This window comes from Quercus lobata, chromosome 6 (assembly GCF_001633185.2).
Source record: "Quercus lobata isolate SW786 chromosome 6, ValleyOak3.0 Primary Assembly, whole genome shotgun sequence".
NCBI classification, from domain to species: Eukaryota; Viridiplantae; Streptophyta; class Magnoliopsida; order Fagales; family Fagaceae; genus Quercus; species Quercus lobata.
In genome coordinates, this window is record NC_044909.1 from 43,693,136 (window position 1) to 43,765,224 (window position 72,089).

Here is a 72,089-nt window from a genome sequence, read left to right on the forward strand (position 1 = left end):
TAATTGATAATGAAATTATTTGGATGGAGGAAGATCCTCCGCCAGTGGTGGATGCGTTGTATTTGGATTCTAGTTTTCTAAATTAATGAAAACTGATTGGTTTCGGCTTCAAAAAAAAAAATAAAAAAAATAAAAAATTGATGTTGGCGTTATATTTCTTTTCAGTTGTTTCTAAAAGTCTTTATTTTAGGGATTTAGTTGGTGATTTATTATAGACAATATCTTAACCCTTTTCTCTATGTATATTAAATAATTCAACAATCTCAATAGATAGAAAATCAAGATTATAAATAAAAAATTTGAAAATATTGATATTTAATATATTTGTAATGGTAAAAATTAGGTTCAATATTTTAGGTGTTATACCTTAAATTTTCAATCAAATTCAACCAGACGACTAAGTTTAATAATTCAATATAAATTTTGTTATCTTTATTTTAAGAACAATAAATCTAATCATATGGTTCATTGATCAATGCAAACATGTGATTTAATTTTAATCAAAGATCCTAGGGTACAACATCAAAGAAATAGTACCTAAATTTTGCTCAAATAATAAAAGATGAAACTAGCTAAATTTTTTTTTTTTTTTTTGATAATTATGTTGCCATATTTCATAATGGTACTTGAAATACTAATTAATAAACTATTATAATGAATATTAGAGCATTAGATTTGTAGTGAAATTGTAATATTTTGTACAAGTATAATTGGGGAAATATTTAGTAATTATTTTATATTTTTATAAATAAAAAATAAAAAACATGAATTTTTCAAAATAATTTTCCCAACTGATACAACCCAAGTTTGAAGTGACCGAATGCAGGACTATTTTCAGAGCTTTTCAAGAAATCAAGCTTTTGCATAGCGTCTGGAATAGTAATAGAGCAACTGATGCTCTTTGCCAAAATGGGTGTAATCAATCTGATGTTTTTGTTTTAAACTCTTGCCTAACTTGTAATCAATCTTTATTTTTATTTTTATTTTTTTTTTGCAATAAAAAAAATGGTTAGATGAGACAACAAGTGTGGCTTCCCTACTTGAGGGTGACTATAGTAGCACGCTAACCACTTTCAAGCTAAGACTCCACACTACAGTTACCGATGAATTAGGTGAACATCCTGCAAATGAGGAATAAGGAGCTGCAACATGTTATTAGTGGCAGAACTCAAACCATTCCCTAAGACAGACATGTTGGCCCAAGCAATTACTACTAGGCTAATGACGTGTTTGGGTTATTAATGATTCATTAATATGCATTTTGTTCTAACCAAAATCAAATACAAGCCAAGGCCAGAACAATGAAAAGGAAAGAAAAATCCTCTCATCATTGGTCAAAATTTCTTCAACTTTTAGCTCTTGATTCCACTCTTGGGAAACGATGTATCTCAAATAAAACCTCAGACTTCAGTTTTGTCACGGTAACAATCCCCCTATGGCTGTGTCCCACACCAATAGTAAAATGGAATTTTGAGTTGGACCATAATGACAGCAGAGGATTTTTTGTGTGTTTATTTGGTGTGCTAATAAATACTAAATTACCTTGTGCTAGTGCTCTAATAAACGAATTAGCAAGCAAAACCAAGTGTCCAATCCCTCTTAATCAAATAAATATGCAGTTTAAAAATTTAAATGTCAAATTGGTTTTGGGAGCTCACAAGTGGAGGCGGGGCAGATGGAGGGCGGCTAGGGGGACTATGGCCCCTTTGACTTTTAAAAAATCCTCCCACTCTCTTGTATTTTATATATAAAAAAAAAAAAATATATATATATATATATATATAATTTTGGACATAAATTTCAATAATAGTCCCCCTAGATTTTTTTCTAAAAACATGTATAACATTTATATAGTTGACTAATGATTTTTTATTCCCTCTAATTACTCTTATGTCATACATAGCGAGTAATTCTTAAGTACTCCCAGTTCTATAGAACAGAAAATTGTGCTCTCTCTTTTCACATTTATGATAGGGTCTACTCAATAAATTCATAGTGTGATCCACTATGAATGTGAGAAAAGGTAGTACTATTTTACTATATTTTGGGAATACCTAAGAATTTTCCATACATAGCTCATTAAATTTAAAGTGTATTTAATGTATACCATACATAACTTAATTATATTTTATTTTTATTAAATTAACTTGTATATTTTTAAACATGTCAAAACTTACTTTCTTTCTTTTTTTTGCAAAGATGTAAACACTTGTTTGATGTAAATATTTTTCTTAACATCAAAAAATATTATATGTTAAATCAAAATTACAAATATTTCATGTATAAGTAATAAATAAATATTATATATATATATATATATATATGTGTGTGTGTGTGTGTGTGTGTGTGTATTGAAAATCCCTCTGTTGAATTACATGTTCTATATGTTCTTAACATTCATACCAATTTTCATATCAATAAGTTGTTTTTTTACCATTCAATCCATAAACTCATATTTTATTCATTATTTTAAACTACAGAATCTTGAATTTCAACAATTGATTAATAACATGGTTATTGATATTTAATCATCTTGAAATTTTGCAAGCATGAAGAATGTATGAAGATAATGTAATCCAATAGTGGATTTGTTAAAATTCGCATTCAATTAAAAAATATTAAATGGTGTAATATTGTTTAAAGTTACACTAGGTGTAACTTGAACCAAACCCATATATATATATATATATAATTTGAGCTTAGAAACCATAGTTGCGTCAAGTGGCTACTTTCACTAATTAGTAACTTAATTATATATATTTTTTGTTAGAATATTTTTCCTCAATTAAGGGATAATATTTAATAATAGTTTATTTTGGTAAAACTTTATCATTTAAATTTCAACTAATTTAAATTGCATTCAAACTAAAAGTAAATTATAAAATTTTTTAAACTTAAATCCCATGTAACAACCAACGTTTTTCTTTCTAAAAAAAAAAAGAACCCATGTTTTGACTAAGGGATAATATTTAACAATAATTTAAAAAAAATTCAAATTCTATTCAAACGAAAAGTCTAATATAAAAAATTTCTAAACTTAAATCCCACACAACCCCACTTTTTTTCCCCCTTAAGTTGCATGATTTAACTATAAATTATATAATAAAACTCCATAAACTCATATTTTATTCATTATTTTAAACTATAGAAACTTAAATTTAAATAATTGATTGATGAAATAGCTATTGATATTTAATCGTCTTGAAATTTTGCAAGCATGGAGAATGCATGAAGAACATGTAATCCAATAGTAGATTTGTTAAAATTTGCATTCAATTAAAAAATATGAAGTGGTGTAATATTATTTAAAGTTACACTAGGTGTAACTTGAACTCAAATGACTACTCTCACTAATGGGTAACTTAATTATTGTTGAGGGCCAAAATTTCACAAGAAAGCCCATTCCATGAAATGTAAGGAAAGACCATGGGCCTTAACAAAAGAAGGCCCAATTCATGAAGTTAAAAAGGACCATGAAGCCCTAAAGTCCCAAAAAGAAGGAAAAAGAAAGAAATGATAATAATAATAATAAAGAAAAAAGAAGAGGATCCCGATCAAAGGATATGCAGCAAGAAGAGCATCAAGGCCCTAGGACCTTGATGTGTCCTTTTGAAGCCTTGAGAGAGGATGACCTTGGCTAACACATGGGAAAACCAAGATGTATGCAAAAAGCCATTAAAAATCCAATAAAAATCAAGTATTATCTTTGTAACCCATGGTCCAAGCCCGTGGGATCCCGAATAGATAGTAAGGGAGAAATGGTTTGGTTGGTAGGGGAATGATTTTTGATAAAAGGAGGATCCCGAAGGTTTCCTTTAATTCATAAATTTGCTTGGAATGCATGAACCAATGGAAAGCTCAGTTCTCCCATGTGCATGACACCTCCCCACAATTTCCTCTTAATTGTCATTTTCAACTAAAGCTATCATCCAGTACACTGAGCAGCCCACCCACTCCTTTTGACTTTCCAAGAAGGAATCTTTCATTTATAGCTAAAGCTAAATGCCCCTTTTAAGTTATAATTGCCTGAATAAGCTAAACCTCTGCCCAATGCACCTTTTCAAGTTCCAAAGGACATAGTTTTACCTAACAAACCAAGGACGTCCTCACCCGGGGTACCAGACTATGTCCATTGTAAAAGAAACACTAAGGCATAGTAGAAAAAATGGGGAAGAAAAATGGGGATTCAGAAGTATAGTTCAGAGGTTCAAAAGATATATTCTTAGAACTTTAAGAGCTCAGCAAGGGGGGGAAAAAGAAAAAAGGGACAAACAAGAGAGAGCCAGGGAGTAGGAATTCGTCCCATATCCTTGAGATTATTCAAAATACCACTTAGCCTCCAAAGAAACATATGCCAAAACATGCACATATCAGATATCATTCTCTCCCACAAAAATCATCCTCACCTAACTATCTTGGAAGGTAATGCCCAAGCAAAGCTACTTGGACTTGAGTTCCAAATCCCATAAGTCTTGTGCAAAAGCACTAAGTCTGTGAGAATTGGGGGCAGGATCCTTATGGCTGACTCATTCTCATGAAATTCATTTACATATATGTATATGCATTAAAATGTATATCTTAATCTAAGAAACTAACAATTATTTGAAGATATGTGTATTGTATAGTGTGTTCTTATGTAGGACCTATAGAGGTAAAGGGAAATGACAAAAACTCCATTGCATAATAAGCATGGAAAAAGATCGTATAGTTCAGAGAATCAGCATTCTGGGATTACAGGCCTAGTAAGTCTAAGGTACCACGACAGTACGTCTGGGATACCAAGCGAAGGAGCTCTTTTAAATGTTTACACAATAAAAGATAAGTCTTAAATATTCTATTTCAATCTCTTTCTCATTGTGAATATTATGAATAATTATTTTACTTGTTTCGTAAGAATAAAGGGTCATTTTATGACACTAAAACACTTGTAATGGTATTTTATTACTTAGGAGGAATCGTATTTTCGTCTTGAGGAGCTGTATGTGACTTGCACACAACTTAGTTGTAATCAGCCCCATTTAGCTGCAATGAACCAAGTCCAGTCCACCAAAACAACAAGTAAAGGACCCAGGATCCTTATTTCTACTTGGGCCTGCATACTATCCAAAAAAAAGGGACCCACACAATTATATATATTTTTTGTTAGAATATTTTTCCTCAATTAAGGGATAATATTTAACAATAGTTTAATTTAAGTAAAACTTTATCATATAAATTCTATTCAAACTAAAAGTATATTATAAAAATTTTCTAAACTTAAATACCACATAACAACCAACGTTTTACTTTCTAAGAAAAACAACAACCCATGTTTTGACTAAGGTATAATATTTAACAATAATTTAAAACAAATTTAAATATTATTCAAATGAAAAGTCTAATATAAAAAATTTCTAGACTTAAATCCCACACAACCCCACATTTTTTTGTTTTGTTTTTTTTTTCCTCAAGTTGCATGATTTAACAATATATTATATAATAAAACTCCATAAACTCATATTTTATTCATTATTTTAAACTACCAAAACTTAAATTTAAATAATTTATTGATGACATGACCATTGATATTTAATCATCTTGAAATTTTGTAAGCATGGAAAATGCATGAAAATAATGTAATCCAATGGTGGATTTGTTAAAATCCGCATTCAATTAAAAAATATTAAGTGGTGTAACATTGTTTAAAGTTATACCAACACATAACATCATAGTGCTTCCATTCCATCACTTGCGTTGCATATATACGTACATCGGTACATATATGTTGATGTTACTAGGATTCATTTTAAACAAGGGGTAGGCGGGGGTGTATATTGGTGCCATCATCTGAAACTTTTCATGAAGATTTTCTATCCCAAACATTGTATAATTGTCATTCAATAGTTTGTAAGATCTGATCTGGATGCCAAAAATCTAAGTAGTGGGTTATTGAATAAGTAGGCTAATTATTGACGATATCCTGATTTTAAGATCATAGTAATTTCACCACAATCGAGGAGCAATATATTTTGGCTACTTTATTTATGCAGTATTTCCTTCCACAATTTACATTTATGGGAGCATTTTGGTCATTTTTAGGTTTGGATTGGTATGTTGGTCTTATTTTAGGCATCAAGGGTATTTTGGTCTTTGTTGGCAACGGGGGTATTTTGGTCATTTTACTAAGTTCAGAGGTATTTCAGTCATTTTTTATGTTCAATGGGGTATTTTGGTAAATTTTAGGAAGAGCCTCTTAAAAACCAAAAAAGAGTAAACCCTATTATAGCGCTTTTAAAAGCGCTGTAATAGGCCATCCACAGAAAGGAAAAGAGTAAACCATATTACAGCGCTTTTAAAAGTGCTGTAATAGGCTATAAATACAAGAAAAAGAGTAAACCCTATTACAGCACTTTAAAAGCACTGTAATAGGTTTTACATATGGAAAACCCTATTGTGGCAATTTTAAAACTGCCGGAATATGCTGTTTACAAAACAAAACAAGAAAAATTAAAAAATTAGTCCTATAGCAACGCTTGTGAAACGCCATAATGGGTCCACCTATACTAGTAGTTTAGAAAACCACTATAAGAGACCTAGAGCAATGGTTTTGAAAGTGCCGGCTTTGACATGCCGTAATAGGTCAACCTATACCGGCGGTTTTTAAAAGCACTGCTATAGGTTGACCTATTATGGAGGTTTTGAAAAGCGCTGGGAAAAAAACGTAGGTGTAGGACGAGTTTTTTGTAGTGTTCTACTTTTGTTGGTCTTGACAAAATATATTTCCTCTTTATTTTGTTAAAAATGCTGCGAGTTAATAATGATTAATTTGCAGTGATAAATTTAAAAGTAGTGATAAATTTATTTTACCTTATTGATCAATAAGGTAAAATAAAAATAAAAATACTTGAAAATGGAAGTAAATGAGGTCTACTTACAATTACAACTTTGAAAAGGATGGAAAAATTATGCACATTGAACTGCATACACATACTATGTGTATTGCTCTAGTACTAAAAGGAAATGCTAGCAAGCAGTCGTCCAGTCAATGCTTATATGTAAATAAGGTGAGAAAAATTTGTGGTTATAATAAAGAAGGTGTGAGGAAAAAAAAAAAAAAACCCTTAAATAAATTTGGCTAATGTGGCAATTGAGTATTTTTAACCATTAAATCTCATGTAAATCAATGGCCTAAAAAATGTGTAACTTTTATGGAGTTACGTTAGGTATAACTTGAACTCATCTCATATATATATATGTGTGTGTGTGTGTGTGTGTGTGTGTGAGGTTTAAGTTATACTTTGTATAACTCTAAGCAATGTTACACCATTCAATATTTTTTAATTGGATGTGAATTTTGACAAGTCCACCATTAAATTACATTATCTTTGTATATTCTCCATGCTTGCAAAATTTGAAAGTGATCAAAGATTAATAGCCATGTCATCAATTTATTGATTAAATTCAAGTTTTTATAGTTTAAAATAATGTATAAAAAACAAGTTATGGATCGAATGGTAAATAACATCCAATTGGCATATATGTTAAGAATATATAAAACATGTAATTTTAATGGTGGAATTTTCTAAATATGAATTTTATAACAAGTTATTAGATAGTGTAACATTAATTAGAGTTATATCAGCAATTTTCTAGCTCTAGCACTGCTAGTCACAAGTCACATCACATATGCATATATTGCCAAGTGAGGAACAAAAACTTTCAAAGATTCAAGAACTCATGAATTATGTCCTGTAGTAGTACTAGCGGTGTGGATCGGAGCGTACCTCTTATATAGAACGAGGGTCTCTTGTTTGTTCTTAGAGTTAGTTGAAGTTAACGCCAACAATGGTACTTGCTAGAGAATTGGGTGTTCGTACTTATCATAATCAAAATCACTCATCATCTAAATGTGATCTTGAATAGATTCTCATTTTGTAGCTCTAATTACTATATTTAAACTTTGACACCATATCAGATAAAGCACAATATGTATGTTATTTTTGTAGACAATTCTATATTTATAATTGTGGATGGTTACACTACTATGCAAGTTGCAAGGTAGTAGTTTAGCTTTTATTTTGATGAAATTGTATAATTTTGTTAAGTGCAGATAAATATGGTTGGGATTATGTTCATATGGAGGTGGCCACATGTTTAAACATGGCTAGGACTAAACAAAATAGATGGTTTTATCAATGTATGCCACATTTTGAAACAACTATTATGAATGGTTAACTAATTTTTATGTGCAGATTTTGAAATTGAGCATTTTTTTCACTTGCTTTTGCTGTATAGAACCACAATAATAGTTTCATATGGACCATATAATTACTAGTCATTTTTTAGACAAATACAATATTGCATTGAGCACACTGTACACACCCACCCTCAGCCTAAAGGATCGGGCCTTAAGAATGGGCTCATAATTTACTTATAGAGTGGGCTAAGAGTTTCCTACTAAGGGCAGTTCTACCTCTAGTCACACTATAACCTCCCTTAACCCCAGTGAATGCCCAAACTACTATTTCTGTGTTACCCTCACCCCTGGTTTTACTAGTTCTCTCTCTCTCTCTCTCTCTCTCTCTCTCCAGAATTGTTAGCCCCTTCTTCCCATTCCATTCTCTTATTTATAGCTTAAAGTGAGTAGAGGTTTCATGATTACATTCTCGTTTCACTCATGTAGGTGGGGTCCAACGTGATTATTCCTATCCAGGAATATGCCCCATTGGAAATACCAATAATGGCATTGGAACTGATTTCCGCCTCCAAAAGATTGCCTGGCAGCAATACTCCCCAAGGAAATACCGAACTACCGAGGACGTAGATTGTTCCGAGTGAATGTAGTCCCGAGCAAGCTATAATGGACCAGACATGGGCCTGTCTGTAATGCCTTCCACACAATACGGACTTTCTGCAAGGCTTGGGCTTGGCTTTGACTCTTGGGAATGTTTGGGCCACGGCCCAACTCGTGGTCATGTCCCAAACTTTCTATGAAGCTTAGGCTTTGCTTCGGCCCTTGGGAATGTTCGGGCCAAGGCCCAATGGGCCTGAGGTCACATCCCATACACATACATATGCATAATGCAAGTAAATCATATTCAATACCTTATAAGGGACAGTAGTGGTGGATTATTTGTTATTGTGCATTTGTAATTTCCCTGATATTATGTCTTTTTAGAAAAATGCATTATATCAGAGATACACAGTGAAAAATACATTCCAAATTCCAACACAAAAACGTCATAAATAAGAAATTTAAGAATATTTATCCGCAATCTCTTGGAGACATGAGCACAGCTCCTTCGGTTTAGAAAACATGACCATGTGATCAGAACCAGTTATCACCTTCACTTCATCTGTTGGATTATTCTCGATCATCCACCTTTGAAAATCCTCCTTTAGAACATTGTCTTGGTCACACACAATATAAACTCTACGAACAGAACCATATTTCTCCTTGGTTAGTTCTGCTTCTTTTAACCACAATGCATCATCACCATAAAGACGGAAAGGTCTCACCAAAGACATGGCAAGCATCAAATCCTAATTCAGTTCATCATTAATCGTTGTCAAGTAAATTTAAAATTTATACATATTAGCTAATTGTTTAAGAATTTGAAACTTATACAAGTTGTTAAATTGATGATTGCATGCCCGACTAACTTTTCTGATTTTTCTTTTTAATGTTTTCTTCCTAATCAACGTGTGACAATGTTGAATGTATATGAGGTTAAAGAAAAGTATAAACTCTATATCTTACCTCAGGTGGGGAGAGCTGGTATAACTTGGTTGCCATGAAATTGGACCCAAATAGCCATGAGGTTGGTGGGTTGTTGGGCCCTTGATCGAATGTGAATTGTGAGTCCATGAACGATTCCAACCTCCGAAAGAACTACATATAACCAAAGATATCATTATGCACATTTGGGAACTAGTATGGGAAAGAGCAGTGACCACTGACTCAATGAGGGATTTGGAGCCCCTTTGATTGTCATAATTTTGAGAGAGGCAAATTGGAAATCCACAATCTAAACATTTTCGAATTCACAGTAAAACATGTAATAATTTCATTTACCTTTTCAGCTAATCTTTTCATGGTACATTCCTATGATATTATACCTCATAGGTGTATCCTCCATAAGGTCACATCACATACCCAAGCTCAACGGTTTTGTTTATAATAAAAAACGGTCAAAGTCTATTCTCAATAGTTTCAAGTCCTTTAACATCACCAATTCACCACTACGCACTCTTAGTGCAATAGTTACTATAAGTACTTGTGAGGTGTGAGGGGCAAAGGTCGGAATTCAAGTCTCCAGGAGTGAGCTTCACACACATTTACACTTAGTTTAGGCTAGATTAGAATCTCTATCTTGTATCAAAAAAAAAATTCCTTTAACATCCCAAGTATATATAATTGTTGTTGATGAATTGAGATTCAGTGCAATTACACCATGCAATTACCCCTCTTCTCTCACAAAAAGTTTTACCACACCCACTTTTTAACTATTTTTTACTTTATTTTATTCAATAGTTGAGATAGAAAGTTGATTTTTCCAATTCTCAATCTTAACCTGATCTCAATCCGTTGTTGATCACCGGGCCCCATCCCATAACTTCTATGACTTGATGTGTGGTAAAGAAACTTGATAGCCACATTGAACTAGCGGTCAACAATGACTTAAAACCATCGTGAAGTGGGGCATGAATTCAAGGATTGAGATCCGGTAGCTATTGCATCATGCAATACCACTTTTAAGGGTTAAGGTTGAAACTTGATAAGGTCACTTTGAGTCTCAATCCTTGAATCAAAATTTTTTTTAACCTTTTAAATTTCTGTCATTTTTTTTTTTTTTTACTTTTTTTACCTTGATACCTTTTACCCAAGGGTGTAGCCAAAAAATTTTACTAGGGGAGGCCGAATTGTAGTATTAATACAATAATCATAATTCATAAATTTATTAAATACAAAATTATAATCTTTGATATATCACAATATTCTTAAACATTAATAAACAAACAAAAATCGTTTAGTTCGCTATAAACATTATACAAAAATATCCACACACAAAAAAAAGTCTGGTTTTGACAAGTTTTCATAGTCGTTGTATATTATCATATAGCAAGAATAATGATAAAAGAATGATGATGATTTTTAGAGAGAGAGAAGAAAAACTCCTCTTGCAAATTCATTTCAGCAAAGCGTCAAAGAGGTGATTGACAAAAATTTGATTAATGATCAGATTTTTTGTTATAGGTAAATGGAGTTTGTTTTTGTTTGTGTTGAGAAAATAAAAAATCCATCCTTGTTTTTACCTCTCCCAAGTCAATTACGCTATTGCACTGAATCCAAATCCTACTTTCTAACACAAAAATATTAAACAAAACAAGGGGAGGATACAATCTCCAATAGAATTTAGTGATATTGCAAATAAAAGCACATTGGTTTCGATGCAAAATGTTTTGATTTTTGGAGTTTAGTCTGAATGGAAAATCACTAATGAACCATTTGTCAATCTTACTACAAACTACCAGTAGATTTAGAGAAAAAAAAATTTTGATCAAGCAAGGAGAGTCTTCCCAATCCCAATCGCCAATCTCATTGCGAACAAGTTGTAGATTTGAAGAAAAAAAAAATTGATTGAGCGAAAGGGAGAGTCATCTCAATAGCTGATCTCACCACCATGCAAAGCTTCAACACCATCAAAACAACGTTGCCAAGACAAGCACCACTGATCTCCTTAGGTCTCGATATGTTGAGTCATGGTGTGGGTGGTTGACAATGGTTTGGGGTGGTGGCCGTGATGAAGAGTGTAGTAGTTATGGTGGGTGGAAAATTTGAAAGAGGGGAGGGAGGAGGTCTCTTTTTCAAAAGCTTTGGGATGTGAATTGTTTTACACCATTTTAATGAGTGATGTAAGAAACGATCCAATGTTTGAAACTCTTGTTACATACATGCAATATTTGTAGTAGTGTGGGCGTGTATATTTGGGCACACATTCAAAAAGACACATACAATCACAATGAATTTACATATGCAAGTCATTATAATATTGTCATAAAAAAAATGAGCATTATGCAAGCCATTACAATATTGACAAGTGCATTCCTTTTCAAAAAAATGAGCATTATAATAACTCATAATTGAGCTTTTTTTTTTTTTTTTTTTTTTTAATTTGTGTCCTTATAGACACTCAGTTAATAAGACTCTTTTTTAATAAGAGATTAAAAAGAACCACAAACTTTTTTAATGTTGAGAAAAGAGCGAGTCACGTGTGAGGCTGAAGCCTGCATAAGACTAAAATCTCAATCTCAAAGCCAATAAGCTTGGTCTGGTCCATTACTAGGCAACCCCGCACGGATGGTTCTAAGGGTCACAATAATGGCACGGTCCTTTCAACTAATAATACAATACTAAAACGGGTCTATTAATCAACACTGCTCATTTCTCTGGTTTTGTTTGTGTTGTTCTCCTTTCTCTGGTAATAATGTCTTATTCAGCAAAAATAAAAATAAAAAATTCAAGACTGCTCATCCATGTAGTTGCTCACCTTGCAACACCAGAGCAGTGGCTTTGCTCGGGTGGAGACTCGTGCAGTGATAAAAGGTTGTCACCTTTTGCCATGTATGTAACAGGCTTCTTTTCAATATCGAGACCTCAACTTTAACTTATCATAAGCGCTTTTTTTTTTCTTTTTCTTTTTTTTTTTTATATAATAAAATCTATGCCATACAAATTTTAATATCATTTTTAATGATAAAATGATCTGATTATGTTCAAACATGTCCTATTACTTTTTGGGGGAGAAAGCTTCAACTGTAGAGGAAAGATTTGATAAGTTATGTTTAAGAAGAAACCAAAGCCTGTTCAGAATTTTTCTGAGTCCATTTTTTTCACGGCATTGCCATACCCATCTATTATTTTAAGATTGTCAAGTTAGATTATCTTACAATATATCTAATAGCATCAACTTAGAGAGAGAGAGTAGTACCTCATCATATACTGCAGAGAAATCGAAGTCAGGACCAGGCATAAGGGCTGTGGCATACACTGCAACAGAAACTTTCTCAGGGAACTTTTCCATGGCAACAGAGTTAAAGGCTCCACCCAAGCTGTGGCCCACAAGGATCACTCTTTCCCCTGCTGGAAGAGATGCCATGAATTCCATTAAAGGCTCAAGGTAATCTGATAGTGATCTGAGCTCATGTGCTTGCTTTGGGTGAATCCCACTGACAGCTAAGTCCAACGCTGTTACTTTATGACCAGCCGATTTCAGCAAGGTTAACACTCTGTACCAACTCCATGCTCCATGACCAGCTCCATGAACCAGCACAAAGTGCCTCTCCCCCTTCTCCATCTCCATCTCCACCTTGTGTTGTCAGTTGTGTGTGACTACTGACAATTGCTTCATCTTTTACTTTGTAGAAGAAAAACTAGATCTAGAAGTCTCGATAATAGGACACGCTAGCTTGCCTTCTTTTTTTTTTTTTGAAGAGAGCAAAATTTGATCGTGGCATTTTGGCACCACTCCCCAAGTGACTTAAAAGGTCATCGTGCAATATTACAAATTTTTGTATATAATACTTACTGAAATCTAACTCACATTCATTACATTTTACACACTTTCCATGGGAGTTTTAAAACTCACGTGTACGCTGTAAACATTTCCATGGAGCCATGGAAGTGATGTTATTAAGAGCATTCACATCAGCTCGTTTAAAGGTTCTGTCTATTTTACATCAAAAATCTACTTTTTTTATTTTACACCATCATTTTTACAAAACACCCACATCAGTTCATCTATTCTACCACTACTCTTATTTAAATAATCAATTTTCTTAATTATTTTATTATTCCTTACCTAATCCATTACCCCTTTTATACCCGCTTTCTCTCTCTCCATCTGATTTCTTTTTCTCTCTCTATACCCGGTCTATCATATTTCTGATTTCCTCTTCTCTCTCCATCTGATTTCTTTCTCTCTCTCTCTATACCCGGTCTATCATATTTCTGATTTCCTCTTCTATCTCTCCATCCGATCCATTCTCTGTCTCCGATCCGAGCAGAGAGCACGGCGCCGAGAACAACTTTCGATCCACTCTCTCTGTCTCCGATCCAAGCACGGCGAGAAGAACGCCGATCCGCCACAAGCGCCGATCCACTCTCTCTGTCTCCGATCCAAGCATGGCGAGAAGAACTTCGATCCAAGCACGGCGAGAAGAACGCCGATCCGCCACAAGTGCCGATACACTCTCTCTGTCTCCGATCCAAGCACGGCGAGAAGAACGCCGATCCAAGCACTCCGATCCAAGCACGCCGATCTGCCACAAGTTCCGATCCACTCTCTCTGTCTCTGTTGGTGTGACCGTGTATGGGTGTGTTTGGTTTTGTGGTGTTTCTGGGTGATTTTGTTGTTGATTTTGTAGTTGATTTTTTATTTTTGTTGTTGATTTTTGATTTTGACTGTGGGAGTGTGTGTATAAGAGGAAGAAGCAGTTGATGATGATGAGGGTGTTGGTTGTGCAGATGGAGAAGAGAGAGAAAAAAATGAGCGAAATTAGAAATTATTATAATAATGTATAGACGAGCTACAGTAACCGTGTATATATACACGGTTACTGTAGCTCATGAAAATTTTTAGATGATTTTACACAGGTTTACATGAGCTGATGTGGGATGTTTTTTGACCAAAATGTGTAAAATTTGCACTGTAGATCTATTTTAGAAGACTTTAGATGGTCTGATGTGAATGCTCTAAGGAGCAAATTGTCAAAAAAGTAAAATGGGATGATAGAACACTTATAGCAGTGCTGCTATATAGGTATATATAGGTATAATGCTATTTTTTAGCTCTTCAATACCCAAAAATCATTACGCAGCAGAGGAGCTAAATCTAAAAAGATTTAGCTCCTCAGCTACAGTGCGCATCTATCTTTAGAGCATCCACAACAATGGAGCTAAAAATTTAGATTTTTAACTCCACCAAAAGTTACTTTATCTATTTTACCTACATACATGCTGCAACAGTGGATCTATTTTAGCTTTCAACACAATAAAATAATATAAATATCACAATAAAATAATATATCCTCTACAATAAAATAATATATCTATTACAATAAATAACAATCACAACCATCCACAACCGCTACCGCTATCACTACCGCCGCCGCCACCACCGCCATCGACTCTTCCACCGCCGCCACCGTCGCCGCCACCGACTCTTCCACCGCCGCCGACTCTTCCGCCCCCGCCACATGATAGAATAATATATTCTCTACAATAAACAATAATCATAACCACTACCGCCACCACCACCGCAACCACCACCATCGAAAAAATTATTTTTTTCTCACCAATATAGTAATAACCTATCATTTAAAATTTATTGCAAAAATATTGTGGTAACATTTCTTAATTTTAATTTCTTATTATTCTTTATTTTATTTTTCCTATTATTTTCATCCAAATACACGTTTCTTTTTTTTTTTTTTTTTAACTCTTTGTTTTTCTACTCCACACACGTACTCCTCTTTATCTTCACTCTATCTTCACTTGCATTTTTATTTTTCTACTTCAGCTTTGTCTTTCTTTGTCTTTCACTCTATCTTCACTACCGCCCCCACAACAGCCACATCGGAAAACACAAGCCCACTGCCACAAACACAAACACAAGCCCACTGCCCACAACAAATCAGAAAACACAAGCACAAACCCACATCAACGCTGGGCATGAGATAGCAGAGAGAGGGTGGAGCTCGGAGGTTCGGCTTTTGAGGTGGAGATCTAGAGAGAGAAAATGCAAGATAGAGACCCATGTCGGCACTGGGCATGAGATAGCAAAGAGAGAGGGGGTGGAGTTGTGGAGAACGCCGATGTCGGGCTGGGGCTTCAGTCGACGCTTCGGTCGGCGCTGGGCTGGGGCTTCGGCGACATTGGGCAAGGGCTTGTGTCTGCTGGTGGTGGTGGTAGTGGTAGTGGTAGTGGTAGTGGTGGGTGTGGCTGATGGTGGAGGTGGTTGTGGATGGTGCTGGGTTATTTTTTTGGGTAATGGGATATATTATTTTATTGTAGGTGGTGTATTATTCTATTGTAGGGATGTATTATTTTATTATGATGTTTATATTATTTTATTGCGTTGATAGCTAAAATAGATCCACCGCTGCAGCATATGTGTAGGTATAATAGATAAAGTAACTTTTGGTAGAGCTTAAAAACTAAATTTTTAGTTTCACTGCTATGGATGCTCTTAAAGCTCTAAGAGCCAATCTATATCAAAATCAATGAATAACAGTAAAATCTTGACTCTCTCCATTCTTTGTCAACACATTTCTGTTTGAGAACAGCCATTTAGTTGAAATTAAAAACTTTTTTGTTGAAAGTATAGAAAATAATGTTAAAAGTTAGCTGAATAATATAAGCTTAAGCTTAAGCTTGTTTGTAGCTCATCCCAAACGGGCTAAAGTAGTAAACATAATTTCTCTTTATGCTGAAATAGGGGTGATGGTAAAAAAGAACACATTCTGTTTTGTTATTTCCTCTAGAATATTTTTTGAGAAACTGTTTTAAGTTTAATGATGTTGGCATTAGATTTCTTTTCAGTTGTTTCTAAAAGTCTTTATTTTAGGGATTTAGTTGGTGATTGATTATAGACAATATCTTAACTCTTTTTCTATGTGGAAAGTATTCTAAAAACTCTAAAGAATCTTGGTTCGTTATAATTGTATTAGTGTTATTGTGGCTGTCTTTTGAGGCAGTGTGAGTTTCTTTGTTTATTGCCAGTGGTCTTTTGATGGTTTGTGTTGTACTCTGTTTTTCTGATAATGAATTTTGAGCTAAATTATCCACACACAACTTTGTAAACATTTTGTTGGAAAATTTGTAATAACTTTTAATTTTAACATTTTCATGACATCTACATTTGTGGGTACAATACTCAAGGAATGTATAAGTCGTGTCTTAGCATTGTTAAACCAGATGTTGAAGATAAGCTAGAGGCCGAATCAAGTAAAGCACTCTCTGCTACAACTACAAGTCCTTTTTAGTCTTCTAAATAGATGGTTCCTTTGATATTGACGACATGCTGTTTAGACCTAGAATGTATTATAAGTCCTACCGTGTAAAGAAAACTGAAGATTAGTTAAATTAGTTAAATGTAGAGTTTGTAAGCATCAGTTACAAATTTGTTACTAGTTTGAGCTCTCTGGTCAGTGCAGTTAGCCTACATCTTGCATATATATCATACCTGTACAGATTACAAAATAGTTAGAGATACATTATTCTCTCATTCTTTCTACTTCTTTTCTCTAGCTTCTGCATTCCTTGCTTTTCATGCAAGCATCCACTTGGATATGCGGACATTTTCTGCTCAATGATGCAATACAATTCATTCTTTCCCTTTTACTCATCTTTTAGGAAAACCGTAGAAAACTAAACAGATTATATATAACAGGATTTAACTGTAAACTACCTCAACTGGCTGTTGCAGTCAGGTGGCTCTTACTCCTCTTCATCCACTGCTCAATATTCATTCAATTGGTAAAATCAAACAACGCAACAGAACGTCTGCAAGAATATCGCACAGAGACTTGAGATGAGCTTTAAAGTTCTCTTTTCAATTGTGTCCCAGTTGCCTGGATATCTCTTTTCAATTGTGTCCCAGTTGCCTGGATATCTTTCCATCACTAGTAAACATATTCATCTGAAACATCTGGAACAGCTAAGCCATCTAGCTGACATTACTCCAAAGAAATAAATGATGCTCTGCGAAGTTTGTTGGGTTCAAGCTCCTAAGTAATGCCTCAATAATATTTCTCTTACTTGAAGCAGAGCTCCTGAAATCTTGTGAAACTGCAAGACAAGGGCAAGCAGCTTAGATAACTGTAGTCTCTCTAGGATCCCCAAGTTCTTTATTAATTCTGGTCCTTTAATTCATTGAAAAAATAAATAAAGAAAAAAGAAGGCAATCAAGACAAGTGTACAAGAAATACTCTTTTTTTTTTTAAAGCAAATAGTATTCCCACATACCCCCTGTTCTACAGATACCATGGTGAAGCGGTTTCAATTTCAACAGGTAACTGCCCCATTGGTCTCCATATGTGTGTCAGTGTATCTTGAAAAGAATTTTCAAAAGTTTTAAGTTTTTACAATCTGAAATGACAAAATGATTTAGAGCAATACATGTATAAAGGACCATCAATAGAAACATCATCTTTTCTTTTTGAGAAAGAATAGAAACATCTTTTAGATTACCTGCTTACTAACCAGTCCTGAGACCTTTTTCAATGTAGAATCTAAAACATCTCTCAAACTCTTGATAATAAAAATTAAGTAGAATGTTGTGGACAAGATAAATAGAACGAATGCTCCAATGTTATATCAAAATCAAAAATTGGTGAATTAAGTCATTTCATCTAAGAAGCACTGTGAGGGGCAAAACAAATGAATACTGAAATGCAACTCCCAGATATTCAACTACCATATAGAAAGTCATAAGATTATTATGTAAAGGTGTATGTAAATTGTAGCCATAGACATACAACTAGTACTAATAAGAAACAGACTACAAGTTTATATCATTTTCCCAAATTACTCATAAAGAAAAACAACACTACGTTGACGTCAATAAGCCTTAGCTGCTGTTAAGAAATGAGCATGTTGAGAAATATTAAGTATATCATCCATATTGTACAGGGCATCAGCCAGTTTTAGGTACCTGAGATTAGCCACTTAGAATAGATTAATAACACAACTTCCTTTTTTTTAATGTAACAGTGATGAGAAGTTTACTGGAGGCACAATGTGTTCAATGTTATGAATACCCACCGTTTCAAAAGCACTTTGGGATTATATGGAAAGAGGTTCTTCTTGTGAAGACTTTCAACAGAATTTCTCAATGAAAGCAAGCACTCTTTTGCTTCTTCATATGGCTTTGTTATATAGTGCTGACTTCCATATCTATGGTCTCTCTTATATTCCTTCTCCTGTGATGTGATAATTCCATTGTTTTTCACAAGCATAGGAGTTACATCTGCCCCAAAATTTGAGCCATCCAATGAAACTTTTCTTTTCTTGCAAGAAGATTGATTAATAACTTTCCCATTAAATGAAAATTCCACAAATAAGCTCCATGAGTCACATATTATACGCAAGCACCTATGAAGAAACATATAAAAACCAGAGAAATTAAATGTCACCATTACAGCAATATCATATATAAAGAAAGCATGAGAAACAGAACTCTGCTTATTTTCTGCCTTGAGTTATAGATGTAAGAAAGAATTCATTAAAAGCAAGGAAGACCAAAAGTTAATGAAGTAAAACCATTGAATTAGCCTAACCTAACAGCCTAAGTAACCATCACTAGTGAACTGCATACAGGCTTGAAGGTCAAAGCAGGAAAAGTTCCCATCAGTGATTGAAAATTAATAGCTTTCCAAAGTTTATCTTCTTCTTTTTTTTGAGGTGGGGAGCAACTAGTATCGTACCTTAAAAGATATTCTGCACAACTGATTCCCATATCTTTAGATATAAGGTAATCAAGAAGAACTTCATGATCATAGTGTAACTGCAAATTATAAATAGAAGCACGTCATAATTCCTTTTTTTCACTTTCAAATTGACTTTAGTTCAAACTAATGAATAGACAACATTCATAAGAGGGAGGGATTGTCCAAAATGTTCCATTTTCGGGTTGCAAAAAACTTGCCTTCAAAAGAAATAGATGGAACAGGCATATGGGACTAAAAACATTTGAAACATGGAAAGGAATATCTTCTTTTACATCCTGAAATGTCCCTTTCTCTTTGTGATACCTAGGTACAACCCAAGAGATTGTTAGATTAGTTTCCAACCAACTTAATTATCAATTAAAACAACCACAACATGAATTGCTCACTGTTGCTCTGTGCAAAAAGGTATGCCAAGCAGTTGCAAGAGCATTTTAAATAAAATATCATCCTACAGTTCAAGAGAAGAACAAGAAATTAGAATATAGAAATTCTATGAGAAGAAAATATATAAGAAAAGAAGAAAGAACAGAATTTGGAATAATAGTCCATTGCAGTGAGCGAAAAATCGCATTCTGAGAGTAATATGCCTTTTCTCTTGGTAATTTCCATACATCAATAACATGATTATTCTTGTGCAGCCAAATACAATTTTATTGCTTTGGAGTTCAAGGAAAATAAATTATTTTGAATACAAACAATATGCCTCTAAAACAAATTGACATTCATGAATCAAATAACCTGTGAAACATAGCTTCCTCGTCTAGAACAATTATTATTCTACAAGCACTTATGCTATTAAAGCTACTGCATTAACTCAACTGATACTTAAGATCAGTGTTAACTATATTACCTCTTTTCCTACCAAAAGAAGAGAGAAAGATGTACTAGGTCATCACATTATAAATTATTTTGGGATATGTTCTGTTCCAATCAGCAATTTATTGGCTACCAGGTTGCTTAACCATACAAATATGAGGAAAGACGAGTAAAAACAAAAATGGAAACCCTCCCACTTTGATTGTCAACTGATGTCTACAGTATGTATTGCTCAAATTAGGGAAACTTCAAATCCCTACCAACTTGTCCAGTTTTTTGCATAGATATGTCCCTAAAGAACAAGAAGTTAAGTTCAAGAATTCCTATCTCATATAAATGCCAACCTAAGAAGCTCTTCACACAATCCAGGATGTTATCAGATCAGAATGTGCATGGATACTGAAACCTCTAAAATCTTCCTACCAGAGTTCAAGAATTTCCTTGTACTTCTTAGCAGAATGTGACAGGCTGCAAAGTGGAAACTATTCAAGCCGGAGTTCAGTGAAGAAAACATGCACAGCTTTTTGTGGGTGTGTGTGTCAGTCTGTGACTGAGAGTAGTTATATGTTTAGCTATAACATAAGAACTTAGCCTAAACAAATGTTACAACAGATAAAAAAAAAAAAATGAGACCAACAAGAAGTATAGACTTTTTTTTAACAAGTCACAAATGATGACACAAGTATTCAGTACATCAAATATAAGCTGAATAAGTACAAGAACTCAGCATGTACAAATGCAAGTTCACGATATATGCATATTCAGGTGCAAATCATGATTTTTTGCTTGGGAAGGGGGAGGGGACTGTAATCTCAATATATAATTAGTTAATTAATTGACACACATACATAAACGAACACCACCAGGAAGGTCTTGATTCAATTTCTCTTTTAGACTTTTTAACACTATGAATTTTGATTAGATATCATTCTTTCATATCAGATTGTATAAAGCTCAATAAAAAAATTTCATACAATATTGAGAACTATATAGACTTAAATTTTACACTAAAAAAATGAATGTGAATAAGATATTTATATTTTTTATGTCATATAATTATAGCTTTATTCTCATTCTATGAGATAATTTTTGCTACGTGAAAGTCTTAACTTAATTGAATATTGGAATCTAAAATAACTAACTCTTTTTTTTTTTTTTTTGGGGGGGGGGGGGGGTTGCCGAGCAACAAAAAAAAAAAAAATTATATACAAAGGTATTAATACATTTTTCAAAATTTGTGGGGGATCCCAGCACCTATTTTTGCCCATGCACAATTCAGGAATATAGCAAAAGCATACAACCTTATAAACTTGCACAAAATCACAACATTGTTAAAGGAGTAGGAAAGACAAACCTCGTGCATAAATAATTGGAGTAAGGATGAGGCAAAATTTACACATCTTTCCATATACATTTCATGGTCCAAAAATGTTTCAGTTGGAAAATGCCCTTGAAGCCACTTATGGAGCTCTAACAAACCCTTCTTCCTAAAGCAGCATTCCAGGCCTGAATTTGACTCATACGTTATGCATGAGTCCGGAGTTGCACACAGACATTGCTTCTCATTGTTTTCTTTCAGACTTATCAAAGTGAAGGAGATTTTTAAGAAAAGAAAAATAGTCTGCCTCTGTATATGGCGTGAATGCAGATGTGTTTCTCCATCAGAAATACAAATAAAAAATGGAGAGCCTTCTAGACAATCATCCAGAGAAGACTCAGCTTGGGTTATGGGTTGCCACAAAAGCTCTTGAAAGTAAGTATGAAGAAGCTGCAACCATGAAACAAGAGTGGAACATTCCAGACATGTTTGAAAACTAAGCCTGATCATTAGCACCTGTAGAAAATATTTAAGTTGCTTTACTATTTAGACCAGACTTATTAGAGAGAGAGACTGACTGGAATTGTAAAGTAAACACACATTTATAGTGCAATGAACAGGGCTGCATTCTTTTACATATATATAAGTGATCACCACAACATATTTACTAGAATCTTTAATACCAACAACTATTTATGTTACTATTCAGTTATCCTTGTTGAAGTTTATGAAGTTCAAAGAATCTCTAATTAAGTTCATCAAGCAAAAACTTTAACTCCAAACCTTTACTTTTTATAAGTAAAAATTATCGTCAATCCATACCAATAACTTGTGTCTAAAGTACTGAGAGATGCATGTATCAACATAATCTCCTTCCTTGCCAAGGCACCAGTATAAAACTTTAGGCACAAGGTTAATGATTTTATAACGAATTGGGTGCTTATCTATGCAACCACCTGCAGCTTCCACGAAATCACTTTCATCAACCAGTGAACAAAGTAGCTGAAGAAAATTTCCAAGAAAAATGATGCTTGGCTCATGACACCCACTGATGTTTCTGAAAAATAAGGCATCCGCACAAAAATTCTTCTGAGTGACACTGTTCTGACCAACATGAACCTCTTCAAATAAATCCCAATGCACATTTGAAAGACAAGAATCTACAGAATTTAAATACACTTCAAGAAGTTGATCATCGTCTTCTCGCTTCAAATATTTCAATATATTACGTAAAACTCGGATGATGCCAGCCACTGTGCACCAGTTAGCATTTGTCAGTCTTGGTCTTATGACATCATCAAACTTCGATGAATCGGAATTAAAATCTTCAGCTTCACTACTTGATGGTGCAGAAGGATATGAAAGTGTGTTATTGATAGCCAATTCCAAGCAAACACACACCAAATGAATGAATCCATCCCAGTTGGTTTTCTGCAAAAACATTCATAGTCATGAATATAACGCAGACTACAAGGTTTATAAATTGAGCTTTCAAAAAAGGATATTGTAACATACGGATGTCGCAACAAACTCGGAAATGAAACTAAGGACATTGCCTGCCAGATGTTGAATATATTGATTCTCCAAAGTAAGCAAAACTATCTGCCATGAAAAAGCAAAATCAAACCTAAGGGTTGCAGAAACTGAAATGATAGCATCGCCAACTACGCACTTCAAATTTAGAGAACACAGAAAGTGAAAAAAATATATATTCAAGAATAATGAAAACAAGAGCATTGCTAAAACAGGCTCAACTCTTAAAAATTAAATAAAGAGCCATTAATCTACTTTGTGCCCTTGAATTTAGTCAAAATTCAATATTTGCCTCCTAAATTTTAAAAGCTGCAATTTCATCCTTGTGCATAAACTAGTCCCCTATAAATTATATAGTGAAAAAAATTGTAACTTTTGAAATTTGGGAGATGAAAATGAAACTTAACCAAATTTAAGCAAAACAAAGAAAAAGAAGAATCATAAAATGTAAATAAATAAAAAAAAAAGGCTCACAAAAAAATCAGAAACCCTAGAGAGATTTTGATAAATTGCAATAGAAAGGTTGATATTTTAAAAGAACAAATAAAAGTGAAATAAAGAAAGAATACCAAGTGAGCTACAATGTTAGCCAAACAGTGATTGTCGTCGTCAGAATGTGATGCACATCCACCTGAGCACGAAGCCGATTCCAAGTCCTTAACATTGTGAGAGTAGTCGGCATTGAGTTTTGAAGTCCAAAGCTGAATTTGTTTCAAGACCTGAAATACCAAAAAAGAAAGATTATTAGAATTATGATTGAGATAATTTTTTAATTTAGGGTCCAAATGGAGAAGCAGTTTGAGATTGAGATTGAGAAGCGAACCTCAGAAAGAGCAATCAGAATCTGTTTGTCTTTGTCTTTGTGTTTGGGTAAAGAAGAAACAGAAGTGGAGTGAGAGTGGTATGTATGATGAACCGTGAATTGATGGAGAGAGTTGTCGATCAGACGGCAGAGACGTGAACAGTTTGAAGAATAAGAAGAAGAAGCGGCTGACATGTTTAACTTTGCCTTTCGGTTCAGACTCAGACTTCAGACTTCAGACTCACAACGATGCATTTTTCCGCGCCTGTCTCTGCTCGTGTGTATTTGTCTTTTGATTTTTTGTTTTTTTTTTTTTTTTTTTTTTTTCAACGGGTAGTTTTGTTATAATTTTGAAGATAGTTCTTTGTCCTCAAATTAAGGTATTAAACTATTAATCGATTTTTTTTGATGTAAGTGCAAATTGAACTCAGGCATCTTATTCAATTATCAAAAGCTAGAATTTACTGTATATGTGTAAAGTGTATATCTTATTATGGGAGAGTTTTTTTTTTTTTTTTAATTAGTTTATTTTATTTGCAATTCTTCGGTTTAAGATTTCAACTTTTAAGAAATGGCATCTTTTATAGTTTTTTTTTTTAGAATACTTTTTTATAGTATTCTACTATTTTATGTCTTTGATTTCAAAATAATAATTAACAAAATAAAATAAAGAGAACCAAACTCCACTTATTCACTCCCCAGAATCTATTTATTTCAAAAGGGAAAAAAAATTGATAAGGAGCACTAAAATATAAATATATGGTTTAAAATTCTATTTAAATCCTATAATTAAACTCTATCAAAAAAAAATTAAATCATAAAAATTTTATATATATATATATATATATAATTCTATAGAAAGTATAAAAAGTAACAATGTCAAATCAAATCCTAATTTGCTTATCAATAAAAAAATTTAAATCCTACTCAATTTATGTTAAATTTTGTTTCTCAAAAAAAAAAAAAAATCTTAAATTTTAAATATAATTCTGTTTCATTTAAATGACATGAAGTTTAATTTGTTTTTTTTTTTTAAGGTTTAATAGGATTTAATTTGTTATTTTTAAGATTATAGGCTTAAAATCTAACTTTTCATAAATATAACTGTTTTTTTTTTTTTTTTTTAACAATATAGTAAATGATAGTTACACACGCGCCTACTCAGAATAAATACAAATTCTCTCCAGTTTTTGAAGGTAAGAAGAACTTAGAAGTAAGAAGTGAAGTGTTACTAAGTACAAACCTTTATATGCCACCATTGCATGAGACATCTTGCTTGGCCAGCCTTATACAAAAATGCACCACTATAACCTCACTGAGAAAAGCGCGCCAACTTCACGCTCTCCTCCTAACTACCACAACTGTCAATGCACGAACTCCCTATCTGAACAACAATCTCCTCTCAATGTATGCACGCTGTGGCTCCATCCGCGATTCCCACTTGGTGTTCGACAAAATGCCTCAGAGAAATCTTGTTTCCTTCAATGCGCTTATTACAGCATATTCTCGAGTCCCGGACCATGCAATCTTGGCCTTTGAAGTGCTTGCTCAAATGGGAATTGAATACTTGAGGCCAGATGGTTCTACTTTCACCAGCTTGCTACAAGCGTCCTCTTTGTATGGGGATTGGTTGGTTGGTACTTTGCTTCATGCCCAAGTTGTGAAATTTGGGTTCTTGAATGATGTTCGTGTTCAAACCTCTTTACTTGGGATGTACTCAAATTGTGGAGATTTGGAATCTGCAAAAAGAGTTTTTGAGTCTATAGATGATAAAGATGTCATGACTTGGAATTCTATAATATTTGGGAACTTCAAGAATGATGAGCTCAAGGAAGGGCTTGATGTCTTTGGTAGGATGGTAAGGACAGGTGTTATTCCAACCGAGTTTACGTATTCAATGGTTTTAAATGCGTGCAGCAGATTGGGAGATTTTCATTCTGGGCAACTTATCCATGCCCAAGTTATTGTTTCAGATGCACTTGCTGATTTGCCTTTGCAGAATGCCTTGCTTGACATGTATTGTAGTTGTGGTGATACCCAGATAGCATTTAGTGTTTTTTGTAGAATTGAAAATCCAGATTTAGTTTCATGGAACTCAATGATTTCTGGGTATTCAGAGAATGAGGAAGGAGAGGAAGCCATGGCTTTATTTGTCCAGTTGCAAGGTATGTCTCTTCTTGAACCAGATGAGTATACTTATGCAGCCATCATATCTGCGACTTGTGCGTTCCTTGCCTCTAATAATGGGAAACCTCTCCATGCCCAAGTTATAAAAGCAGGATTTGAGAGGAGTGTCTTTGTAGGAAGTACACTAGTGTCCATGTATTTCAAAAATGCTGAAGCTGAATCTGCCAGGAAGATCTTTAATTTGATTTCAGAGAAGGATGTTGTTCTCTGGACTGAAATGATCTTAGGCCATGCTAGAATGACTGATGGGGATAGTGCAATTAAATTCTTCAATGGAATGTGTAGGGAAGGCCATAAGATTGATAGTTTTGCTCTCAGTGGAGCGTTGAGTGCATGCGCTGACCTTGTAATATTGAAACCCGGGGAAATGATTCATTCTCAGGTGGTAAAGAGGGGATATGATGCTGAAATGTCTGTCACTGGGAGTTTGATAGATATGTATGTCAAAAATGGTGACCTTCACTCAGCTCAATTAATATTTTCCCAAGTTTCAAACCCTGATTTAAAGTGCTGGAACTCAATGCTCGGAGGATACGGTCAGCATGGAATGGTGATGGAGGCATTGCAGCTCTTCAAAGAGATAATAAATTCCGGTCTAAGACCAGATCAAATAACATTTTTGTCTGTACTCTCTGCTTGTAACTACAGTGGATTAGTAGAAAAGGGAAAGTTCTTGTGGAATTATATGAAGGAAAATGGTTTATCACCTGGGCCCAAACACTACTCTTGCATGGTAAGTTTGCTAAGTCGAGCTGGATTATTGGATGAGGCAGAGGAAATGATAATCGAATCACCTTTTAGCGAAGATAAACTTGAGCTATGGAGAATTTTGCTAAGCTCATGTGTAATCAGAGGAAATTTGAGAGTAGGAGTTCGTGCAGCAGAGCAGGTTCTAAGGTTGGATGCTGAAGACAGTGCTACCCATATCTTGCTTTCAAATCTTTATGCTGCTGCAGGGAGATGGGATGATGTTGCAGAAATGAGACAGAAGATAAGGGGATTGATGTTGGAAAAGGATCCTGGACTAAGCTGGTTTGAGGCCGAGAATAATATTCACGTATTTGCCTCCGGCGACCAAATACACCCCAAGGTTGAAAAAGCCCAAGACGAACTAAAGAGGCTACGACCAAACATGATGAGATCAGACGGGTTGTAAGCTCACATTCAATCCAAGGTGTTCAATTCAGGCTTGGCTTAGACATGGTTGATCAGGCAACACGACTAACAGTTCTGTGTTCTACAAAATTCTTGAGCCATAAATGTCCAATATCTGTGCCCTCCAGCCAAGTTTTGCACGAGAAGAAAGCGGAACTTCAAAATCTTTTTTTGTAACAATATTTCAGTCTTGGAAACCTGACAATATATTAACGAGTTGTCATATTCTCTTTTCTTTTCTTTTTTTGGGTAAATAAATCGTCATATTCATAAACCTCGAAGCAATACATTTTCCTTCACTTACAATATTTCAGTCCAAAAATGTCTGGACCTTCTTCAAAGTTCTTGTACGGGTTAATTTTCCCAAAATGGTCAGATTTGTCACCTCATAAACACAGTAAGGAAACTCTATAGATATCGCATTCTTCAGAAAAATATTCCAGGCCTTAGCAAATACAGTCAGTATTTTTCCATTGAAATAAATACTTCCATATTATTCTGAGAAACCCTATTTCAACTGAAGCACCACCCAGAATTGAACTTATTAAACCATCTGACCACGATTTATACAAGCAAGCAAGACTATCAGTGGCTAAAGCATATATCTTTCAATTCTGGGATTCAGACCAATTGTGTACCATCTGTTCTATCACTCCAAAACATTTAATCAAATAACATATAATAACAAAAAAAAAAATGAAATACGCAAGTTGTGAGTGTTGAATACATGTCAAATAGAGGTTCTATCAACTGAAACTGTTTAAAGTACATGATTGGCATTGACAGGACTCATCCAGCAAAGTCAAAGCAAGACAACAGATGAATAGTTTATTCGACACATTCTAATATCTCAACAAATGAACTACATCTTTTTCATGAGAGTCCACATCCAAACATTTTATCTAAGATTGTACCCTACAATGTTACAGTAACATGGATCTCCCAGCATCTCACTGACAATATTAGAAACACAAGGGATTAGCACAGCATTGGGATGTCATGATACAGAAGCACTCAATATGCGATCCTCAACTGAGTGAGAAATCTTTGTAGAAACACAAACTCCACAGCATAATAAACCACATTTACGAAAAGTGGAGAGCAAAGAAAAGGCTTCTGAACATAAAAATATGCTAATATCTTCAGAAATACAAGAGGTTTCCTCCAGATTTCATAACCCAAAGCCACTGTGGCTACCGTCGATTAGTTCGAGATTTTGTCTTTGATGATTTCTGCAAAAGACAATAGACATATGGGAAAAAAATAGTTATATACAGATGCATACCATGTAACTTGTAAGGAAATCATATAAAAGTATAGCAGATGATGAATGGAAGGAGCTCTGCAGCAAAGATAATTGTGTTTATTACTCTTCTTGCCACGTTGAATGATCAATTTATACCAACCAAAAAGAAAAATGGTAATTTTATTAAGGACTAGTGTTCCTATGGTTCTTTAAGCAAGAAGTACAAGATTGAATAAACTTGTACACAAAGTCAAAAGTGAGAAAATCTGCTCACCGTCGCAGCCCCAAAGCTAGCCCCAGAGCCTGTTGCAGCACCTGGGAAGTAGGAAAATTTATTAAGCAAATAATATTACATAAGAGCCTAGTTTTTTTAAAAAAAATAATAATAATAATAAAAAAATAAAATAAAAAAAATCAAAAAATGTAAATGCACAAGTTCAAATCAATAACAAAATTAAAGTTATGATCTGTAAATTAGTTGCAAATCATCAAGATTTATCTTCCTTTTTTCTGGTAATCCAACATAAATTGAGTTCAACAAGTACCATCAAAGGCTGATTCCGTGATGAAAAAGTTATAGTATGATTCAGAACTACATTTAATGAGACCCATTTTTTTCATAGAATATTATAATAAAATTTAATCAATTTCCATTTTATTATTATGCTAAATATTCTAATCTGATTACGTACTGGGAAAATAAATGGATTCAGAATTTGATCTATTCAATAAAATAAAGACAGAATAATCAGAAATAATATGGACTTTTTTTCTTCTTTAAACTAAACTTTCTATCGCTACAATAATCCACTATCAGGGGCTGTTCAAACTTTGAAGCTCCAAGCAACAACCAAGCTGAGCCAAACTGACCGTCCACAGAGGCTCCAACAAAGTTAGTGACAGTGGTCTGTACCAAAATCTTCAAAATCAACGAGGTTAGTGTGGTGATCAGCAGAAGGTTTTAAATACCACCTAAAACGATTGACCCTCCCCATTTTCTCATAAAATCCCCACCCCCGGGTTTCTTCTCACCCCTCTCCAACACCGTTGCACCTTCGCCCCACTCAGATTGGCCTTGTGGCCACCAATTATAAAGCCCTACTCTAGCCAAATTGCTCAACCCCGCCTCAATATACCATGCCACACTGCCAACAACCCAAGCCTGATCCCATGTAATGAGCTGTCAAGACAAACCTCCACATGCAGCCACCAATCAATACCAACCACCACCGAAATATACATCCCCACTGCCAACTGTGTAAATATGTCCCCCCCCAAACCCCCCTTTTCCCCCAACAGAAACCACTACCCAAAGTGTCACTTTCCAAACCTCTACACAGTTTGGCAGTTTAGGAAACTGATGAGATCAGTGTGCTGAGAAAATCTCTCTAAAATCCTACTACAACTACAGATGAACAACCCTAAGTTTCATCATTCTCTAAGTCCCAGGTCAAAAGTTACAGCTTCAAATGCTCAACTATACTTAAGTATTTATGGGAGCATTCAATATGTCACAAAGGGGCTCATATTATAAAGTAGGCCAAGCCCATGTACAAAAATGATTGGAGTCACAAAATTGTAGAGAACAAGAAAAAAAATGAGCAAGTAAAATTATAAAAATAAATAAATAAAAACATAATGTCACAAGCTCTCAGCCCAAAACTAAATTTACAGTGTGACCATTCTTTTGTAGAACTAAAAAAGGGAGGATACCTGAAGCAAATGGTGTTGAAAATAGTGAACCTCCAGGAGGAGGAGTTGAACCAAAGGATGGAACAGCAGTCCCAAACAATGAGGGAGTTGAAGCAGACCCAAACAAAGAAGCTGATGAGGATCCAAAAAGTGATGACTGTGGTGTAGCACCAGATGATCCAAATAGAGAGGATACTGGAGCAGAAGTGCTTGGTGTTGCAAACAGAGAAGATGGCACAGAAGAAGGGGCAGAAGCAGGTGTACCAAAAAGTGACAACCCACTCCCAGAAGAAGCAAATGTTGTGGCTGCAGATGTCTGTTGTGCAGTTGATGATGTCCCCTGAGTTCCTGAGTTTGTAAGCAACCCTGCAACTTGTGTCGATGGTTGTGAATTTGCAGGCAAATTCAAAGTTGGATGTACCCTTTTAGCAGCAGCTTCTTGTCTTGCTGTTTCACGCCGATCAGCCTCGAGGAACGGATCATTCCCATCCCCTCGACGGCGCTGGTCAGCAAGATAAGCTGCTTTCATGGATTCAATGTACTGATGAATACTCTCCACCTAAGGAACACATTTTAATGCATCTGCTATTAATCATAAGAAATATCAGGAAACAGCATACCAAACCATTTTGAGTGTGATCAACTCCAATTACATAAAGCATTGCGCTAGGTAACGAATTTTTTATAGATTATATAAATGAGTCATAATGTACTTTTTGGCATTTGCTTTGGTTCTAGGAAATCCCAATTGCTTTCAAGTCAACCACTGATGCGTACTCATAAATGAAGGCACCTAACCAGCCTCTATTTCTAAAAGTACCCTGGATAAATAAAGGGAAATGTTCCAGCATTATGGACTTTTTTTTCAACTCAACTCAAGTCAAAAGAGCTTTTATCCCAAAAGGCAGATTTGTAAAAAGAAATCGTTTTCTTCTTTTAAAAAATTCACAAAATCTGTCAGAAGACAAATATGGAGGGAAAACGAAGGGTTAGTTCATCATCTATATGTTATACAAACAAAGCCAAAAAAAGATACATGTTAGAATTATGGTTAAATGATTAAATTCCCCATAGTATCAGAGCAGGGGATCTTGAGTTCAATCCCTATCTCCACTCCAACCTCCCATTCAAAATGTTAAAAATCCCACATGTTCGGCCCCACTTATTAAGGGGGAGTTTAGGCCCACATGTGAAAGGGCATGTTAGAATTATGACTAAATGATTGAATTCAGCATTTACTAACAACTTAAACTTTTGGGACAATCAACAATTTATCAATACATATTATAACTGACAATATTTCACCAGGAAATTAACAGCAATAATGCTTGTTGAACACAAAAAATTTGTTATTTTACCTTAGCAGCCACATGAACAAAAAAGTCATGCACATTTGACATGACTTTTGGAAGAGACAGTATCAAGGAGGATCGAAAATTGGAAGAGTTTCTATCAGAATCTAAGAGAAGAAGCTGCTCTAACTCTTCAACCCACTGGCGGCACTCACCAAGATACTTCTCAAATCTAGAAACTGTCTGCTGTAAAAAAGGAGATGGTTTTCTTGGAACCCCGCTGTAGAAATCAAAAACTGGCACTATAGAGTTTGCTGCCATTTGACTACTTGAACCAGATGGTCCTGTTGCTCCTGGAGCTTGTGATGGTACAGTGGCATTTGAAGCACCTCCAGAATTTGGATGAAGGAACCTTGGGCGTAGCATCATGAAAGAACGAACAGCAACCTCTGTGTTCCGTAACATATCTTTCACAACAGACATCAGCTCCTGCAGCAGAGCTTTCTGTCGTTCCATGGCAGTACTAATTCCCCCCAGTTCCTGACAAATACATAAAAGATATCCATTTTCATGCACGTAAAACACTGCAGAAAACCAATAAGTACTGCAGTAGACTAAGAATAAAGGTCTTAACGATAAGATTTTCATAATACTATAATATAAAAAGGAGTTTCTTTTCTTAAAATCTTTTTTCAACTGATTTCATTGTCACTTTTGCTATAGATAAATTCAATTAAAATTATTTGTGTGAAATTCAACAAGACTGAGGTATGTGTGTTATATTACCAAAGCACCTAAAACTCTCCTCTCATAACAAACTCGAAGACTTGGTTATAAGCTTCCACTTGTTGAACTTCAATGTCTTACATGGTAGCATTGAAAGTCACTCCTGCTAAGGCCACATTTGCTTGCCTGCAATGAGCAGAATGGGAATAAATTTCCTATTGCAGCTGTTTTCCTTCCAAGGTGCCAATGACCATTATGGTGTTTTCATGCGATCAAAAACCCATTATACTTCCATTTCCATGTTTGCATCACTCAAGGAATGAGCCTGGCTTCCACCCTATAGCTCCCACCACCACTTTGATGCAGCCATGGGACTACTAATTGTTACTACTTCACAAATTCGCCCACTCAAGATTTATTTTATGGGTTCACATGTGAAGTTCAATTTTGTGTGGTTTAAAATTTCTAGATAAGTGTAAAAACAGTTTTTTGCCGGGCTTTTTATTTTATTAATTATGGTCAATTTTGTAGTCGGGAAAATCTATAACTTCTATGATTCCTGCAAATTAAGGGTATTTTGTTTAATTGAATCTAGAATTTTCTAGGGATCCTAAGTATCTTATATTTTATTAGGTTTTTAGTTTATTAGTCAAGCTAGAAGTCCTAATACTTCTAGTACAAGAAAATGTCCTTATCTTGTGCTCAATGCACTCAAAGAATCGATGGAGCTGATTAATATAAATATTGGGCCTTTGTGTGCACTTTCCTCCCTTCCACTTCTCTTTTTTTTTTTTTTTTTTTTTTTTTTTTTTTTTTTTAATTTTTGGTGTTGTTCACGTGTGCTGTTCATTCAGCCCCTAAACACCATAAAATTCTATCATTTTCCTCCTCCTTACAACCTCAAATCAAGCCCTTTCTTTTACCTATCAAAACCCAAAAACCCCACATACTTTCTTCTATCACATAGCCATCAAATAACTCAACAAACCACCTTGCAATTCTTTACATAAACCCATAAACCTTTCTTCAACCAAATTAATGGCAATGAGATCTACAAACCCATACCCTAAACGTGGTAATTGTTGTATTGGAACCCCCGAACATTTTTTTCTCCATAACCTAGATTTCCTAAGCAATCACACTTAGGTAGGAGAAAGCAATCACACCCCAAAGCCTAAAATATGTTGCAGGAATTTTATTGAATTCCATCTCTGTGTCTATATGATTCTCTTATCAAATTTATTCACTATGTAAAAAATCTTTATATAGGCTATTGCAAAACCCTTTCCTAGAAAAACTAGGACTCCTAATAACAAAGAATTGTTAGACAATACACATATATAGAAAATATTCAAACCTATCAGTCCTAATTCAATGAAGAGAGAAGAAAAGAAATTTGATAAAACTGAAGAGTAAACCTGAACAATATGGCTTGCATCAAGTTCAAACCCATCATTGGAAACCGAAGAATCATAAAGACGATTACATTGATCTAGCCTCTGGCTCTCATCTCTATACCCCAATATCCGCTCCCTATCGACAAAAATACTTCAGCAACTCAAAAAGCTCATACAACAATTATCATGTCAAAACTCAATCCACAACAATATATTACAAAAAGATAATAAGAACTATAAGTAAAACCCAAAATTAATGCCACATTTAGTTAATGAAATTTATATGAAAAAAAAGACCCTAAGCTCCTTTTAATAATTGACATTATCGTAGTACCAAAAGAAAAAAAAAATCAATAACTTGAATTTTTAAGGTTTCTCTATTTAGAAACCCAAGAGACTTTAACAAGTGGGAAAAAGAAAAGACTCAATTTTGCATTGTTTCTGTTAATTTTTCCCACATTCTCTCGGCAACCAAACAGAAAACACAGCCAGCAAAAAAGAAAAATCAAGAAATAGGAAATAAGAAAAAAAAACATACTCGATCTGGAGGAGAATTTTCTGGGACTCAGGATGGAGATCCGACCACTTGGTACTATAATTCGCCGGAGTTTTATCGTTAGTGAAGAGAAACAAATGCCGCTGCTGTTGTTGCTGTTGCTGCTGCTGCTGCTGTTGTTGTTGTTGCTGCTGTGGTTGAAACAGTTGCTGTTGTTGTTGCTGCTGCTGTTGTGGTTGAAACAGTTGTAGCTGTTGTTGTTGTTGTTGAGGAAAGAATGGACTACTTTGTTGAAAAGACTGAGTTTGAGGTTGAAACAGCGATTGTTGTTGTTGTGGTTGCTGTGGAGTAGAAAACATTGAAAACGCCATGTTGTGTTTTTTTTGTGTTTTTGGGTTTTGAATGAGAAAGTGTTTTCTGGGTTTTGATTTGGGAATTGGGGGATAGAATTGAAAGAAAAAAAAATAAAAATACTAAACCCCCAGTCTTTAAAACCCTAGGTTGAGAGGGAAGGAGGGGGAGTGAAGTGAAAGTGTGATAGAGAAAGACCCGCCCTTGGGCTTTGGTTATTTGTTTGGGAATTTTTAATTCAGAGCCTTGGAGTTGTGAGCTATTTTTATTTTTCGGTTTAGGAACTCTTTTATTTGCTGATTAGTCCCCAGTTTTTTTTTTTTTTTTTTTAAGTTTTGGGCCTCACGGATTTAACTAGCTCAAGCCTCTATGTGTTGCCGGGCTGAGAAATTTGGGCTGGCCTGCTTCGTTGATCCAACTGTGTATTGCGTTGGCCCGTATAACAATTGTAGCCCATTTACTCTCTTTTTCTTTTATATGTACTGGTTTAAAAAATATTTTTAGAAACTTTTTATGGTAAAATAAAAAAGGGTAAATTATACTTTATTACCATAAATTATACCTCATAGTACATTTTACATCCCAAACTATAACTTTTGTTATACATTGCATCTCAAAGTTAAATTTTGCTGTTAATTTTGACAAAAATTCAATGTTTAAGGTACAAAGTGTAATAAAGAGTATATTTAGGATTGTAAAATGTAATTAATTTTTTTTTAAGAGATTGAGAAGAGGGACAAGTAAGTCTTTTCACGTGATATCATATTTTTCTATCTAAATTAACAACAAACTTAATGTTAGAATACAAAGTGTAATAAGGGTCATAATTTATTGTACAAAATGTGCTTTCAAAAATTTTATGGTGTAGGCTTCAAAAAAAAAAAAAATTTATGGTGTAAAGTGTAATTTAAAGTATAATTTTCTCAAGAAAAAACAACTACTTTTTTTTTATAATTTTTTATAATTTTCATGAAGTATAGTATTAAAACTTTTGTTAAAAATTAAAATTGTCCATTAAAAAAAATGTCGTAATGCACTGCTAACCAACCGGACTCTTCTTAGAAAATCAAGAAAAAATTTAAAATAATGTGGAATCCTTTTCTTTACCTCGGACACTGCCCTAGACTAGGAGGGCCTTGACATAAGAAATGTGTCAAAACAAGTGTGGACAACTGCTGGTTTGGGCTTTCGCGAAAAGTTAGAGTTGGGCGCCTGAGTTAGGACTCTTATATAATGAGCCTTAGCTCCTACTCTGCCACTACTAACATGCACACTTTAAAGCCCAAAATACAAATAATAACAACATATGATAATAAGAAAATGGGTCAACAACTATTATTCTATGTCATTTCAGCAATTTCAATTTCCTCATCTCTGTTCAATTCCAGTTAATTCAATTAGTAAAGTTTTTAATGATTATATAAAAGATTTGGAGTTCAATTCTTGCTTACACCAAAAACTTATTAATGTCTTAGTCTAATGATAAAGAGTTATTATCAGAAGTGGATGTCATCGGTTAAAACTCTCTAAAAAAAAAAATTACTCATTGGTCTGATGATAAAGAATTATCACAAAAAATGAACATAGTAGGTTAAAACTATCTCTTAAAAAAGAAAATTTGCTCCTCTCCTACAATAATAAGACAATATATACCATTCCTTGCTAACGTAATTAGTCAATTTTTAATTGTTGGCGTCTTCTTCTCTTCCAACTTCAACTAATTAACGGGCATGAATTGCATTGCCTTAGTAAAAAATCTAGCCACCTACCACCATATAAACGTAATTTAAGTAAATTAGTATATCATGATATGAGAATTTTGGATCTAGCTTTTTTTTGTTTTTTTAATCACGTCATCGATGACTCTACATAAATTGGAATGGCAAGACAACACCTACTACTTAATCATAAGATTTATATATATATATATATATATATATATATATAACTTAATCATAAGATCAATGCTAAGGACAAAATTTTACTATAAACTTGATTGTAACCTAAGGACTACAACATCATCCAATATCTTTTTATTAGATATGAATTTTAAGAAATCTTCTATTAGATTGCATTTTCTTTTATATCTTTCATGCTTACAAAATTTTAAAAATATTAAAAATCAATAGCTATGCCATCAACCAATTGTTTAAATTACAAATTTTTGTAACCTAAAATTATACATAAAATATAAGTTTATTGATCATATAGCAAATAGCATCCAATTGACACAAAATTTGACATGTGTATTAAGAGCATAAAGAACATGTAATCTAACAGTTAAATTTTCAAAATATATAGCCATATTAATTTTTTTAAAAGAAGTTATAGTCTTAACCTACAATCAAGTTTGTAGCCAAACTTTGACCACTTGGTGATAAACACAATAATTTTCATTTATTTTTATTTTTTTGGTAACAGTTAAGTTGATAGATTTTTATTAATTCTTATATTGGCGCTCTTTTTGACAAATAATGTATCCAGATCTTTTCAAGTATCAAATTATTAACCTGAGCATTTACAATCCCTACGCCAAACACACATTGAGTTATTATAAGAACGAATCTCCTAGAGGTAACCTCAATATAAGGGTAAGAGGTTTCAAATCCAAAATATTGTAAATATCATGAGGTTTAAAAAAATACTATGTTAGCACAATGAGGTTATACTAGTGTATTGTTGACGTCACTTTATCACTAGCTTCCCATATTGTTTATTATTAACAAATAACTTGCTACATGCCTACATCAATAATTGTAAAAAATTTTGTGATTAAAATTATTGTAATTCTCATGCACACACGAAACTCCCGTTTTGTGCAGTGTCTATCTATAGTTCACTTTGATCGCTCAGGATTTGAGGCCGACAGGTAGAATATTTTCAGCACAATACCCTGAAAGATCACACAATAGCTTTTTAAATGAATAAAAAGCAATTGAATAATATACATATCTATGAAATGAAATTAAAGAAAGAATGATGGCGTAAGCATGAACGTTGATTAGGAAGGTATGACTCACATGTCCAAAAAAAAAAAAGAGGAAGGTATGATTCATGTTTTACTATTTAAAAGATTATCAAAAAAAAAAAAAATGTTTTGCTATTTTTTTAAAAAAAGAAGTCAGTTGTCATTGTTGTTATTATTCTGGAAGTAATTATGTCATATTTAAATTTAAATTATTCAATTATTAATTATTAGTATGTTTAATTAATACTTTTTTTTTTTTTAAGGATTGAGTATCTTTTTTAAATAAATCATAGTGGTTCATGATATTTTACACTATTTAGGAGAAAAAAAACAATATAGATTTAGTAATATCAATCTTTAAAATTCATTATCCTCAAACAAGGGACTTTTTTAAGAAATGCCTCAAACAAGGGACTTTGGATTCGAATTTCGCATACTTCAGAAGCTAGTTAATGCTTTGACCTCATAATAAAAAACAGCAACCATAAAATGGACGTCATATATTCAAATATGCGCTACCTATCAAAAAATTTTATATAAATTTAGCTTTAGGACAAAAGTTTCAAAATTTGAGTTTTTCAAAAAGATAAAACTTAGGTACAACAATATTTTCAGTCCAGTGCATTAGGTTAATTGATTAAATTCAAACATTTAATTCCATTTACCAATAAAAAATAAATAATGTTATGTTTTCATTGATAATTAAATTTAAAATAATCAAATATTTGAATTCAATTAAGAAACCTAATGTATTGTACTATACCCCTTTAAAGAGTTGTTTGGCCCTTAAAAATTCTATAAAAAAGTTTTCTTAACTTCAACGGCCACTAATAAACATAAGATACAATGAGTTTTAATTAGTTCAACTGATAAAGTTTCTGACAGTTGAATAAAAAATCTGATGTTCAATCCCTGTCAACACCAAAAACCAATTGGTGTTTTAGTTTATTGATAAAAAATATCATTAAGATTGGACATCATAAGTTAAAACTCTCTCAAAATAAAAAATATGCACAAGATACATTGAATATTTATTATTTAACCCTCTAAGTCGTCCTTTGATGTCAGTTGCCCAATATTGTTGGTGAAATCCACGTCAGGGAGCACTACAATTAGTCTGATTATTCTCCATATTCTTCTTCAATATGTGCGATTCCTAAAAGAAAGGCATGATCGAGACCTCAGTCTACAACCATAATGCTAGGATATTGTTTTCATATACCCAAAAAAAAAAAAAAAAAAAAAAAATAATTTGAACAAGTCAATTCAGAAAACAATATTATAGTACCTTCCCTCACTTATTTAAGAGGAACCTAGCTAGCCCTCTCAAAGGTCAAATGACTCAAATCCCATCTTATATACCTCTAAGTATTGGCAGTATCTCTTGGCTTTTCCATCCCCATGTATACAAGCTGAGACGTTAAACATCTAAACCAGGTCAAATAAGAGAGTCCCTCTCTAATAAGGTTTTAGAAAATCTTTGTCTTAATTTCTAGCATGGTGGTGGTTATATCCAAATCTCGACTCACATAGGTTTATGATATATTCCATCTCTTGCACACTGGAGCAGAGGCTCAGCCACTGATTGGTGTGCAGGAGGTGGAATACATCATTGAATCATGTTATGCTTTCCCTTTCAATATATGATGGTTATTTCCATTGAACTGGTAAGTATCAAAATCCTCCCTTGTAAATAAGCAAAATCATCTCTAGTTTATTGTTTACTCTCTTTTCCCATCATTCTTGACCAGAAGAAAATCATTTCTACATTTTTGCCTCAGACAAAAGTAAATAATAATTAGCAATCGAGAACGGGGAGCTCTAGTGCTAGGGCTCTAAACAAGTTGAGCCGAGTATTAGAAGTTCAAGATTATTCATTTAATTTTATTTTGAACAAAAGCATATCTTAAGTTCATTACCAAACTATATTACATGCTCAAGTTTTGTTTATTTTCTTATCAAACAAGGTCAAGCTTATTTTCAAGTTACTTCAGTTAATTAGATAAAACAATTGTTGTTTATTAATTTTTAATGAACTAGATTGTAACTTGTGCTTATGCGCAGAAACATTTTATAACAGTGATGAGATGGTCTTACCTAAGTAAGGTGGTCATCTTGACTTTCTCATTGATCGTATTATGAATGAATCACTTAGCAAATAAATTAAGAAAATTAAAGTGGACATAGAGCTCAAAAGTAAACTATAATTGAAAACTAATTTATATTCAATTTGGATTCTAATTATGCTTTGACTTAATATAATATACGTGATAGGTTCACCAACTTTGTATTATTAAAATTTATACTACAAGTGTGGACTATTTTTGTATTATCAACAAATTTTCAAATAATAATTTTATATCTTATGCACCTAGTTACAAACTTATACAAACTAATCTCGAGTCTATATTGTTGGGTCAAGATAGCTTGAACCTGGTTAATTGATTCAATTACTCAAGTTGATTAATTAGATCAAATTATATGCAAATCGTGGAGGCACAACAAATCACCAAATAAACTAATATGCTACAGAAAATAAATTAACACGATAATTTGTTGACAAATGGGGAAAACCTCCCACAGGGCAAAAACCCCACCAAATGAATTTAAGGTCACTATTCTCAAGAATCCACTAATCAATAATCAAGCGGTTACAAGTATAAGGAATCTTGCTACTACCCTAACCTATCCCAAAATACCAATCTACAATTGAACTTTCGCTCTAATACCCAATTGGACTTAATCTTGTAGTAGCCTTCTGTGACTAACTCCTTTACACGAATCCTAGTACATGACTAACTTTAGCAACTTCAATGATTGTTGTTGGTTGCAAAGTTTTTCACTTCATCAACAATGAAGAACAGGTATGGTGTACAAACACAGTAGCTTCTCACAAAGAAAATTAAACTCTTGGTCTTTGTATCCGTATCTAACGGCTCTTAAAAATAAGCCTTATATATGTCTAAAGTTGTCAGAAAAAAAAAAAACCCTAAAAAAATATATCAACTTGGGCCAAATTACAAATCTATAATTCTAAAATCGTAATTCTCGATAAATTGAGCTTGTGTTGGCCTTCCCATTTAATCTTGATAGCAACTATCTGTCGAGCTTTAATAAAACAGTTTTTCTTTACTTATTTCTTGGATCAATCTTCATGTCTTTAATACTAATACTTGATATGTTTGAACAACATATTTCTTGATGTATTAAACTCAACTTAGATCTACTCAATTACAAGTAATGTACGTTTTGTCAAAGGATTAACCAATTACATATTAAATATGACCCTAACATATATAAATATATTTTTATACTTGTAGACAAGTAATCCATAATATTATTTTTACTTAAATTGAGTCTCATACTCATAAGCTTTTTTACGAGCACATCATTATATTTGAACTTGATTTGTTTAGTGATCGAGCCAAAAGTTAGGGTTGAGCTTGGTTCATTTGCTAAATAAACAAACATGAACAAGTATTTCCTCATATAAATTTGACTCATTTACAATCCTAAGTAATGCGGCAATATAAAAGGTCGTATATGCTAAACATTATATAGGTAGCCCTCTCCAGATAAATAATTATTTCAAATTATATAAGCTATTTTAGCACTTGCCATTCAAATGGGATATATTAATACCATTCAAATTGCATTGTAGGATCGATCAATGTTTTATGGAACTGTTAGACATATTATGGCCTAAGAGGTCCAAGCCTAATTGTAAAGCAAGCACACTAACTTGGTTAGTCTAGGGTTAGTTTAGAGTTTTCTAGTGTATAAACCTTACAGAGTGTTCATTAACACAATTTGAAATAGACAAGATGTAGCCGGCAAAGACTTTTCAGTGTGGATGTAAGCTATTAGGCCATACCACTTTAAATTCTTACTTTCACTTTTCTTATCTTCTTCAATTACTCGATCACTCAATAAGTTTAACAAGGATAAAATAGAGATGGATAAAATAGAGATGTAAACAGATAGGATCAAGGTTGCAACCACGTTGACTTGTAGGGGGAGGGACCATGGCTCCCCAATTTTTTTTAAAGTCTTTTATATAGTATAAAAATGAAAATTTCAACCCATTTTTATAAGAGTTGGCCCCTCAAAGGAAAAGTTTTGGCCCCCCTGCCATGTCGATGCAAGTCTTTTCAAGCTTGCTTTGAAGCTTAAGGCCACACATTTTAATATTTTTCCATCAATTTACTTACTTTTATGCTTTTATTAATACAGAACCTTTTACTATTGAAACTACCTACCCACCTCATGTAATCAAGCCATTAATTTGGCTTACTTTAGAAACATTTTCCTTTTCATTCCATTTTCCATGAGTCATAACGGTTATTTCTATCCATTAGATGCTCGATTGGTCACCGGGCGGCACCGAAATCGACGAGGAATGCCTATCTCCAAAAAAAAAAAAAAAAAAAAAATGCTCAATTGGCCATTTTAATTTTAATTTTGTTAGTGCTTTGAGTATTAATACTTACTAGTCGCTAACCCGTGCGATGCACGGGAAAGCAATTGGATATGAAATTTTAAAAACTTTTCATTTAACTTCACACCACAAAGATATAAATTTACCAAAACACAAACTTTTAGTATGAAAACAAAGATAATGATATTTAATGGATAGGGTAATAACACAGGCTTTTAGAAGAAAACAATTTGATTTAAAAAGTCAGAAAATTTAGCACAAGCAATAGCAACTACAATTGTTAAGGAAGGATTAAAGGTCCTATAAGAAATATTTTTTCCAATATTTGGGCCCAATGGTAGAGTTCAAAGAAGGCGACTTGTTACACAAAATTCTTCTCATTATAATCAAAATCCTAAAGTGAATATTCAATCCAAAAATGTGTAACCAATGTTATATATTGAAGTGTTGTACAGGGCAGAGAATAGAAAAAACATATTCTTATGACCATGCCCATATAGCTTCTAAGTTCTAACTATTATGCTAAGTAACCAAACAATATTAGTAATCGAAAAAGTATCATAATCTAGCATACTGATTTAAAAGTTACAAGTTCAAAAACAAACTCACTATGAAAATTCCACCAACGTTCAAATATCACTTAGTTTAAGTAGAACTATAAAAGTAATAAAACTAACATTTGGAATAGAGGGTTAAGCATATCTTTTGAATCTGGAACACTTTAAAACAATAATAGCAAATTTCTAAACCAAATATAAATATATTAACATATAATATGAAACACTATTATAGATTTTATATTATACAAGGTTCTTAGCTATCTCTGCTAATTCTAATTGAATTAGATTTCTATTCTATTTGGTAACTTTTATCTCTACTAATTTTAATTGAATTTAGGTTTCTATTCTATGTGGTAACTTATGTCTCCTAATTCTAATTGAATTAGGTTTCCATTTGACCTGTAGCTTTTTCTCCTAATTCTAATTGAACTTCTCTCCTAATTGAATCAGATTTCCATGTAATTAGCATAATTATAAAATAGTTTTGCATTTTTTTTAATCTCATCCTTTCTACTTAAGAATATAAAAAAATGACTTTATGAAATACAGTCACCAGCTTTTTAATTCATCAATAGAAAAATTTTTGAAAGGTTTGGATTGAAAGTTGCTTTTGTAACTTTGAATCTAAACCCTTGAATAAAAAAAATTGGAAAAAAAAAAGGTCAAAATGTCAAAATTGTTGTGAGAGAATTTCACTCTACAATAACCAAGTGGTATATTGCATGGAATCTTCAGTCATGAACGGGTGATGTTTAAGGATGTAAAAACCAATTAACTAAATTGTTTGATGAATATATACATTACAATCTATAATATAAGCCAAGAAATAGCAAACGAAAAGGAAACATAGAATATGAAGGCATCTTTAAAGATTTTGCATAAGTACCAAGAAATATATTCACACAGACTATTAAAGGAAAAACAAACAAAGACCATACACAAACTACTATTAAAGAAAGAATACAAAAACTAAAGAGAGAAAGCTATGAAGAGAAATTTTCGTACCTTGAGCAAGAAGTGTTTGTAACAAAAGAATAATTTGCAGCAACACACGTAGGTTTATACATATATAAGAGAGTAAGTCGGCACGTCCTTCATTGTGAAGGAGTTTGCATTGCATACAAACATGATTTAAAGACTTCCATGCCACTCCAATAAAATCCAATTCCTGATGGGACTCTTAATTCATGGCAACTGGCTAAGTGGCATTAATCTTACTATACGTATCTATATATGATATTCTAATATCTATCATATAAAATCAGAATTTTTGTTTTTTTTTTTTTTAAATAATGCTAACATGGAAAAAGAATCTGAAATAAAAAGAATATAAAATAAAAAGAAATAGAAAATTGTGATGACGTGGAAAATTATGGAAGCTTAAGAGGTTTCGGTTTTATACATATATATATATATATATATATATATTACGCTAATCAAAAGTGCATAACAAAAATCTTGAACTATTATAGGAATTTTCAAGTTTTTTTTTTTTTTTTAAAGAGTGTCAACCTATGGCGTCCACTCCTGATGTTAAATCTTTATTATCAGATCAAAATATTAATCGGTTTTTGGTGCAAGTAGGTATTTTCAAGTTAATTCAACTAAACTACAAAGATATGTATTTATATAATATTGAGTGTTTTTTTTTTTTTTTTTTTGTATTGTGAATCAATATGATAGTTTAGCCTCTCCCAAACAAATATTTTTGGTCTTGCCCTAAATGGGACGCATAGAATTATTTGTGATTTTCTTGTTTATATATATATATATATATATATATATATATATATATGAACCTGATGCCCTTGCAAATTGCTGGAAAGGTTACTTCAATAATGAGATTATAAATGTCAATATATATATATATATATATATGTATGTATGAGATGAATTCAAGTTACACCTAGTATAACTCTATAAAAGTTACACATTTTTTAGGTCATTGGTTTACATAAGATCTAATGGTTAAAAATACTCAACTGCCACATTAGCCAAATTTATTTAAGGCTTTTTTTTTTTTTTCTCTCGCCTTATTTATTATAACCATTGATTTTTCTCACCTTATCTATATATATAATTGTAGGGCCTCGTTTTTCAGGCCAAGCCCAAAATGAATGGTACTTTAGACTTGTGAGCCCGGTACAATGAATATGTAGAGAGTAGGCCAAAGAGCTATACCTTAGCATATGAACAATGGTCATCATGATACTCTTTACAATCAGGTTGAGGCGTACCGGACTCATCAGAGAGGATTGGTCCTCGCCACGGTCTAGGGAGTCTTTTCTTTTTTATGCCTCTAATGTGTTAGGGGGTCTCCACCCCACCCCCCTTCTGTCTCACTTTACTCCCTTTTTATAGTAGTTTCCTTCCTCCTGAATGGGGCCCCTAGGGTAGGTACTTGTCCCATCAGCCCTTCCTTTCAGTTGTTAGGAGTGGTTGCAAGGACAGAGAGGTATGACCGTGTCAGGCACAAGGCACCGAATGTGATAATGGCAGCCTTTCCTTTCCACACTTTCATTGTCCTTTTCTGCTTTAGTACTTTTCACGCTCCGTGAAATGATAGGGAGTGTCACTACCGGTGGCAGGTTACCTCCTTCATCCTTGGCTACATTGTGCCGAGGAGGACTCTCCCTACGACCGAGGAGAAATTTTTCCCTTGAGCTGGGCCTTCGACCTAACATAGTCATCAACATGGGCCTACTTGTCTTTTACCCCTCACAATAGCCCCTCAAAATCCTGCTGTCCAATTCCTTGGGTGGAGAGGAGGGTTTTGGTTATATTGGGCCTCTTCTTTGACTTGCCACGTCAGGCCCTCCACTAAAGGCCAGAGCCTCTTCGTTTGCCCAAGGTGCGCTCCTGGCTGTGAGACATTCTTTTAATCTATCCAAGCCGCGTCCCTGTCGCTTCGGTATACGAGGTGTGCTTTAATGAGGGTTCCTTCACGAGGTGACATAAATTCAACTGTTGAAGATCACTTTGGAAGTTGAGCGAGATTTATTTCGCTTGTAATTCCTTTTTGGAGATTTGGGGGAATTGATTGCCACCAAATTTGCCTCCCATATAAGAAGCACGGTGAGAGGTCATTCCCTTTATTTGCAGACCCTTTAAGCTTTTCAAATTCCTAACTCTCCAATTGTGCCCAAAGTCCTCATTACCAGTGTGACTGAGCCTTAGGATGTGAAATGGTCAAGGCTAGGGTGAGGGTGAAGGAACCATACCCTCTTCAGAAGCCTTAGGTATCCTCGAGATTCAGAATGGCCCGGTCAGGGTAAGGGAGACAAAGACTCAAGATATATTTTCTCCTTGACAAGGCAAGAAAGGAGCCTCCTCTTCCTTCAGCCAAAATTCGAAGCGAGTGGAGGTCGTATCAGATTTTTGGTGCGACAGCACTGGGACCTCCATCTGGTGTCGTATGTCATGCACGTAAGGGCTTGGATTTCCCATCACCGGTACCATCCGTGCTTGCTCGATAGCTGCTAGAACAATACTTGTTCGATTGTGGCTAGAGCAGGTATGGGGATTGGGCATCCCCGCTTCTTCCTCTCTTCCATCACTGGTGCTACCGAGGCTTGCCTAGTCGCTGCTAGAGCAAGGTTGCAGACCAAGTGCCTCTGCCTCTTCTTCTCTTCCTTCACTAGTGCCATCCAGACTTGCCTAGTCGCTGCTAGAGTAAGGTTATGAACCAGGTGCCTCTACTTCTTCTTCTCTTCCATCACTGATGCCATCCAGACTTGCTTAGTCGCTGTTAGAGCAAAATTGAAGGATCTATCGTCCCCGTGTATTCCTTTTTTTTTTTTTCTTAGTTAGCGTATGATTACAAGCTTGTCTAAGCCCTTTTATGTATTTTGTACTATCTCTTTATCTAATACAAGATGATTTTATCGTATTTTATGTATCCTTTCTTTTCTACAATAATCAGTTTGTGAATGAATGTGCTGGTGTCTTTTCTTTTAAACCGCAATTAGAACCGATGCCCTTGTCGGTAAAGAGTTATTACTTTGAGCTTATCGGAACCCACGGGCACAACAACGCCGACTTTAAATAGGTTTACTATATAAGACTAACCGAGATAACAGTCGTACGTTCTGTATTGCGAACGAGGTGACTGCCTGAGGACGTGTAACCTAAAATAAACTATTCGAGGGGATCGTTGGGCCCTAGGTTTCTTTCCCACTTTTCCAATGATATTCGTAGCTTTAACTCGTTTTAGGTGTCTGGTCCGATGATCAAGGCATGACTGTACCTAGTCTAAACACTCAGAAAGGCACCCTCGTGTGTTAGCCTCCATAAGGCCAAAGGGCCGAAGATCATATGAGATCTCCATTCCACCTAGGACTTAGGCAGGCACTTAGGCCTTTCTTGAAGTTGCTAGTTTCCCGTAGGTTTGGGTCCGAGGATCAAGCAAGACCTTGGTTCTGTCTAGCACTTAGGATCTTGGAGTGTCTAGTTTCCCCATAGGTTTGAGTCCGAGGATCATGCAAGATCTTGGTTCTGTCTAGCACTTAGGCTCTTAGAGTGTCTAGTTTCCCCATAGGTTTAGGTCCGAGGACCATACAAGACCTTGGTTCTGTCTAGCACTTAGGCTCTTGGAGTGTCTAGTTTCCCCAAAGGTTTGAGTCCAAGGACCATGCAAGATCTTGGTTCTGTCTAGCACTTAGGCTCTTGGAGTGTTTAGTTTCCCTATAGGTTTGGGTCCGACCTTGGTTCTGTCTAGCACTTAGGCTCTTAGAATGTCTAGTTTCCCCATAGGTTTGAGTCCAAGAACCATACAAGACCTTAGTTTTGTCTAGCACTTAAGCTCTTGGAGTGTCTAGTTTCTCCATAGGTTTAAGTCCGAGGACCATGCAAGACCTTGGTTCTGTCTAGCACTTAGGCTCTTGAAGTGTCTAGTTTCCTCATAGGTTTAAGTTCGAGGACTATGCAAGACTTTGGTTCTGTCTAGCACTTAGGCTCTTGGAGTGTCTAGTTTCCCTATAGGTTTGAGTCTGAGGACCATGCAAGACCTTGGTTCTGTTTAGCACTTAGACTCTTGGAGTGTCTAGTTTCCCCATAGGTTTGAGTTCGAGGACCATACAAGACCTTGGTTCTGTTTAGCACTTCAAGAAATTCTGGTTTAGCCCTTCAAGAAATTCTGGTTTAGCCCTCGGTGCCCTTGTCTGTAGGGAATTCAGCGGACCGGAATATTATGGGTCTCAAGAGCTAACCCCTTGACAAGTGCATGGGGCGCATATCTGATGTCTGAAGCCCTTGAACTACGCTGTCTAGTGGTCTTTCCTTCATAATGAATCATTTCGAAGCGTGACCCAAAACGGAGGTTGCGCTATGATGATGGCGGTGTGTTCTTGGAAATGATGAGGGGCTTCAGTGCAGCTCGCACCGCTGCCAAAACTGTCCTCCCCAGGGATTCTTATAGCTTAACCGTGACTAATCGTTATATTCGCCAACGCATAAGCTTTCCCACAAATGGCGCCAATTGTAGGGCCACGTTTTTCAGGCCAGGCCCAAAATGAATGGGACTTTAGACCTGTGAGCCCGATACAATGAATTTGTAAAGAGTGGGCCAAAAAACTAAGCCTTAGCATATGAACAACGATCATCATGGTACTCTTTACAATCAGGTTGAGGCGTACTGGACTCATCAGAGAGGATTGGTCCTCGCCACGGTCTGAGGAGCCTTTTCTTTTTTATGCCTCTGGTGTGTTGGGGGGTCTCCACCCCACCCCCTTATGTCTCACTTTACTCCCTTTTTATAGTAGTTTCCTTCCTCCGGAATGGGGCCACTAGGATAGGTACTTGTCCCATCAGCCCTTCCTTCCAGTTATTAGGAGTGGTTGCAAGGACAGAGAGGTAAAGCCTTGTCAGGCACAAGGCACCGAATGTGATAATGGCAACCTTTCCTTTCCACACTTTCATTGTCCTTTTCTGCTTTAGTACTTTTCACGTTCTGTGAAATGATAGGGAGTGTCACTACCGATGGCAGGTTACCTCCTCCATCCTCAGCTACATTGTGCCGAGGAGGACTCTCCCCGCGGCCGAGGAGAGATTTTTCCCTTTGGCTGGGCCGGGCCTTCTGCCCAACGTAGTCATCGACGTGGGCCTACTAGTCTTTTACCCCTCACAATAATAATAGGTAAGACTGAGAGAAACTCAAATTATAATTTCAAATTAGAGTTTCCAATTTTGTGTCATGTGTCTAGATTTATGTGGGGACCATACTATAATTAATTTCCCACTCAAGTTTGTGCCAAATGTCCACTTATGTTTTTTAATCTTTGTGCTAAATGAGTTAATGAATGTAAAATACTAAGAATTTAATATTAACGAACTATAAAAATTAAAAAAAAAATAATCACATATACTCAATAAAAATTATTACACATTATATCTTATTAAAAATTAGAAAAAAAAAGTTATCATAAGTAGTATTAAATTTGGGTAAGAATTATAATATGTGACTAATTATGTTTACTTTTAAAAAATATATATATAATTTGACTAATTATTTATATTTTTATGATAAAAATTGTGTTCAATTTAAATGTATCCATACATATGCATGTTACATGCTATATGTTAAAAATAATTTGACTAACTATTTATATTTTTATAATAAAAATTGTGTCTAAATTTATGTGGGGACAACACTATAATTATCCACTTAAGTTTGTATCATGTGTCCACCTAATTTTTTTAATTTTTGTGTCAAGTGAGTTAATGAGTACAAAATATTACTCCCTCCGTCCCACTTTATTTGTCCTATTTGAAAAGTCAACTTTTTTAAGGGAACATCATTTATTATTTTGTCTACCTTTTAAAAATGTATAAGTTTCCAAAACTACCCTTAAATAAATTTATCAAAAAATTGAATTATTATTTTTAGAAAATAAAATAGGGGTATAATAGGAACATTAGTAAATTAATGACTTTTATTTTTAGAAACAGGACAATATTTTGGGACATCTCAAAATAAAATAGAGGACAAATAAAGTGGGACGGAGGGAGTAAGAATCTAATATTAATGAGCTATGAAATAAAATAAAATAAAATAAAAACAATCATATATACTTAAAAAAAAAAAATCACCACGCAATAAAAATTACCACATGTTCTATTTTATTAAAAATTAGAAAAAAATAATAATCATAAGTATTATTAAATTTAAGTAAGAATTATAATATGTAACTAACTACATTTACTTCTAAAAAAAGTAATTTGACTAATTATCTATATTTTAATAATAAAAATTATGTTTAATTTTAAATTTTATTATATGTATGCATTATGCATGTGTTACATGCTATTTTTTAAAATAATAATTTGACTAATTATTTATAGTTTTATAATAAAAATTGTGTTTAATTTTAAATGCATTCATACATTTACATGGGTTACATGCTAATTTACATATAAGCATTGACTGGACAACTGCTTGCTAGCATTTCCTTTCACTAGAGCAATACACAGTATGTGTATGCAAATCACTGTGCATAATTTTTCCATCCTTTTCAAAGTTGTAACTGTATGTAGACCTCATCCACTTCCATTTTCAAGTATTTTTATTTTTATTTCACCTTATTGATTAACTCACAGTGATAAATTTAAAAGCATTTTTAACAAAATAGAGGGGAAATATATTTTGTCAAGACCAACAAAAGTAGAAGTTGCAGTTTCTTTTATAGCATAAATTGTGGAAGGAAATACTACATTAAAATAGTAGCAGAAATATATTGCTCCTGGATTATGGTGAAATTACTGTGATTGTAAAATTAGGACATCATAAATAATTAGCCTACTTATTCATTAACCCACTACTTTGACTTTTGGCATCTAGATCAGATCTTGCAAACTATTGAATGGCAATTATACAATGTTTGGGATAGAAAATCTTCATGAAATGTTTCAGATGATGGCACCAAAATACACCCCCGCCTACCCCTTGTTTAAAATAAATCCTAGTAACATCAATATATATGTACCGATGTACGTATACATGCAACGCCAAGTGATGGAATGGAAGCACTGTGATGTTATGCCATTAAGTCTCCATAGCAAGAAGGGTGGGATTAAAAAAAAAAGAAATTATACCATAAAGATTTGGAGAAAAATGTTTTCATTTTGACCTCATGAATAAATAAATAAGGTGAGAGAAATTAATGGTTGTAAAAAATAAGGAGAGAGAAAAAAAATGCGCTTAAAATTTTTTTGCTGATGTGATAGTTGACTATTTTTAACCATTAGGTCTCATAGATATCAATGGTCTAAAAATGTGTTACTTTTATGGAGTTACACTCAAGGAAGTTGATACCGTACCATACCGGTCGGTATGGCCGGAATTCTTCGTACTGGTCTATAAACCGGTACCGAAACACCTTCAAAATGTACCGCTCAAGATACCAGCCTATACCGGACAATACCGACCGTACCAGAGTATACCGAACATTTCGGCCGGAAAAGAGAAATTTGGCTGGTACAAAAACTAAAAGGAAAAATAGAAGAAATGCATGATTTGAACAAACCCCAGTGCAGCAAGTTGCCACCACATTGACATCGCCAATTAGATCTTCTTCTTCCTTTTTTTTTTTTTTTCTTCTTCTCATCTGTTGTCCTTCTCTATTGCTTTGATTTCTTCTCTTTTTTTGCTGAACAATGAACATTGCTATGTGGTATCTCTTTCTTTATTTTGTATCTTATTTGAAATTTCTTAAGCCCTTTTACACGTGACTAGCCTTGGAAACGTTGAAAACTTATATTTTTTTAATAAAAGATGGGCTAGATGGTTCAGCCTTTTACCTTCTTTTCAGTTTTGAGCCCCACATTATGTGATGCATTAATTGCATCACATCCATTGTTATTGATTCCGTTCCGTTCCGGTCGGAATGGCCGAAATTTTTCGTATCGGTATGCAAACTGGTATTGGAATACCCCATGTTCCACCTCGGGTCAAATTTCGGGCCGTTTCGGTCCATTCCGATCATTCCAGAAAATTCCGACCAATTCCGGCCGAGATGTAAATTTCGGCCAGTATTGGATTTGGCCTATTATTAAAAAAAAAAAAAAAAAAAGGTTATATTTGGGAGTTCTTTTGATGATGAATTTGATCCTTCTCTCATGGATGATGATGAGGAGGAGGAGTAAATCTTGTATTATTTGATATTTAGTTATTTATTTATTAGAATTGACAATTTTATGTTCTACAAGAATATATATAAATCATTTTTTAAGAACCCCGAAACACCCTGAAACGGTACGCCGAAATCGGCTGGTACCGAAATATTCCATTCCACTGGACAAACCGAAACGGGGTCCGAAACGGTATTAATAACAATGATCACATCAATAGAACCTTATAGTTTTTTTTTTTTTTTTTAAGTAGCAATTTTTTAGTTTTGTTTGTCTGATGAATAATTAAGATTTTTATTTTTTATATTGTGTATTTTTTTTCTTTATATGCAATGAACAATTGAATTAATATTTTATGGTAAACTAAGATTTTTAAGGTAATGTTTTATGGTAAATAAAGATTTTGTGTGTGTATATATTTATATATATTAAATATATAAAATAGCAGTAAATCCAAAATGGTACACCGGTATACGAAATATATCGTACCGCTGACCAAATCGGTACAGCCTTCGGTACGGTATTGACTCCCTTGGTTACACTTACACTAGATGTAACTTGAACCCATATATATGGGTTGGGTTCAAGTTACACCTGATATAACTTTAAACAATATTACACCACATAATATTTTTTAATTAAATGCGAATTTTAATTAGTCCTTTATTGGATTACATTATCTTCATACATTCTCCTTACCTGCAAAATTTCAAGATGATTAAATAAAAATAATCATCTAATCAATCAATTGTTTAAATTCAAGTTTCTGTAGTTTAAAATAATGAATAAAATATGAGTTTATGGATCGAATTATAAATAACAACTGAGTGGCATGAAAATTAGTGTGAATATTAAGAATATATAGAACATATAATTTAACGGTAGGATTTTAATATATATATATATATATATAATGTTTATTTATTACTTATACATGAAATATTTGTAATTTTGATTTAACATATAATATTTTCTTATGTAAAAAAAAATATACATCAAACTAGTGTCCATCTTTGTAAAAATAAAAATAAAAAAATAAAAAAAAGTAAGGCATAATTTTCTTATGCCCAAAATTATATAAATTCTTTTAATCAAAAAGAGGGAGGGAGGATTATGAATAAGAGTGGTTGGATTTGCTTACTATTTCATTTATTAAAGCACTAGTATCAGATGTTTTAGTATTTATTAGCAGACCAAACGCACACACAACAACAACAATAACAACAACAAAAAATCCTCCGTTGGACTATCGGTGTGGGACATGTCGTTATGATCAACTCAAAATTCCATTTTACTATTGGTGTGGGACACAGCCATAGGGGGTGACAAAAACTGAAGTCTGAGGTTTTATTTCGGATACTCTGTCTCCCAAGGGTGGAATCAAGATCTAAAAGTTGAAGAAATTTTGACCAATGATAAGAGGATTTTTCTTTCTTTTCATTGTTCTGGCCTTGGCTTGTATTTTATTTTGGTTAGAACAAAATGCATATTAATGAATCATTAATAACCCAAACACGTCATTAGCCTAGTAGTAAGGGCTTGGTCAACATGTCTTAGGGAATGGTTTGAGTTCCTCCACTAATAATGTGCCGTGGCTCCTTATACCTCACCTGTAGGATGTTCATCTAGCTCATCAGTAACTGTGACATGGGGTTTTAGCTTGAAAGCGATTAGGGTGCTACTATGGTCACCCTCAAATAGAGAAGCCACACTTATCGCCTTATCTAACCTTTTTTTTTTTTTTTTTTTTTTTTTATTGCCAAAAGAAAAAAAACAAGATTGATTACAAGTTAGGCAAGAGTTAAAAACAAAAACATCAGATTGATTACACCCATTTTGGCAAAGAGCATCGGTTGCTCTATTACTATTCCAGACACTCTGCAAAAACTTGATTTCTCAAAAAGCTCTGAAAATAGTCCTGCATTTGGTCACTACAAACTTGGGTTGTTATCAGTTGGGAAAATTATTTTGAAAAATTCATGTTCTATTTTTTTTTTTAATAAAAATGTAAAATAATTACTAAATATTTCCACAATTATACTTGTACAAAATATTACAATTTCACTCCAAATATAATGCTCTAATATTCATTATAATCGTTTATTAATTAGTATTTCAAGTACTATTATGAAATATGGCAACATAATTATCAAAAAAATATTTTTTTAGTTTCATCTTTTATTGTTTGAGCAAAATTTAGGTACTATTTCTTTGATGTTGTACCCTAGGATCTTCAATTAAAATTAAATCACATGTTTGCATTGATCAATGAACCATATGATTGAATTTATTGTTCTTAAAATAAAGATAACAAAATTTATATTGTATTATTAAACATAGTCATCTGCTTGAATTTGATTGAAAATTTAAGTTATAACACCTAAAATATTGAACCTAATTTTTACCATTACAAATATATTAAATATCTATATTTCATATTTTTATTTATAATGTAACACCTAAAATATTGAACCTATTTTTTACCATTACAAATATATAAAATATCAATATTTTCATATATTTATTTATAATCTTGTTTTTTTATCTATTAAGATTGTTGAATGATTTAATATATATAGGTCATACCTAACCTGAATAGGTCATACAAATGACCTGTTTAATAACCCGATTAATTAATAGGTCATACATAACCTAAATAACCTATTATCAATTCTCATTTATCTAAGATTAAAATACAATTACAATCATAAATATAGTAATAAACATATAATTACAACAAAAAATTAAGCAATAATAACAAAAGTTAATACATTTATAAGCTAAACGGGTGAAATGGGTTAGACGGGTTTGTATATTGAACACGAATACGACTCGTTTATTAAACAGGTCAGCACAATATGACCTGAACTCATTTAGTCTTAACCCATGACCTGTTTATAAACGGGTTAGTTGTGTCAGATTTTGCCATCCCTAGTTAGGCCTAGGCAAGTGGGCAATGGCAACACAACACAACATAGCAGTAGCAGTAAATAGACTGTCACCATGCCACCACTAGTCCACTGCTCTCAAATTTGGTATTATATCTAATCTATCCTCTTTTTGGGATTGTAATATCTTATCTCTCATATCTAAATCTCTAGTGCCAAAAATTACTAAACTTTTGTCGGTTGATTAGCTTGATTTGATTATCTGAGTTGTGAAGAAAATAAAAGAGAGGCAAAGATGAATGAATTCTTGGGAAAAATGGGCATTTGCCCCTTATTTACAAACTATGCAGCAAAATACCCCTGTTTTGAAACTATTTAGAGAAATGTCTCTATTTTTTAAACTCGATTTTAACAAAATCGAGTTCTATGTAAAACTCGATATTCTCAAAATCGAGTTCCATGTATTTTTTAAGTGAAACTCGATATTAGCAATATCGAGTTCCACTTAAATTTTCAAAAAATTTTAAATAAAAAAATTTGCATAGAACTCAACATTGCTAATATCGAATTCCACCTGTAACTCGTTTTTATTAAAATCAAGTTAAAAAATAAGAACATTTTACTAAATAGTTTCAAAACAAAGACATTTTACTGTGTAGTTTGTAAATTATGGGCAAATGTCCATTTTCCTCAAGAATTCTCTCCACAATTTACACTCACCGAAAATAGAAGAGAGAGAGAGGGGGGGGGGGGCAGATAACATCTAATGCTCCATCTTTTTCTCTCTCTCTTTAATAGAGTTAAAGTAATATTTTATTATAAAAAATACTGTAGTAGTGACTAAGGGGCTGTTTTAATGGCTTTTTGTCATCACTCAATTTCTGTCACTCAATTTCCATCACTCATCACTCATCACTCATTACTTTAAAATACCACACCTGTTTGGCACCATCACTCATTTGCCATCACTCAATATTTTTCATACTGTTTGTGGGCCCCATACCTGTCACTTGGTGCAGTTTTTTTTTTCCCCCAGTACCTAGAAACCCAAACCAGAAAGGAAAAAAAAAGAAACCCAAATCACCGAACCCAGAAGAAGAACAAAAAAAAAGAAAAAAAGAAAAAAAAAGACACCTGAGACCGAACCCATGAAAAAAAAAGTTAGATTGGCCAAAAGGTGCGGCTGAGTTATGACTAGTGGGTCCCCTATGTGTGTTTAATTACAAAAATGTTATTGAGTTATGAGTTATGGAAACTGAAAACACCTAAAATGTGTTTTCAGTTTCCATAACTCATCACTCAAAAATCAGAGAATTGAGTGATGGAAATAGAGTTATGGTGGTGTCAAATGGACGTCTAGTTATTGGTCCTACTATTTTTGAGTTATGAGTTATGGAAACAGAGTTATGAGTTATGGAAATTAATAATCCAAACTCCTCCTAACACATCAACCATGTCCTATTATGTGTATTTGTTACTTGATAGTGTTAAATTTTGTCTGTACTATGCTTGTCTTTTAGTGTTTGTCTGTTAGTATCTTTAAAAAATTAAAAATTAAAATTTGAGATTATTTTCAACTTTGAAATTCATTGTTAGTTGAGTGTTTGTTTGTAATAATTGGTAGATTATTGAATATTTAATAGTTGAGTGTTTGTTTGTAATAATTGGTAGATTATTGAATATTTAATACGATGATAAATTCAAATTATATTTTATTTGTACAGATTATGAAAAAGTCAACTACAATATTTGATTTTAAAAAAAAGTCAAGTTCTCTTTTCAATAATTTTGTGTATTTATAATTGTTTTTTCCGTTTATACTTCTATCTCCCTCTAACTCCAAGTCTTTGCTCTATCCCTATTGGCGGGTGGTCCAGTGCCTTGGTGTCACCAAGCTAGCGTGTCCAATTATTGAGGCTTCTAGTTTTTCTTCTAAAATTATAAAAGATTAAGCAATTGTCAATAGTCACACACAACTGACAACTCAAGGTGGAGGAGATGGAGAAGAAGGAGAGGCATTTTGTGCTGGTTCATGGAGCCTGTCATGGAGCATGGAGTTGGTACAAAGTGGCAACCCTACTGAAATCGGCTGGTCATAAAGTAACAGCCTTGGACTTAGCTGCGAGCGGGATTCACCCAAAGCAAGCACATGAGCTCAGATCATTATCAGACTACATTGAGCCTTTGATGGAATTCATGGCATCTCTTCCAGCAGATGAAAGAGTCATCCTAGTGGGCCACAGCTTTGGTGGAGCCTGTATCTGTGTTGCCATGGAAAAGTTCCCTGAGAAAGTTTCTGTTGCAGTATATGCTACAGCCCATATGTTTGGTCCTGACCTCAATTTCTATGCAGTAAATGATGAGGTACTACTCTCTATCTAAGTTGCTGCTATTAGCTATTTTTTTGATAAACTTCAATATATATATAAATCAAAAGTTATTAGATATTGTAAGACAATCTAGCTTGACAATCTTGGATGATAGATGGGTATGGCAATGCCATGAAAATAATGGACTCGAAAAATTCTGTAGTCTTTCGTTTCTTCTTAACTTACCTAATCAAATCTTTTCTCTACATTTGAAACCTTCAACCCCAAAAATAATAGGACATGTTTGTACATAATCAGATCATTTTATCATTAAAAATTAACCACATTAAAATTTGTATGGCATAGATTTTATAAATAAAGCCCATGATAAGTTAAGGTTGTGGTTACATGGAAAAAAAGGACCAGTTCTTATCACCGCATGAGTCTCTAGTCTACCGGAGCAAAGCCATTGCTCTGGTGTTGCAACTTGCAAGGTGAGGGATTATGTTTAGTTTCTAAGAAAGTTTTGATTCTACCCTGATGAGTAATATAAAAAGCTAAAATCAGTTTTTTTTTTTTTCATAAAACATTAAAGAAAATGCTTTCTAAACCGAAACACTTAGGCCGTTAATTTTTTTCATTAAAACTTTTAGTATTATTAGTTGAAAGGATCATGACATTATGACCCTTCAACTATCACTTTTCATAAGAGTTGCTTGGTAAAGTCTAGTACCACAAATTTTTTTTACAATTTCTTGTTACAATTGTGACGTAGCAAAATGTGATTGATAAAGAAAAAATAGTTGATCCATGTATAATTAATAGTTAACCAATCACAATCTATCAAATCAAAATTGTGCAAAAAAAAAAAAAAAATGGTAGAATAATTTATGATCTTTTAGAACTCGGTTATTTAGGAAAATGCAATGGATAGGCATTGGCTTTGAGATTGAGATTTTTGTCTTATGCAGGCCTCAGCCACACACGTGACTCGCTCTTATCTCTTCCATTGAACAACCATTCCTTTATTGTCTCATTCATCAATGTCACGACATTTTTTTTTTCCAAATTTAGATTAGTACTTGATTATTCTGCTTTGACATCCCAAAAATTGATGGATTTAACATCACTTTAATTGATTACAAAAACGAAACATACGTTATATAACTCGTGCATATACAAAACACAATTAAAAATAATTATAATTATACATATATATGATATATGAATTTAAATTATACTTAGTGTAAAAGTTATACATTTTTTTAAGCCATAAATATATACATAAATGTTTTGGATATACACATGAGTTTACTTCTTCTTCTTCTTCTTCTTCTTTTTTGTTTATTAGGTTTTTTATGGTTAATTTATATTAGACTCTTCGTCTTTTGCATAACATTAACTCACCTAGAACAATTTTTTTTTAAAAAAAATTATAGAACATGTGACGCAAAATTAGACAACAATTAGAATCTAATTTAAAGTCTAATTAAATTTTCTCTCAATTTTGACTTTAAATATATACTAGTGTGTAGTCCCGTACATATGCATGGTACAATTAAAAACAATCACAATTATACTTTTTTTTAGAAGAGATTCAAATTATACATAGTATTAACTTACACTTTTTTAAACCATACATTTCTAAAATATATAATGGTTTCTCATATTATATATATATATATGATTTAGAATTTAATTGGATTTAAACTCTTCATTTTTTTACCCAATAATTCGCTTGTCACAAAAAAAAAAAAAAAAAAAATGGACACGTGGCAGAAAATTGGACTTCAATTGAAATTCAATTTAGAATCTAACTGGATTTGGACTCTTAGATTTTTACACTCAATAATTCATCTAGCACAAAATTAAAAATTAAATAGAACACGTGGCACAAAATTGAGAATCCAATTAAATTCTAATTGGATTTTCTCTAAGCTTTGGCTATATATATATATATATATAGATTTGAGAGAGAGAAGAATGTATTATTATTATTATTATTATTATTATTATTATTAAATGATTAGAAGTCATAACATATTAATTTGAAGCATATTTGAGTGTTCTCTTTGTTCATCTCTTCTGCTTCTTCTATCTAAACTTAGGATAAAATGAAAATCTCTATTTTTGCACACTCACAATAGTCACCTCAACATTAAAAAGTTGTGATTTTTTTTTTCTCTTATTAAAGAAGAGTCTTATCAATAAGTGTCCTTAAGAACACAAGTTAAAAAAAATGCTCAATTATGAGTGATTATAATGCTCATTTTTTGGGAAAAAAAGAAAGAAAAGAAAAAAGAATGCACTTGTCAATAATGTATATTTGGCTTGCATAATGCTCTGTTTTTTTAAAATGTTAATAACTTGCATATGTAAATTCATTGTGATATATATATAAACACGACCACAAATATTGCATATATGCAACAAGAGTTTCAAATGTTGGATCATTCCTTACACCACCCATTTAAAAAAAATACGATGATTTTAAGGCTACACTAGTTCAACATAAAATATCTTTTGGAAACTATTTCCTTTCTTTTTTTTCCCAAGTGTTTGGCATGACTAAAAATGGTGTAAAACAATTTACACTCCAAAGCTTTTAAATTGGAGACCTCCTCCCTCTTCAAATTTTCCACCCACCATAATCACCACACTCCTCTTCATCATGGCCACCACCCCCAACCACCACATGACTCAACATACCTAAGGAGATTTGGTGCTTGCCTTGACAACATCGTTTTGATGGTGTTGAAGCTTTGCATGGTGTGGTGAGATCTACGGTCAGGAAAATTCTCTCTCTCGTCAATCACTTTTTCTTTTTTTTTTAAAGATTTGCGACTAGTTCGCAATGAGAATGGCGATTGGGAAGACTCTTTCTCACTCAATCATTTTTTTTTTCTAGATATACGAGTAGTTCGTAGTAAGATCTACGGCTGTTTCATTAGTAATTTTCCATTCAAACTAAACACCAAAAATCAAAACATTTTCTGTTCATTAAACATTTTGCGTCAAAACAAATGTGCTCTTATTGCAATATCACTAAAGTTTATTGGAGTTTGTATCCTCCACTTGTTTTGCTAGTTATTTCGTAGGATTTGAACTTGGTGCAATAGCATAATTGAATTGTAAGAGGTAAAAGCAGGGGTGAATTTTTTATTTTATCTAATAGATATACTAGTTTCATGCCCCACTTCACGATGGATTTAAGTCACTGTCGACCACTAGTTCAGTGTGGTTATCAGGTTTCTTTACCACATATCAAGTCATAGAAGTTATGGGATGAGTCCTAGTGATTGACAATAGTTATATATACTTGGGATGTTAAAGGACTTGAAAGTTGAAACTATAGAGAATAAACTTTAATCGTTTTTTATTATAAACTAATAACTCAACCGTTGAGCTTGGGTATGTGATGTGACCTTATGGATGAATTAGGATACACCTATGAGGGATAGTATCATAGGAATGTACCATGAAAAGATTAACTGAAAAGGTAAATAAAATTATTACATGTTTTGCTGTGAATTAGATTTTGTTTAGATCATGGATTCCAACCTGCCTCTCTAAAGTTTAGGACAAACAAAGGGGCTTTAAATCCTTCATTGATCAGTGATCACTGCTCATTCCCATACTAGTTCCCAAATGTGCATAATGATATCTTTGGTTATATGTAGTTCTTTCGAAGATTGGATTCGCTCATGGACTCACAATTCACATTCGATCAAGGGCCCAACAACCCACCAACCACAGGGCTATTTGGGTCCAATATGATGGCATCCAAGTTATACCAGCTCTCCCCACCTGAGGTAAGAATTTAGAGTTGACACTTTCCTTTAACCTCATAGTTACTCAACATTGTCACACGTTGATTAGGAAGAAAACATTATAATAATAAAAAATCAGAAAAGTTAGTTGGGCAAGCAACCATCAATTTAACTGCATGTATGAGTTTCAATTTCTTAATAAATTAGTTAGTATCTAGGATGCAAGGACATAAACGCGAACATACATATGATATAGTGACATAGGCAATTTTTGAAAAATTATAACATGATACAGCAGATAGAACACTGTTACAACATATGTATGACACAGATACAACACGAGTATGATACCTCAAATAAAGTGTCCATCTATCTTAGGCTTATAAATATATATATATATATATATATATATATATAATTTATTTAATAATGATCGATGATGAACTGAACTAGGATTTGACACTTGCTATGTCGTTGGTGAGACCTTTTCGTCTTTATGGTCATGATGCATTGTTGTTAAAAGAAGCAAAACTAACCAAGGAGAAATATGGGTCAGTTCGTAGAGTTTATATTGTGTGTGACCAAGACAGTGCTATGAAGGAGGATTTTCAAAGGTGGATGATCGAGAAAAATCCAACAGATGAAGTGAAGGTGATAATTGGTTCCGATCACATGGTTATGTTTTCCAAACCGAAGGAGCTGTGCTCATGTCTCCAAGAGATTGTGGAGAAATATTCTTAAATTTCTTATTTATGCCATATTGCTGTTGGACTTCTGAATATATTCTTCACAATGTATCTGATATAATGTATGGGTAAAATCGATTATTCTGTGTGTAATAAGCATCATCCATAATATTTTTTTCTAAAAAAACATAATGTTAGTGAAATTATTACAAATGCGCAATAACATATATAATATCCACTCTTGCTATTCCTTTTGAAGTATTGAATGTGATTTACTTGCATCATGTGTATGTGTGCATAATGCAATGTTGTATGTGTCTCAAAAGTGACCGATAATTCTGTGCCCAAATGAAACTATATATTTTTGTGGTTCTATACAACAAATTAAAGCAAGTGAAAAAAATGCCCAATTTCAAAACCTGCACATATAAATCAATAACCATTCATAATAGTTGTGGCAAAATGTGGCACACCTTCCACAATGAACATTGATAAAACCATCTATTTTGTTTACTCCTAGCCATGTTTAAACATGTGGCCACCTCCATATGCACATAATCCCCAACCATACTTATCTGAACTTAACAAAACTATACAATATCTTTAAAATAAAAGTTGAACAAATACCTTTTTTTTTAACATGTGGCCACCTCTATTTTTTTTTTTTTTCTCATTATTTCAATTGAATAATTATAATAAATATGTGTGTGTGTGCAATTTATAACTTTTGCCTTTTTATGATGAACTCATTACTAATAAAGTTATATAACAATTATGCTATAATAAATATATAACATTCTCCAAAACCATCTAATATAAAACTTTACAACATTATCTATGCATCGCACGGGTAACTTACTAGGTGTCTAAAAGATTATAATCGGTCCCTAATTCTTCTTAAGATTTCTAGTTATAGATGACTAATTGTTGGACTCCCCAATTGCTCAAGAGATATTTTATACTCAATCCAATGGGCAATAACTCACTCTAGCATCATTAATGACACAAAACTCACTTTATGTTTTCCCATCTTATCTCCAAAAACAAAAAAACAAAACTCAGGGAAGCTACCTACAAAAATTAATTTTCCTTAGCGCTAACGCTATTGCCTTTGCCAGCCCACATTGCCCCATTTTCTTTCTTCTCAAAACAACAACTATGGGGGAAAATGGCTAAATAACCTTAATTTTTAAAGCCAAATAACCATTTTTTAAAACTATCTAGCAAAATACCACTATTTTGGAACTTGACATTATCGATGTCTAGTTCTATGCATATTTTTAAACTATCTAGTAATGTTGAGTTCTATGCATGTTTTTAAGTGAAATTCGACATTTCTAATGTCGAGTTCTATGAAAAATTTTCAAAAATATTTAAGTGGCAAAATATACTTAGAACTTGACATTGCTAATGTCAAATTCTTCCAAGAACTTGACATCAGTAATGTCAAGTTCCAAAACAGTCGTATCTTACTACATAGTTTGAGAAGGGGGTTGTTTAACTAAGTAGTATAAAAATTATGATTATTTAGCCATTTTCCCCCAACAACTATCATCTCAACATAACTAAAACTAACTCATTTTACCTATAACAAAAAATCTGACCATTAATCAAATTCTTGTTTGGATGCGACATCACCTCTTTGACGCTTTGCTGAAATGAATTTGCAAGAGGGATTTTTCTTCTCTCTCTCTCTCTCTCTCTCTCTCTCTCTCTCTCAAAATCATCATCATTCTTTTATCATTATTCTTGCTATATAATAATATACAATGACTATGAAAAATTGTCAAAACAATACTTTTTTTTTTTTTTTTTGTGTAAGGATATTGTAAGGACGTGATTCGTGACGGACCGTAACAGTGTCGGGTTCGCACGTGAAAAGGCCCCTAACAATATCATTTGTAGAGCGTGGGTTTGGAAGGCTAGGCCTTGTTCGATAGGCGGTGGGTTTTTCGCGGTGTTCGTATGAACTTAAGCTTTCCTACACCCCTGGAGTCTTTCTCCTGGAGGTGGGCTGGGAGGCCCTGGTTTCTGGCCATTTTTCCCAACCCCCTTTTAGGTTACTTCTTTTTCCTTTTATATTCGCCTGCGTTCATTGTCCTTCGTCCACGTATAGGGTCAATCTTTCCAAAATTGATACTTGTCCCATCAGCCTATCCCCCAAAGTCGTTGGGGATGGTTGTAAAAGCCAAAGAATGCGGCTCTGTCAGGTTCAGAGCATTAAATGGCAATAACAGCAGCTTTCCCTGGATATTTTAGATCTTTTGTCCTGGTTTCGGTCCTATACCGTTTCTGCCCTCCTTTCAGAGGGGGAACTTCGGGTCTGCCGAGGACTGAGCCGTCCTCGGCGATGTCCATAGGCTATTTGGTCGAGTTTGGGCCATAGCCCTCCTCGGCTTGGGCCTTTGGATTTTCCCCAGGTAAATGGGCCCGGCCCGTAAATCGTTTGGGCCCCACAATAGCCCCTCAAAACCCGGCTGTCCAACCTCTTGGTTGGAAAGGGGGGTTTTGGTGATGCCAAACCTCTCCTGTGGCCCAATCTATTCGGCCTATTAAACATGCTGGCGGTTCCTCATATGCCCAAAAGATTCACCGGTCTACGAGATAGTTTTTAATTTCGCGCTTGATGCATTCTTATCGCTTGGGGTATTCAAAACGCGCTTTGAATAATCATTATTTACGAGACTACTTTAATTCGACGGTTTATTTTGATGGGGTGGAGAAGCGGAACCGGCGTGTTTGGGTTTGCTGATTCCTTTGGAGATCTGAACTTATTAAATGCCCCCCGCTCCGCCCTCTGTATAAGTAGGACAGGAGGAGGTGATTGTTTTTACCAAAAATCCCTTTTCATCCTCCTGCGACTCTGGAATACTTAGCCTCCCTTAAGATTCGATTTACTCGCCGGTTTATACACTTAATCGTAAAATACTTTACCATAACAACAAGGGATGCAAAAGTCCCACCCCTCCCAAAAACGCCACGTTCCGATAAAGCTTATCATGGCTCGATCGGGACAAGGATGGCGAAGACTCAAAATCAACCTCATCCTTCTTTCAGTCAAAATCCGAAGCAGGGACTCGTCACGTCAAACTTTCGACGTGACTGAGTCGAGAACACCCAAGATCGTTACCATCCGGCTCCTCACGAGCGTACCTAATATGGCACCGGCGTGTTAGGAGTCAGGGCGGAGGCAGGGGCTAAGTGCTTCTGCTTCTCCCTCTTTTGCTCCTTGGTGCCCTTCCCCTCCCTCTTCTTATTGTCTTCCCAGCACCAGTTCCGCCCTGGTGCTGTTTCTTTTCTATCTTTTGTTCCTCTCTTTGTCTCTTCATCTCTCTCTCTTCTTCTCCTCCTTCTTTACTCATGTCCTCCATCTTCTTTATTCATCCCCCTCATCTTCGTCATTGATTTCTTCCTTACTATTTCCTTCTTCTTCATTCATTTTCTTTTTTAAAGTGAGTCCCTCTCTCAGTATGAGCAGCAATGAGGCAAAGATTGGAGAAACTTTGAAGACGAGTTTAAAAGACGCTTGACAGTTTACTTTTTTGTACTACAGATGTAATGGTTGCTTAGGCAGTTTACATTTTGTATAGGCTCGTTTGAGCCCCTTTTTGTATGTTGTAATGATTTTTTTTTTATATTAATAAAAATTGTTGTCTACCTTATTTCGCATGTTATGTCTCTATGTTTTCATAAATTTGCAAGCGCTGCTCGGCACAATAATATAGCATCTAAATCAATGACGACTAAGACCAAAATATTTGATAATAAAATGATGTCGCCATAGCTTTAATAGAAGTGCTTGGCACAATAAGGCTGACCCGTAAAAAATAGTACTCACCCGGAACTAGCCGAGGAGAGAACCGAAGGCTTGATGCCGTGTGAGAAATAGCCGTCCGAGGACATATCCCCTACCAAATGAATAGCCCTCTTATACGACTAAATGCTGGGGCGTTCCACCCCTTTCCTTACACCTTTATTGGCCTTAACATTCTATGGTGTTTAAGCCGTGGATGAAGTGACCTGACATTTTGACCAAGTAACCTTTCTTATGAGAGTCAAACCTTTTCTTATCCAAGTATTTGGTTTTCCCATAGGCTTGAGTCCGAGGACCATGTAAGGCCTTGGTTCTGTCCAATAACTTGTAATTTTTATAATTTTTCGTGCTTGGCCTCCCCATAGGCTTGAGTCCGAGGACCATACAAGGCCTTGGTTCTGCCCAAAAACTTGTAATTTTTATAATTTTTCGTGCTTGGCTTCCCCATAGGCTTGAGTCCGAGGACCATACAAGGCCTTGGTTCTGCCCAAAAACTTGTAATTTTTATAATTTTTCGTACTTGGCTTCCCCATAGGCTTGAGTCCGAGGACCATACAAGGCCTTGGTTCTGCCCAAAAACTTGTAATTTTTATAATTTTTCGTACTTGGCTTCCCCATAGGCTTGAGTCCGAGGACCATACAAGGCCTTGGTTCTGCCCAAAAACTTGTAATTTTTATAATTTTTCGTACTTGGTTTCCCCATAGGCTTGAGTCCGAGGACCATACAAGGCCTTGGTTCTGTCCCTGGGCCCATATGCCGAACGGGCCTGGGCCGCGAATTTACTGGGCCCACAAATTAAGAGGTGTTTCCATAACTTCTGATCACGCGGTACCTTTTGGCGTCCCAGTGTTCGAGGTGCACCTTCTCGAGACTCCTTTAACCTCAGGGTTGCAGACGACGTTGGAAGTCGAGCCAGAGACGTTTTGTCTGTAGCGTTCCTTAGGACGCTGCGCGAATTTAATGCCACCACCTTATCTTTTAACATAAATAGGAGAGAAAGTTGCTCCTTTTCACACACAAATCCTTCAGATTCCTCCCTTAGTTCATCATGCTTGAGGCAGAGATTGGGAAAAAGGAGCTCCCTCCGCCACAAAGGCGTCATGTCCCCCCGAGACTCAGAGTAGGGAGGTACGGGCCAAAGAGGTGCAAGTTCAAGGGAGCATTCCATTTCGTCATAGGGGAGGGGGTCCTCTTCCCTCTTTTAGTCAAAATCCGAAGCAGGTTCTGGTCATGCCAGTTTTTCGGTATGTCCAAAGAAGGAATTTCCACCATCAGCACTGTCTACCTTGTGGCAGGCAAATTTTTGTGGGGGCTTCCCAACCTCAAGCTCCTAGCACCTTTTCTGTAGATGGTGTTAGCCTGAGGTCAGGTTCTTTGGCTGCCTGAGTTATGGGCATGCAGAGGTGTCGAGGAATGGTTTCCTTAGACAATAACTTAGCGCAGTAGCCAACCTCTCCTCTGAGCTGTCCCCACGGCCTTCTCTCCACTCGCTTGTATTTTCCTTTACTTATGTGGTCAGCTTTAGTGTAAGCTTGTTTCAGCTTTTCATTGTACACTGTACTGTTCCTTTGTCTTAATAAAATATGTGCCTATTTCTCCATACATATCTTTCTTCTCCGTAACAACTACTTTATGCATGAATATTAAATGCAAGCTTGCCCTTAAGGATATTCCAGGCAGAAAAAATGCTTTAACACGGGTTCCTACTAATTTAAACTCACAAATATTATCAAGTATAACAATGGTAACTTTCAATAAATTAAATTCTTGGAACTAACCGAGATAAGCGTTGAGTACTACGCGATGCATGCTAGACCAATGTCCGAGAACGATAATCTCTAAATAATTCGTCTGAAAGGGTAGCTAAGTAGCGAGGGACTCTGGTTGTGCTTTTGGGGCAATATGTTGCGCCGTATCGCATCAACCCCTTTGATACTGGGGATCCGAGGGTAGACCGAGGAATCCGCGCAATCAAGATATTAACCCGTCTGCTAACGCGGAGTTCTCTTCGGAGGGATTTCGAGGTTTACGGGCCATAGTTTTTCTTTAAATAGTTGGTTCCTCATCCAAGTAGTTGGTTTCCCCACAGGCTTGAGTCCGAGGACTTTGCAATGCCTTGGTTCTGTCCAAAACCTAGTTTTCATTACATCCAGGTAGTTGGTTTCCCCTAAGGCTTGGGTCCGAGGACCATGCAATGCCTTGGTTCTGTCCAAAACCTAATTTTCCACATCCAGGTAGTTGGTTTCCCCTGAGGCTTGGGTCCGTGGACCATGCAATGCCTTGGTTCTGTCCAAAACCTAGTTTTCCACATCCAGGTAGTTGGTTTCCCCTGAGGCTTGGTCCGAGGACTATGCAATGCCTTGGTTCTGTCCAAAACCTAGTTTTCCACATCCAGGTAGTTGGTTTCCCCTGAGGCTTGGGTCCGAGGACCATGCAATGCCTTGGTTCTGTCCAAAACCTAGTTTTCCACATCCAGGTAGTTGGTTTCCCCTGAGGCTTGGTCCGTGGACCATGCAATGCCTTGGTTCTGTCCAAAACCTAGTTTTCCCCTGAGGCTTGGGTCCACCATGCAATGCCTGTCCAGTTTCCACATCCAGGTAGTTGGTTTCCCCTGAGGCTTGGGTCCGAGGACCATGCAATGCCTTGGTTCTGTCCAAAACCTAGTTTTCCACATCCAGGTAGTTGGTTTCCCCTGAGGCTTGGGTCCGAGGACCATGCAATGCCTTGGTTCTGTCCAAAACCTAGTTTTCCACATCCAGGTAGTTGGTTTCCCCTGAGGCTTGGGTCCGTGGACCATGCAATGCCTTGGTTCTGTCCAAAACCTAGTTTTCTCTTTGTGTGGGATCTTGGCTTTAGGGGAGTTAGCTCCTCGGCCAAGCCCCTAGAGTTTATCCATACGGTTAACGTTACAAGGTACCTAGTTTACTCTTTACAGGGGACCTTGGCTTTAAGGGAGTTGGCTCCCCAACCAAGCCCCTTTTCAAGAAACACAGCGGCTAACAGAACTTTATACTAGAACTCTATAACCGACGGTTAGATATAACGAAGAAGCTCCATCGACCCACTTCCTATACCAACACATAAGCCTTCCCCACAGACGGCGCCAATTGTAAGGACGCGATTCGTGACGGACCGTAACAGTGTCGGGTTCGCACGTGAAAAGGCCCCTAACAATATCATTTGTAGAGCGTGGGTTTGGAAGGCTAGGCCTTGTTCGATAGGCGGTGGGTTTTTCGCGGTGTTCGTATGAACTTAAGCTTTCCTACACCCCTGGAGTCTTTCTCTTGGAGGTGGGCTGGGAGGCCCTGGTTTCTGGCCATTTTTCCCAACCCCCTTTTAGGTTACTTCTTTTTCCTTTTATATTCGCCTGCGTTCATTGTCCTTCGTCCACGTATAGGGTCAATCTTTCCAAAATTGATACTTGTCCCATCAGCCTATCCCCCAAAGTCGTTGGGGATGGTTGTAAAAGCCAAAGAATGCGGCTCTGTCAGGTTCAGAGCATTAAATGGCAATAACAGCAGCTTTCCCTGGATATTTTAGATCTTTTGTCCTGGTTTCGGTCCTATACCGTTTCTGCCCTCCTTTCATAGGGGGAACTTCGGGTCTGCCGAGGACTGAGCCGTCCTCGGCGATGTCCATAGGCTATTTGGTCGAGTTTGGGCCATAGCCCTCCTCGGCTTGGGCCTTTGGATTTTCCCCAGGTAAATGGGCCCGGCCCGTAAATCGTTTAGGCCCCACAGATATTTTTGTATAATGTTTATAGCGAACTAAACAATTTTTGTTTGTTTATTAATGTTTAAGAATATTGTGATATATCAAAGATGATAATTTTGTATTTAATAAATTTATGAATTATAACTATTGTATTAATACTACAATTCGGCCACCCCTAGTAAATTTTTCTGGCTACACCCTTGGGTTAAAGGTATCAAGGTAAAAAAAGATAAAAATTTAAAAGGTTAAAAATATTTTTGATTCAAGGATTGAGATTTAAAGTGAACTTATCAAGTTTCAATTTTAAAACTTTAAAGTGGTATTTCATGGTGCAATAGCTACCAAATCTCAATCCTTGAATTCATGCCCCACTTTGCAATGGTTTTAAGTTATTGTTGACCGCTAGTTCAATGTGGTTACCAAGTTTCATTACCACACATTAAGTCATAGAAGTTATGGGATGGGGCTTGGTGATCAACAACGAATTAAGATCAGGTTGAGATTACGAGTTGGAAAATGTAACTTTCAATCTCAACCATTGAATAAAATAAAGTAAAAATTTGTTAAAAAGTTAAAGTTAAAAAGTGGGTGTGGTAAAAAATTGTGAGAGAAAAGAGGGGTAATCGCATGGTGCAATTGCACAAAATCTCAATCTATTATCAACAGTTATTATACGTTTTTAGACCCCTTAAAACATAAAATGTTTAACCTAGTTATTTAGCCAAGTGATTACTTAGATAAATTATTAGTTCTAGGTTAACAAATTCAAATCATATCATGTAAATAATGCGGAAATATAAAGAACACACGATATGTTAACCTAGGAAAACCAAACCGGTAAAAAACCTAGGAAGGATTTAATCTAGCTATCCTCAAGGTAAAACAGATCCACTATAAAAGAATTGAAGTTTGTACAATAGAACTTAGACCACTAACATCTTATTGCTATCTCAAGTAGAAAACCTACTACCATGACCACGTGACAGCTCCGAGTCCACGGATTACTTCTTTCCTTGATCCACTACAACCACAAGTACTCCCACTTGTGATTTTGAGACGCCACTCAAAGGTTTCAGATCTTCTTTAAGTTCTTTATGCAGCAACTAAAGCGATCACCAAGTTCTTGACATGAATCTTGATCTTGATAACCCAAGTGTGTATGAAGGTAAACACCTCTAAATCTCACAAAAGATTCAACACATAGCACATCAAAGACTTCCAAAACTTAGCTAGAGTTTTTCCTTTCATACTTAGAGTAAAACATATAACCCTATACATCAAACGGGCTTGGGCTGAATTGGAAATTTGGCAGAAAAATAAATCTGCACAAGATTCGATCGATCAAGTCTAATTTTCGATCAATCGAGCCTTGCAGATTTAGTCCAATAAATTATACAATCACTCGATTCCAATTTTACAAATAAACACATTTTAAGTAGCCTAAACCTAGACTCTAATGTTTTGATCATGGTTTGCTAACACATTACAGATTGTAGTTCTAATACATTTAGTTCCTAAAATCTTAGAACCTAACCATTATATATACTTGGGATGTTATAGGACCTTTTTTTTTTTTTTTGATACAAGATAGAAATTCTAATTTAGCCTAATCTAAAGACTTGGACTCCAGGCCTTACTCCCTACACCCCACAAGTACCTATACACTTGTGGAGTAATCATCGCGTTAAAAGTGCACGGTGGTGATGTTAAAGGACTTGAAACTATTAAGAATAGACTTTGTCCGTTTTTTATTATAAACAAAACTGTCGAGCTCGGGTATGTGATGTGACCTTATGGAGGATACACCTTTTAGGGATAGTATCATAGGAATGTACCATGAAAAGATTAGCTAAAAAGGTAAATGAAATTATTACATGTTTTACTATGAATTCGATAATGTTTAGATCATGGATTTCCAATTTGCCTCTCTCAAATTTAGGACAATCAAAGGAGCTCCAAATCCCTTATCAAGTTAGTGGTAATTGCTCTTTCCCATACTAGTTCCCAAATGTGCATAATGATATCTTTGGTTATATGTAGTTCTTTTAAAGGTTGGATTCGTTCATGGACTCACAATTCACATTCGATCAAGGGCCCAACAACCCACCAATCTCATGGCTATTTGGGTCCAATTTCATGTCAACCAAGTTATACCAACTCTCCCCACCTGAGGTAAGATATAGAGTTTATACTTTTCTTTAACCTCATATTTATTCAACATTGTCACACGTTGATTAGGAAGAAAACATTAAAAAGAAAATTCAGAAAAGTTAGTCAGGCATGCATCATCAATTTAACAACTTGTATAAGTTTCAAATTCTTAAACAATTAGCTTATATATATATTGAATTTACTTAACAATGATTAATGATGAATTGAATTGGGATTTGACGCTTGCCATGTCTTTGGTGAGACATTTCCATCTTTATGGTGACGACGCATTGTTATTAAAATAAGTAGAACTAATCAAGGAGAAATTTGGGTCTGTTTGTAGAGTTTATATTAGGTGTGACCTAGACAATGTTGTAAAGGAGTATTTTCAAAGGTGGATGATCGAGAATAATCCAACAGATGAAGTGAAGGTGATAGCTGGTTCTGATCACATGGTCATGTTTTCTAAACCGAAGGAGCTGTGCTCATGTCTCCAAAAGATTGCGGATAAATATTCTTAAATTTCTTATTTATGCCGTTTGTGCTGGAATTTGGAATGTATCTTTCACTATGTATCTCTGAAATAATGCATTTTTCTAAAAAGACATAATGTCAAAGAAATTACAAATGCACAATAACAAATAATCCACCCTTGTTATCCCTTATGAGGTATTGAATATGATTTACTTGCATCATGTATACGTGTGCTCAACGGAATATTGTATTTGTCTAAAAAATGACTGGTAATTCTATGGTCCATATGAAACTATTTTTGTGGTTCTATACAACAGAAGCAAGTGAAAAAATGCTCAGTTTCGAAACCTACACATATAAATCAGTAGCCATTCATAATAGTTGTTTCAAAATGTGGCATACATTAATAAAACCATCTATTTTGTTTAGTCCTAGCCATGGTCAAACATGTGGCCACCTCTATATGCACATAATCCCCAAGCATACTTAACTGCACTTAACAAAATTATACAATATCATCAAAATAAAAGCTCAACTACTACTTTGCATAGTAGTGTAACCATCCACAATTATAAATATAGAATTGTCTACAAGCATAACATGCATATTGTGCTTTATGTGATATGGTGTCAAAGTTTAAATACAGTAATTTAAGCTACAAAATGAGAATCATTCAAGATCACAGTCAGAT

General features: G+C 34.5%; 5 protein-coding genes across 7 annotated transcripts; 2 read left to right on the forward strand and 3 right to left on the reverse strand.

Moving 5' to 3' along the window:
* Positions 1-9,102: 9,102 nt before the first annotated feature.
* Positions 9,103-13,497, reverse strand: LOC115993551 (salicylic acid-binding protein 2-like). The gene is made up of 3 exons (XM_031117492.1): positions 12,972-13,497; positions 9,740-9,871; positions 9,103-9,522 (listed from the first exon to the last, which is right to left on the reverse strand). Exons 1-3 carry the CDS (start codon positions 13,341-13,343, stop codon positions 9,235-9,237), a joined length of 792 nt encoding a protein of 263 aa, XP_030973352.1. The 5' UTR covers positions 13,344-13,497; the 3' UTR covers positions 9,103-9,234.
* Positions 13,498-16,785: 3,288 nt separating this feature from the next.
* Positions 16,786-24,237, reverse strand: LOC115950919. Of its 3 annotated transcripts, none has more exons than XR_004083151.1 (11): positions 23,982-24,237; positions 23,728-23,877; positions 23,141-23,227; positions 22,448-23,056; positions 21,662-22,141; positions 19,878-19,939; positions 19,689-19,794; positions 19,468-19,547; positions 18,806-19,135; positions 17,647-17,830; positions 16,786-17,613 (listed from the first exon to the last, which is right to left on the reverse strand). XR_004083151.1 is itself a non-coding variant. In XM_031068195.1 (10 exons), the coding sequence occupies exons 1-10, from the start codon at positions 24,153-24,155 to the stop codon at positions 17,797-17,799; spliced, it is 2,112 nt and encodes a 703-aa protein (XP_030924055.1). In that variant the 5' UTR covers positions 24,156-24,237; the 3' UTR covers positions 16,788-17,796. The 3 variants fall into 3 exon arrangements, 1 of the variants encoding a protein (XP_030924055.1); XR_004083150.1 differs by having other exon boundaries at positions 16,786-17,225; positions 17,451-17,830; XM_031068195.1 differs by having other exon boundaries at positions 16,788-17,830.
* A 936-nt stretch (positions 24,238-25,173) lies between these two features.
* LOC115993955 (pentatricopeptide repeat-containing protein At3g50420) lies at positions 25,174-27,696 on the forward strand. The gene has a single exon (XM_031117954.1). The coding sequence runs from the start codon at positions 25,210-25,212 to the stop codon at positions 27,301-27,303; it is 2,094 nt and encodes a 697-aa protein (XP_030973814.1). The 5' UTR covers positions 25,174-25,209; the 3' UTR covers positions 27,304-27,696.
* Positions 27,697-27,981: 285 nt separating this feature from the next.
* LOC115994847 (nuclear pore complex protein NUP58) lies at positions 27,982-34,733 on the reverse strand. The gene is made up of 6 exons (XM_031119135.1): positions 34,194-34,733; positions 33,677-33,791; positions 31,599-32,072; positions 30,262-30,799; positions 28,823-28,863; positions 27,982-28,534 (listed from the first exon to the last, which is right to left on the reverse strand). The coding sequence occupies exons 1-6, from the start codon at positions 34,520-34,522 to the stop codon at positions 28,496-28,498; spliced, it is 1,536 nt and encodes a 511-aa protein (XP_030974995.1). The 5' UTR covers positions 34,523-34,733; the 3' UTR covers positions 27,982-28,495.
* Positions 34,734-56,313: 21,580 nt separating this feature from the next.
* Positions 56,314-61,491, forward strand: LOC115993917 (salicylic acid-binding protein 2-like). Its single transcript, XM_031117906.1, has 3 exons — positions 56,314-56,843; positions 60,469-60,600; positions 61,012-61,491. The coding sequence occupies exons 1-3, from the start codon at positions 56,478-56,480 to the stop codon at positions 61,297-61,299; spliced, it is 786 nt and encodes a 261-aa protein (XP_030973766.1). The 5' UTR covers positions 56,314-56,477; the 3' UTR covers positions 61,300-61,491.
* Positions 61,492-72,089: the final 10,598 nt, after the last annotated feature.

Excerpts from the sequence above, each read along its gene's own strand:
- LOC115993551 (XM_031117492.1), bottom strand. The coding sequence starts at position 13,343 with ATGGAGATGGAGAAGGGGGAGAGGCACTTTGTGCTGGTTCATGGAGCT. Across the intron at positions 9,872-12,971 it reads TCTCTGCAGTATATGATGAG|TTCTTTCGGAGGTTGGAATC; the intron begins GTACTACTCTCT and ends GGTTATATGTAG. Across the intron at positions 9,523-9,739 it reads ACCAGCTCTCCCCACCTGAG|GATTTGATGCTTGCCATGTC; the intron begins GTAAGATATAGA and ends GAACTGAATTAG.
- LOC115950919 (XM_031068195.1), bottom strand. The coding sequence starts at position 24,155 with ATGTCAGCCGCTTCTTCTTCTTATTCTTCAAACTGTTCACGTCTCTGC. Across the intron at positions 22,142-22,447 it reads ACTTTAGACACAAGTTATTG|GTGCTAATGATCAGGCTTAG; the intron begins GTATGGATTGAC and ends TATTTTCTACAG. Across the intron at positions 19,136-19,467 it reads TGTGCAGAATATCTTTTAAG|GTGCTTGCGTATAATATGTG; the intron begins GTACGATACTAG and ends GTTTCTTCATAG.
- LOC115993955 (XM_031117954.1), top strand. The coding sequence starts at position 25,210 with ATGCCACCATTGCATGAGACATCTTGCTTGGCCAGCCTTATACAAAAA.
- LOC115994847 (XM_031119135.1), bottom strand. The coding sequence starts at position 34,522 with ATGGCGTTTTCAATGTTTTCTACTCCACAGCAACCACAACAACAACAA. Across the intron at positions 32,073-33,676 it reads ATGCAAGCCATATTGTTCAG|GAACTGGGGGGAATTAGTAC; the intron begins GTTTACTCTTCA and ends TGTATTTGTCAG. Across the intron at positions 30,800-31,598 it reads TTGTTCATGTGGCTGCTAAG|GTGGAGAGTATTCATCAGTA; the intron begins GTAAAATAACAA and ends TGTGTTCCTTAG.
- LOC115993917 (XM_031117906.1), top strand. The coding sequence starts at position 56,478 with ATGGAGAAGAAGGAGAGGCATTTTGTGCTGGTTCATGGAGCCTGTCAT. Across the intron at positions 56,844-60,468 it reads TCTATGCAGTAAATGATGAG|TTCTTTCGAAGATTGGATTC; the intron begins GTACTACTCTCT and ends GGTTATATGTAG. Across the intron at positions 60,601-61,011 it reads ACCAGCTCTCCCCACCTGAG|GATTTGACACTTGCTATGTC; the intron begins GTAAGAATTTAG and ends GAACTGAACTAG.